Here is a 72089-nt window from a genome sequence, read left to right as displayed (position 1 = left end):
ACTTAAGTAGCCTGGCTATCATTGCATCTATGTCTAGTATATTTATCCTTATGGGGCTATTGTGAAATAAGGATAATAGTATATATCTCTCTCTCAGAGTGAGGGAAATGGGGTACTGAGAAGCTGTGGTTTAAAGTCGAGTGTGAAGCACAGACTTTCACCTGTATCTCTTGAGCCATACCTGAACTGTTAAGTTACTCATTTCTGCTAAATAAAAGACTGGCAAGCGCTCTGTGCTTTGCTGCCCAAGCTTTCCTCCTTCAAACCTATCCTGGGAAGCCGTCTCTCTTTTCTCTCCATTATGAAATCTAGCAGAACCTCCTCTGCACTACCATCTTTGTGTCTGACTTGTAGGACGTGCAGGTAGCATTACATCTTTTTTTTGGTTCTAAATGTAAAAGTGTAGATTTTTTTTTTCTCACAAATAATTTTTTAAACATTATTTAAATAAGGTCTTCCCTAGGATGTACTGTTTCTGATATTGTTCCCTAATGTTTTGCTTCACAATTTATGATAGTTATCTTTCATATTCTAGTGCCATCGCTACCGAATGTATTAAACAGAGAAGCATGTCCCACAGACTGATACACTCATGAAATACGCTGTAGCGGGTTTTAGATTTTTTATTTTTTTTTTTCCCCAGTTTCTTTGTAGTGTCAGTTTTCTTCATGAAATATATATATATATACACACATACACAGTCTGCACTTTTATCAGCAAAGCATAAATAACCAGTATCAAGGATGAGTAGATTCTCTGTCAACAACTTTGTTATGCCAGGAACTTAGATTCTTACCGATGTCTGGAAACTAGTCGGCATGCATATACGCGTATACATTTTGCATATATTTTTAATAGGTTTTAGTTGCAGTAATGCATCTGTTGGTCTGCAAACACTCTTTAGAGTTGATTTAGAATTCAAATAATGAATAAAATGTCTGCATTACTTTAATTCTTACTCATGTGCCAGTAGATAATCCAAGATCTAGATTTTTGTAATATCTGGTTTAGGCAGTGCATGTACATCCTATGTTGGGAGAATAAATATGGAAGAGTGAAGTATTTTCTGCCCCCTCTGTTAAGAGATGTAGGGTGTCAGTTCTGAATGTCTGCCATAGTATGGATGTATTTTTAGGTATTGGACTTGCTGAATTGTGTTCTGCCTTTGTCTGGTGTTGACTTTTCTTAAAGAAGAGCTGAGGAAGCAGTTGTAGACTGAGACTTCAGCCTGGTACTGATGCTAACCTATGCTGCAATGTTTTTGGAATATCGGACTTAAATCTAGGACTGAGATTTAGCTTCAGTCACCTTGAAGAGCCTTGTACGATGCTGTTATGAGCTTTTCATTGAAATGAAATAAAATAGAATAGAAAAATATTGTACTCTTGTGCAACTGACATTGTGCTGAACTGCATCAGTCTTAGTTATCAGAAGGGATAATTTTGTCAGAAATTGGTATTTTCACATGCTTCAATAGGCTGGGACTGTAGGTTGACTAGCACAGGGAAGGCTTAATAACAGTAAGTAATTGGTCCGATCCATATTCTGATGGCTCATACTAAGAAAGGAAGACGGAAAAATAAGTATATTGTTCCTTGAGCTAATGTAACCCTGAACAAGGGCAGCAACTTTTAATGAAGGAGCAGTTAAATTGGGAGGCAAGCTTGCAAACATCTATGCTTACAGACATAGGAAAACAGCACAGCCAGAGTAGCACTCACTTTTTGTGGGTTTATTTTTTGTGGGATTTTTTTTTTTTTTTTTTTCCCCTTAAAGCAGTAACTTATCCTGTTTTCTGTTATCTTATAAAAACAAGATTCCTGTGAGAACTGAATGGCACAAATGTTCATGTCTGGGTTTTGGCCGTGAGGATGATGTTACTTTCTGTTCACTTAGAGTACGATTTTCCTAATAGAATAAGGTAGGATACTAATAATATTGAAGGATAAGACTTGTTAGCCAAAACACGAATTTTGTTTCTGCTTTCTCTGTTCTGGGGTTGAGAAAACAAACTTTAAAGAATTTTTCTCAAGGGAATCACTGTAAAATACAGGATAAAGCAGGGGATTGTCTTTCATTTTGTCCCCATTCTGATGCTGCCTAGAGAAAGTTAGAGGATAGCTGCTGGAAAAAAACATTTTCCTGTCTGCTGCTGTCTTTGGGAACTATTTTTAATTCTGGTGGTCACTGAAGTTATTTTAAAATATGTCACGTTCCTTACTTGCCACGTGTTGTTGAGCTATGCCCTTTATTACAAGGGTTGGTTTTCTGATGGCTACATTTAAGCCTTTGACCATGTCTAAGATGCAAGTAAAATACAGTTAAACCAACAACAGATGCTGCTTGTTACTGAGCTGTATTTTGGCAAGCTTTGAAACAGTTTGCTGCATCTAGTGTGGAAGATGGGTCATCCTTGTTTTCATCCCTGATTTCAAATTATATGTAGGAGGAGGATTCCACAACTTCATGATACTCTGAGAAAGCAGAGAAAATTTTGTTGCTAGGAAACTATGGAGGACCTATACGGTACTGTCTTTCCAGAATGTTTTACAGTTAGTGTCAGTTATTTCATTAACTTTTCTAATCCTATTCTTTATGCAAATATCCACATTTTTTCCTATAGTCATGATGTTTGTACACTTATGTGTACTAGAAAATACGTTATTTCTGTGTTTATTTCTATATCGCTTTCTTCCATTCTTCAACACGGACAAAACAACCCACCAAACATTTCAGATTATGTTGTGTTTTGAAGGCTAATGTTTAGTCACATGATAATGTTGCCTAAACATCCTGAATTATTGGGATATGATAGATAATGCTTTCCCACAAAAGACAATTGCTGAGATCCACAGAATTACACGTCTTACGTAGAAAGTTAACATTTTTCAAATGGGATATTATCAGGAAAAGTCTTAAAGCATATTGTGTTTTGCAGCTGACTGGGACTGGTTGCACCTTTAGGCTGGATGCTGTGACTCCCATTTTACAGCCATAAGATGCATCTGCACCTTGAAAAGGTGACTGTGGATGCTGTGGATTTCAGTGCAGGAGTGATGCACCTGTGACTGAAATAGTGATGCAACAGCTGAGATCAGTCTTGGTACAGAGCTTCTGCGAAGAACTGTAGCACCCATTGGACTAAAGGGAATCATAATCTCCGAGAGGCCATCATAGAGCCAGAAAACAATTTTTTGTGGAGCAGTTCACTAACATCCACAGGCTTTGCTCCAATAGCAGCATGTTAATATACTGGTTTGTGGTTTCTGTAGAGCTTGATGTGATTTTTAGAAGAGTATGGAAACATCATCTTCATCTGACAGCGTGTGGGCATTACTTCATGACCGTTTCTAAGAGCATGGCAAAAGGCACTCTGCTACCCACCTATCTATAAATAACTAAATATCATCAACCCAGACATAAAATTGCATTTTATGGGTAGTCTTAGGAACATGCAACATAAGCAATTAGATTATGTGTAGTCCTACAACAGCACCACTAAAGAGAATGAAATTACTTAGAAACTTGATGTCCAGACCACTTTCAGGTGAATTATTTCTTTTATACACTCAGGGGGACTTGGAGTAGCTATAATACAATATATGAATGACGAATTAACTTGGACAATATGAATTTGACTGTAGCTAGGTAGATCTAGAGCGTTTACTTTTGTATGACTAGATTTTTGGATTGTATATCTTGGGTCCTCTCTGTAGCTAAGGTAGCTGGAAGGGCTAGTGAATATCTATAACGGCCATTTTTAATACTGTTGGATTTGTGAAGGAAACACAAAATTTAAAGGACACTGATAACTTTCCATATTCTTTTCAGTGAGCTCTGCAGGCGGGTTGGACTAGATGATCTCCAGAGGTCCCTTCCAACCCCGACCATTCTGTGATTGTGTTCTGCAGGAGTGGGGAGGAAGATACTATCTGGTTGAGAAGGATTTTAAGGTTTGGGACTGGGGAAAAAAGAGAACAAACAACTTTCAGTCATAACCTACTTTTTAGTACTTTCCTCTTGGATCCAGAGAAACAAAGGTTCTTGGTCCTCATTTGCTTGATTGAAAATTAAGACTTGAACCTTTCTATTTATCTTACATCATATGACGTGTCTATGAGTTGTTCTAGTTCATTGCATGTATTCAAAGTGAATATTTCTAGCAAGAGAGGTTCAAGCTGGGCTACAGATGTAAATCAGTTGTTCTTTTGATAAATAATACTGAGACTATCTTCCTTTAACATTGGTGAGATCAGCACTGTGGGACGTGTCTGCCTAATAATGTCTACTCAATGTTTTTGTATAAATTCTATTTCCAGCATATACAAGAGAAGAGTAATGATGAGAAGCGAAAAAATATAGCAGGTACAGCATACCAAAGGGCTAAGAAGGAAAAACGCTTATTAACACACCTGGTATAGTGTAATTTGGAATAAAAACACTTGGGTGCAATGCTTTTTGTGGAAAGTGCTTAATGCCATAGTGCTGGTATGCTGATATAGAAATACCTATGGCTGGCAAGTCAGAGAGCAGATGTGCTTCTGTCCTTGAAGGTACAGATTTCAGAATTATGAGGAAAAATGTTGGAAGAACAGGAATATTGCACTAATGTGTCTTTGTTTTTTGCTTTTTTAAGAAGACAAGCTCAGGCTGTCTGTCTTTGCCTGAATAACTTTTAATACAACTAGCCGGTTTCAAAAAGTCAGAAGAGGAAAGCGTGCCTCAAAAATGATACCGTTTCTACAAACTGTGAAAATTGGGTCTCTCTCCTTCACTCAGCGACCAAACTGGTGTCCCTCCTAAAGACAAAGCAGGGAAAACTCATCTGTTGTTTGTTTGGTGGCAACTGCCTGGACAGTGATTATGCACTCAGATTTAGTTACGTGCTGTCACTTTATTGGTAGGACTTTTAAAAGGTAAATTGTGGTGTGGGGAAGAAAATAGGAGTGACTTAAGTGCTGAAGGATCCACATCTATAGGAAAAGGGAGTATGTTAATTTCTGTGCACGTGGAACAGCATATTTGAAAGTGGAATTACAGTTGTACTAGTGCAGCAAATTACTGTTGTGACTCACTGTGACCCATCCCAATTTTATTTGGAACAAGAGGCAGTTGTTTGAAAAAAATAAAATAAAATTTATATACCAGAAGAAAACCGTAATGATGAAAATTGTAATGAGATAAAATAGTCGAATATGCTTCGATCATTAAACTGGAGTGTCAGGCAGATGAAAAGAGTACAAAATGCAGACAATCTAAAAATTGTGGTGAGTGTGACTAAGTAAAATGTCTGATCTTTGAGATTATTGATTTTTAATGTAGGTTTAATGTTAGAAAGTCAAGTTATAAAGTAGTACAAGACACCTGGGGCTCCTCAACTCTGTAGAAGGGCCTGTTGTCAGCTGGTATATGAAATTAATGACATGAGGATCAGGAGAAAGGAGGCTGGTCAGATTTTTTCTAGGCAATGTAGTATTAATTTAGCTGAAGCTTGAACTAGTGCAGATATCACAAAAGATGAGAATATTACATGAATAGGCATATTCTGTGGCATATTTACCTAATAGCAATTGTTGGTATACTGTCAAGCCTTGCTATGTAAGATTTAAAAAGCCAAGCAGAAACTACTTGGAATTTTTTGAGGATTGTTTTTTTCTATATATTGTAAAAAATAGTAGTATTCATAAATTGTAGTGAGAAATGATGATAAGGTCATTTCTTAAAGAAAAACTAATTCTGAAAGTGTAGAAGACATTGAAAGATGAATATAAATTCTATGCTGTAATGTGGATTGAATATGAAAAAAAGACATTTTTATCAAACTGTAGCAAACCTTTAGAGCCTTTCAGCATACAGTGAATCACTTTATGGGTGAAATCCTGGTATCTAAAGTCAGTGGAAATTTTGAGAGTTCAGTAAGGCCTCCATTTAATTTCAGAGATGTAGAAGTGACCCGAAGATGACTTCATGTTGTCCAAGTAAGACAACTGAAGTCCTTTTCCTCACACTTCATGAATTATTCTGTGAGAGCGCTAGGAGAGATGATCTCTCAGTTTTCATGAATCTGATCAGCTGAGATAAGAAGGAATGATCTGCTGGGTCACATTATCACATTGTCATCTAGGTCAGTGGTGGTGAAGTGATAAAGAAGGTCTCAAAACAAGACTTGCTGGGAGTTTACTTGATATCAAGTCTGCTTCGAGTATAGAACTTTATTGCAAAGCTCTCAGTCTGAGAGAAACACTGCACTCTCTTGCATTGGCCCTTTTGCAGTTATCATCTGCATCTGGTTTATGAATACTGGAGGGGCAGGCAGATTGAGTTGCCTGCATGTGGAATTTACTGGACTACACTCCCGGTGCATGTTGCACAATGGTGTAGCTGGTAGGACAGGACACTGAGTCAAGCTCAACTCATCTGCATGTTTCTATGGCAGAGTACATCCTAGGGAATATTTGGTTAAAACTCAATGAATTCTCACAGCATCAGTAGGTGAGACCACTCTTGGGAGGCAGGTATTAGACTAGGACAAGTATTGTGAGACTGGTATTTGCTTATAAAAGTAGAAGAATAACATCAGCTGTATTCACCACATACTTGGACAGAGAAATCTTGACTGCTGAATCTTTCTTGGGGAATTGTCTTCTCCTAGTGATGTCTGTGTGGGATGGGGAAAGAAGAGAAATGTTTGTTTCTCTGCTGCTTGCAAGTGTTTGTATGAGGGAAGTGAAGAGATGATGATTACTGTTTCTGCTACTTCAAGAAAAAGAAATGCTAATGTGCTTCCTGAAGGGAAGGAAAAATACCCTTAATTTCTGGCTTTCATCCCTACTCTATGCCAAAGACCTAGAATAGAGAGTGGGACTTCAGGACAGAGCTGCAGTGGGGAAGCTTAACACTGATATGCTTGAAGTCTCAAATTGCTTTCATTGCACAATGGGCTCCTCTTACTCTTCCACTGCTTTATTTGTGAAAGATGTACAGAGAGAAGGACCGGGAAAAAAAAACCCACCAAGATTATAAAATGCATAATACGGTGGTGCTGCATTTAGCTAGTCTAATGTTTATGGCTGCTAATAAGTCTGAACAGGCTGTAACAGGAAAAGTACTTAGGATCGCAGGATAATTCAGGTTGGAAGACGTTTCAGGAGGTTAACCAGGCAAACCTCCTGCTCAAAGCAGAACTCTGCCAAAGGTTTGTTAAGGACAGAGGATATAACATTTGTCAATGGGGCATGCTCTCTCTTGGTTTGTTATGCACCTGTAAAGTAAATAATAATTAAAAATTAGACCAGAAATTGTAGGCAGGGAAGAATCTGATCCGTTATCTGCAAGGCAATTTAGAGTCAATGATGACAACCCAGCCATTACTATAACTGTTTCTACTAAGCATCTTGTCAGATTAAAATTACAATGTCTAATGGATTTGAAAAGAATGCCAAGTAAAGATCCAGTCACAGGAGGAGGCTGAGCAGTTCCCATTTTCAAGCAAGCAGGTAGAAGTGGGGGCTCAGCATCTCACAGGAAGCACCGAGTAGCACAAAGGGATTGGACTCTGACAGGAGAACTGAGTGCTGATGTGATGGATGCTAGTGTGGGATGATGTAGCATGTGGAGCAAAACCTGAAGAGGAGACAGCCCTATGTGTTTCAGACAGAATCCAAGCCCTCTTTCTCTGTGCATGGCTAAGAAGCCCAGTTCATCACTAAGAACAAAAGTAAACCAACAGATTTCGGATAGTATCCATGGGTTGGTTATATAACAACACTTTCAGCTCTGTATCAACAGTTACCATGAGTAGCAGCTGAGTCACTCCAGAGATTCATCATGGATATCACAAGCCCAAGGGCAGATCAGCTGCTGCAGCAGGTGTTGTAATGGAAGAATTTGAAGAATGATGGAAAGCCATCACAAAGGCCATGAACTGAAATGCTGTAGGAGAACAAAAGGGTACTAAAGTAACCATGCTATTTCATTAGATACAAAAATGAGATAAGGTTCCCACCATTTTGAAGGACAATGAACAGTGACTGTACCCCATAATTAATGGGAAATCATACACAACAATCACCAGTCCTATTAATGAGACCACATGTCCCTAAACAGACTGTTCAGAGCTTTGTTAAAGTCAACCAAGTACTGTGAAGTTCTAACAGTGTACTGAGAATTTCAAGAGGAGGATCTAAAGTAGTTAGTAGAGGATGTCATTCTGGAGATAAAAATACCGTGTCTGTGGTAAAACTGGGCCTGGCTACTCATGTTTTTACTGAAGGACAGTATTCTTTGTTCTAAGGAGTTCTAGGAGTTTAAGAGTTCTAATGAGCAGCGTTTAATACCGTGAAGGAGGAATGGAGCCTGTGGTGTTGCTGTCACCTCCTCACAGCATCTTACAGTAGGAATGAGGACTGATTCAAATATTCGCAGTTGAGGCACCATTGCAATCAAATTTTGCTGTGAACTACTGGAACTGTTAGGAGAGATGATCCTCAGTTAACTGATTATGTAACTTTTAAACTTTTCCAAGTTAATGATAGATTTAAAAGGTAGAAATGGAAATAAATATAAGAAGTACAAGAACGTATACAGTTAGCACTACAGAGTGTCCCACTGAACACTAGCCAAACCTACTTTGGAATAACAGGTTCAATTTCAGAAATGGACTTTTGTTTAAAGTGTGATGCTCTTGATGTTGGAAGGTACTATATGAAAAGGCAACCTTACAAAGCATTGGGCAAATCATCTGTGAGTTGGATTTAAGCAGTCCATTTGTTGTATCCCTCTCACAAGCTATGATAAAATGAATCCTGAAATACCTTATGTAGTGACTCATCTGATATTAAGATGTGTCAGTGTTCATAAACAATGCTGTTCATCTTCTGTGTGTATGTGCATGTGTAAGAGATGTAGGTGGAAGCTGGAGTTTTGGTTGTGATGACTCAGTCTTTATTCACTGTTTCTCTTATTTCTGATTTATGAAGAAATTATCTTCTTTCCTGTGCACTTAGATAGGTGAAGTTCCAGGGTTCAGAGAGGAATGTAATATGTTTGTTTCCTGGAACAATCCTTAGATTTTTATGTCTCAGATATTTGACTGTTAAAAATTCAACCTCCCGTCACAGGCAGTGATCTGTGGTTTTGACCCTCATTTCTTCGCTCCTTTTCTTGGTAATCTACTCAAGTTAATGGGGAAATTTTACCTGCTCTCTTCTTTGTCAGGTCTAACATGCTATTATTGAAGTGCTTTTGTAGGTAAAGCTTATTAAGAAAAATATGCCTTTTCTGAAGTTCATATTCTCAAAGTAAGTATTCTCATTTTGTTATCTTGCAAGACTATTTGACAAGCCAGTGGCCAATTAGGATACAATGCAGAATGTTTATGCAAAAAAATTATAGGGAAAAGAACAAATAGTTTTGACAGTGGTTTAGGTCTTGATTAATAAATAGATGAAAAAGTCTATTCAACTTTCCAGCATGTTTTTTTCTTACTAGGATTTGTATCATTATAAATTTTAGATTCTATTATTTGTATACTCTATCAGTGGATAAAATCTCCGCGAATAAAGTATGAAAACAGTGACTTGTCCTGTAATAGGGCTAAGTTCAGACTGGAGAGGTCCCATTTAAATTTTGTACTAGTGACTTGCAAGCCATATATACTAAGTGTAGCCAGCAGATGGAGGGCTGTTACTAGCTGCTTAAAATTATACTTGTCTGGCTATCCATGGCAGGCACATTACATGCTGCCTGAAAGCTGTTGTAGTTTTGATGCTTCATATTTCTTCCAAATTAAGAACCAAAAGATGGACCCTATTATAATTATTTGAAATACCTTTTCTTCACGATGATGTATAGCTCCATTTGTGACTTTTGAACCTTTGTGGATGGTGATGGCACTTAGAAACCAGGTGGTCGCTGCAAAGCCAGGACGTATACATACATATGTATATATGCGAGACTAGGGGAGGATGACTGCATTTCTTCTTAACATCATGAAAGCACAAAGGTTGATAATAGAAATGTACCTGCCAGTCTTGATACACTGCAATGGTCCACGGGCTTTTCTGTTTCCTTTTTTTGGTAAATGTTGACTGGTGTAATTCACCGTACTAAACCAGATCTCCTTATACAGCGTATCAGGATATGGCTCGGTAACAGAGTTAAGCTGACCTCATGTCACTTGGAAAGAACAGGCCTGTTTCTCCTCTCCTCTCCCTCTCTGTAAATGCCAGCACTATACTTTTGCCGTTATTGTCACAATGCTGTCCAACTGCCCTCTCCTCCCAAGAGCCAGTAAAGAGAGATAAACTGGCAGAAAAACAGCTTGTCAAAGTGAAACTGAATAGATTTCTACTGATCCAGTTCCTTGAAAAATTTAACATGAAATTACACAAGTGTCAATGAGAAAGGAGCACCCATTTGTGATCAGGGTAAGGAAAAGGAAAGCAGGACAGCCTGTTTGACTTTTCTGTGTGCATAAAAGGTGCCATCGGTATAGCTTTGAATTAATGACAGGTTTCGAGGTTGCAGGAACAACATAAGTACGTCAATGTACACCAGTAGTTGCAGTTCTCCCATAATGAAGGGTAACTGTTAACTGCAGATATTGTTCTGGAACTTCTCAAGAACTTTGTTACACCTCGTCAAATGGACACAATACTTCTTGATATGGTAATCCCTTCTTTTAAGGCATGCTCAAACTGTGACTTTCTCTTATGTCTTTTATGTTGTTACCTGCTTACTCCTTGAATGGCTAAAGCAACTTCATATGAAAACATGTGGAAACTGTGGCAGCCTAAGCAATGACAATAGCAGAGAGGAAAGAGGTGGTTGTGCCAAGTGTCATTGGCATTTGACTCGACCAAGGCTGCTATTTTCTTTGCTGATTTCCACTTTGTTCTGACCCCTTGTACTTCAGGGAATAGGGGCAGCAGCAACAGAAGCAAGCTGTATGGAATCCCCCCCCAAGTTTTCCCCTTCTCTCCTACACAGTGGATCTGCTGGACCATCTCCCTCTGTTTCTTCTTAGCTGGTCAGCGAACCCGGCATGACTTTTTCCCCACTCCCTGTAGATTCTGTTCTCTCTTTGTTCCTCGCTAAAAGCTCACTCCTGGGAGGCACTGAGAGTCAGCAGTGAAATGCTAAACAAGCACATTTCCTACTGATATTTAGGAGAAATGATTGCTCGGAATCAGTTAAGAGAGTTAGCGTCTAGAGACACAAGGTATCATGACTTGTAAAAAGGACACACCAACAATGGTTGCTCAGTTTGAGCCATGTTTTTCATAGCCTTGTAATGATGTCCTAATGAATATTTATCATTATTTGTGGGACCCTATTTTCAGCAGTTGTGTATTATAGTAACAGCTGACAAAATGTTCATTTTGGTTTGTAATGAAATTGTCTCTGTTTTAGCTGTTTATTATGATGGGGATGTCACTCCCATACCATTGTGTCTGCCATTGTAACACAGCTGGATTATTGGCAGGCCAGCAAGTTTAAAGGCATATCTATTAGTTTGTTTCTTGTCTGGCTGAGCATCTCTGAGTGGAAATGTTAACTCTTTGCACTGTGCTTTTATCTTGTAGCAGAGGTGAATGAAGTCCAGTCATGTTTGACAGGTGTTGTTTGTTTGGTTTTTTTTTTAGCATAAGAGATATCTTCCAAACCTTTCCAAGCTTTTGCTTGTAGTAGCAGTCACTAAAATAAAACTCCTTCAGTAAGAAGCAATACAAGAATGTTCACTGATAAAGGAAATTGAAATGAATTAGATTTTTATCAACTTTAAATCAGTTAGAATAAACTATAATCCAAGTGTTGCAGTAAGGAATACTTGTTAGGTATGTGCCACAAGAAAGCTGTGTGTGCTGTTTGGCAAAGTGTAATTAAGTAATACTTTATTTTGAATGATACCAAGGCTTTGACTCATGTGTCAAGCTGTGCTTCACCCTTCCTGTATCCATGCTACAGTGGACTGATCAACGCAGAGATGTTTGATGGAGACCATTAGCACTCATTCTGTACATACATGGTTCAAAGTTCTCAGTTGTCTTGTATTTGTACTTTAGCCCCAGGCAGTGTATTAATTCAGTGAACTTATAAGGCCTAGAATACATTCCCCAGCTTTATACTTGTTAAAAAAAATGTATTTGAATCAAATAAAAACTTTAAACTTCTTTTGTTCGTAACATTCTATGTTATAAACTTTCTATGCTTTCTTTCAATCATATCAGACTTTAGAAAAAAAACAACCAACCAACTAATTTTGGATAAATCTCCCTTACATCAAAAGTGTTCGCGGAGAGTTTTTGTTAGTAATAGTTATTGTACTTTAAAGCCATACCCACTTTAAGCCAACATACTGTATTGGCTTTGCTGCCACATTTTTATCATATCTCACATAATAGTATAAAAGTAAGTTTTTATCTTTAGGGGAACTGCTAATAGTGGCTTGAGGCTTTACAACACATAAAACAAGGCCTGACTCCTCTGCCAAAGAGTTGGCAATCTAATTCAGTGCGATATTGGCCAAATCTGCTCTCAGTTTTCTGAAGAAAAAAAAAAAAAGAAACCCTAACTTTTTAAATGTAATGATGTCTTTTCTCCTGCAGTTACTCATTCTTTTTGCCTGAATATAAGACAAGGCTTCATCAGAAAGTAAAATCTGAAATAATATCACTTGCCTTATTCCTCAGAGTAACGCTTGGAGATGGGAAATGTTTTGTTGCCTGATACTAAATTTGTTTTAACAAGCACCGCTACTCGTTTTTGGTGCCAACCCAAAGTTCTGTTGGTGCCTAAGTTGGAGTAAGCAGCAATAGTTTGGCACAACCACTTGAAGCGTTTATCGAGTTTCCTTTAGAAACCACAATTCTGGTAAAAACAGCAGTGGGAACTTCTGGTGGAGCTGCTCCTGGAATTCAGGACTTGTTTGAAATATTGGTCCAGCAGAAAGGTGGGGAGGTTGCGATCTGCTCTAGGTCCAAAAAGCAGTTAAGAACTTTCTACCTTCTTGCTGATGACTGTTGAAGTTCAGAGACAAAAAGAAACTTGTAAACAGCGGTGACATACTGAGGGAGAAATAAGCTCTGGGCAGCAGTGGGGGTGGGGGGCGAGTAGGGTAGTTGGGCAACTTTAACTGGAGCCTTAAGATTGCTCCTGTCAGGAGACCTGATGAGGGGTGACCGTCTGTAGCAGCTCAGCTGACTCGGGCGTCATGTGTACCTGTAGCACTGTGCTCTGCCTGCCCCTCAGCAAGGATCCCAATCATTCAGCAGACGACAAAAGTAGGGTAATGAGCTAAATCTGGCACTAGAGACTGGGGCGCTGTAGAAGTGGTATATTGGGAGCAACCAGGGGATTCAGCTGTAGCATGAGCAACCGAGGAAGGTTGCTCAATCAACGATGATTGTGGGAATGTGCATGGTGGTACAGTGAGGAGAGAGATCAGGTTTGGAGCTAGAAAGCCGGCTGGAGAGCAGGTTCCCTACTGTGTGGGACAGCATGACACGTTTCATGGTTTTAATGTAGAGTTTATCTTGTTTCAGTTCTGAAACATAGGATCACATTTGTATTTGTGACCTCCTTATTATTAGGCCAACACAGTAATCTAGAGCCTGATTCCTGATTGCTGTAACACGGACAGTGCAGACCGAGGTACGTTTTTGCATGTACATTCGTTCTTTCATTCATAAGCAAGTTGACACAGAGGATGTGTATTTAAGGAATCCAAAGAAAGATGTTTTGGAAGCTGGGACCTTTATTTTCTTTCCTGCCCTGGTGTATTGAGCTAATGGCTTTAGCGAAGCATTGGTAATAAACCCTGCACCTATTTAATCTGGCACACAGCATTGAGATTCGGCTACCAATGGCATTCTTTTAGATCTCACTGGTGAAAGGTATTTGCAATCTTACATTGATATTTAGGAATCTGATCAAAATGTTTTGGCATTGTTTCCCTGACTTAAGTTTTAGCACAATCCACGTTAGTCTGGAAACCTTTTTACACTGTCATTTTTTTAAACTATGAAACCAAAGAGCATGGAAATGCTCATTAGAGTAGAGACTTCAATCTAAGCTTCTGGCAACAGAAAGAACAGCCTTAAACCAGTCTTACTTTGGGGATTACTGTCTCCCTTTTCTCAAGTAATGCTGCTGTTCTGAGGATGCTTGGTTTAGGCAAATTACATTTTCAGTTAAAAAGATACTTTATTAGAAATTGACAACCAGCTCTAACTTAATGATGTATGGTGGATTAAACCGTAAGGTTGTCTTTGCAGTGTTAATTTTGAAGCTTCAGACAAAAGCTGGTTTGGGTTCAGCCTCAATTATATAAGCTGAAATTAGTTGAAATGTGAGTGGAAAAGGGATCTGGATAATTGGTTCCACCTTTGGCCAATCTCCCTTCCACTTAAAATTGAGAACAAATAGGGCTGATTTTGCTGTGGAAATGTGCACTGCAGTTGGGTTTTGGCTCTTAAAAAAGAACCTGGAATGATTTGGAGCTGGATCCCATTTGTTGTCCACAATTTCCAAGGACTTAGCAGGGGAGAAGTGTCTCTTATTTGTTCTGTATAACACAGACGATTAAGTACCTAAGTTTGTCATTGCAGTGCATATAGCACTACATCTGGTTTCTTCTTACATCCTCAATTTAGAAATAGAAATTCAGCTGTTACCATAATGAAAGGAGAGAGCTGTGCTGGCATTTTAATTTTTAAAAAGCACGTTCTAGAATACTTAAGTTAAAACACGAACATGCTTTCAAAATGATTGTCCATGTTCCTGTAAGAGTACGTAGAAAGTGTTAATAATATAACACGGCACACAAGAACAGATGTCCCATGGCAAAGTTTAAATAAAATTGGAAAAAATTAACACTCAGTTTGCTAATGTGCAGCAATGGAAACTTTGTTCTACATATGGGGGCTCAAGCTTGGACGCCTACATGTCCTCCCCCTCATTATTGAACAAAGAGGAAAATAGGAACACAATAAAAATAGAAACTGATAAAAAAAGCTCAATCAATGTGTTCATTTTTATCCTGTAGCAGAGTTTCATTTGCTGATCCGTTTTCTTTGCATAATTGCTGATGAATTGAGCCCACCTTTAATCTCTGAAGCACAACTCCTAATTGCATAAATGCAATATATAAAGGCATGCAACATAATCCCAGTTCCAGAATTTTGTTACTTTGATCTTTCCCTGAGCCATTATCTCATTAATTATTTATCTCTGTGGAACTGTTTGAACTCAACAAAACTTGGAAAATTAGGAAATTTAGATAAATAATTTCAGGTTTGGCCTGTGCTGTTTCAAGTAGAGATGAGAAAAATCAGTATCAGATTTAATAAAGTCCACTGTAGCTGGTTCCTGAAAAATTGTGCGCAGTTTTTCACATGGTAGCTTTGTAAATTTACAGTTCTGCCTTCCCTGGTTCAGAAATAAATTTATTTACATATTTAGTATCCAAATATCTTCTTTATTTGATACTGAACTGTCTCAGGTCAGCAATATCCCAGCACAGTGCTTAAGAGGAAGTGCCACAATAAGCTCTTTTTAATGTGTAAATCTTTGCTAACTGGTTGGGGTTTTCCTGTTGTGTTATTCTGAAGAGACAATGAGCCAATGACCGCTTGCAGGTGAGGGTTGTCTTTGAAATGCAGGAAAACTCTCTCACAGAAATGTTATTCTTTGATGTGAATGAACCAAATATATATTGCTAAGTTATTCCCAACTGAGCAATTATTTTGCTTCCCAGTAAGGACTGACAGTTGAATTATTATTTTTGGCTTCTTTATCAAAGTGATTGTTGAATATCAGTCCTTTTTAGGTCTTGAAGAGTCAAGGAAGGGTGACTAATTTTGCTTATCAGAATAAACTCATTTACCTATAACGATCCAGGATATTGGAATTTTGCAGCTTGATCTTCACTTTATGGATTGCCTAAGTTAGTCTGAGAAGTTGGCGTTTCTACTATGTTTGATAGGTTGGAAAATGCTGTGGTAACTGTGTTGTGATGACTGACCAGTAAAAAGAAATTATTATAGGTAGATTATTCAGAATGCAATTTAAAGCTTTTTCTTCCTCTTTTTTTTTTTTTTTAATTGATTTTAGAAAGATATTGTTCTTTTAACAAGGTTTGTTGGAATCTTACCCCTTCAGTCTCTCAAAAATGATGATTCTTTTCGTGACTGCCAAGCATTAGCTATTGTTCTTTCTCATCCAGAAAACAATGGATCAATTTAATCAATCAATTTAATCCTATCTCTGTGCTCCTCCATTTCTAATAAAAGTTAATTATCAAAAATGCAATACTCCTTTTATAGCAGTTGCATTAATTAGACTTTCTCCTGGATATAATCACTATGAGCACTTCAGTGCTTTCAGTTTGATAATTCATTACATTCAAGCAGAGATTGTGGAGCTATGTTAGCATCATTATGTATATTTTACCTTGTCACAAAGAAATTTCAGATTTTACCATTTCAGCACTTTTGAACATCTGCCTGAAAAAAAAGAGAAAGTTTGACACATTGAGTTTTTGGATTATCTGGTCTTCGTTTGTCCAGGGACTATCTAAAAATTTCCGTTTGAATGTCTGGTTGTAAAAAATAGAATCAAGTCCCTCCTTTTAGTATGCCCAAGTGTTGGGAAAGCACTGTTGAATAGGGCTTGGGAAAGGACAGATTCAGGCTACCTAAAAGATAGACATTGCAGCACTGACTTCTGTATCTTTCTATCCCCATGTGATTTACACCCTGAGTCTTTGAGGGACAGTGGTACTTTTGCCCATCAGGAAGTAGTATCTGTGATATCACTATCTTCCGTACTTTCTACCATATGTCCAAAATAGTAATTACTAATGAAATTGTGTGATTCCGTCCCAGTTCAGAACCATGGACAAAGCATGCTCACGCCTCCCTCCCAAATACCTTGTTGATATTAACGTAAAGAATAGGCAGTTAAGTTCAGAGATTTTTCACCCAGTAATTTAGGGAAGTGAATCCCAAGTCTAGAACACACCCCTAACGTATAATTCATTCTCATGTTTTAAGTCCTATTCATTATTATTTTGTACTGATTTTATAGATTAATTTATAAGAAGAGGATTTGAATATGAATGTGTATTAGCCAAGGACCTGGACAAGGAAAAGTCTCCTCTTTTTACTTCTAGAAGAACTTCTACTGAAATATTAGTCTGCTCAGTGTATCATAGGCAAATGTCATTTGCACTGAATACGGCTGCACTGTTTTGCCATTTATGGAGTACTGGAAATACAGCAGGCAGCTAAGTATTTATTGATCCACTGTCTAATCATTAGAGACAACCTTAACATAAGCACAGAATGGCTTAAAGCGTAATACGATTGTCAGCTTGTTTATTTCTGGAAAAAAAATAGTGCTGAAGCATTATGGAGCAGTATATATATATATATATGGAGTATTGGGAAGAAAAAAGATGTAGTTTTTAACATGTGATAATATGTACACTTTTAAACTGTGATAATGTGTACACTTGATATTGGTCTATAGGGAAACAATAGAAAAGAAAGATAAATTAGCCTGTAAGCCTTCACAGCTGCGAGAGTTTTGGATGTTTACGGTGTCCTGTTTTCCTAGAATAACTAGAACATGCCTAAAAAATAAAGATCTTCTGTATCATTTGGTAATATAGTATAGGGGATTTGAAAGAAGCATTAAAAAACCCCAAAACATTAAACTCCCAGTAAAAATTCAATACTATTTCAATGAAACTGCACTGGACTAATGGTTCAATTCCTCATGACCAGTAAAACTTGATGAACTTACCTAAAGTATGTTTTAGTGTTTGTCACTTCTGAAAAAAATACAATGTGTAGTAATTTATGACAGAAGGTTTATGTGCCCCATTATGGAAACTCTCTTTGACTTTAGGGCAAAATACTTCTATATTACAACAGAAATACATTGACACAGGTAGCAAAGAGAGAGAGAACCTATTGCTGGCTATCTACCTCTTTCAGCACATTTTCTGTAGTCTAATCAATCAGTTTTATCTATTTTACTGGTCTCGTCTACTGGACTGTATAGAATTTTACATCTGGTTTGAGTGAACCACACCTGAGAATTATGTGAAATATCACTTATTACTGACTGCTGTGAAGGGACAAGTATCTGAGGTTTGACGTGAGACACTAAATTTTTGAACTGTCAAAAATCAGCAGCTTTGATGAAAAACAAGGGGAAGGAGTAGAGTCCATGAAAACTTCTCATCAAGAGACAGAATAGGACCAGGCAATCAGGAGAGAAGAGATTTTTAATTTATTTTTTTTTAGACTTTGTTCCAATAGGACTCATAAGGGATGTCTTTAATAATTTTCATAAAAGAACCTTTCATGATTTCTGTGGTGATATAATGGCTCTGAGTGCCATATGACTTTGAGATCTGTACAATATGTCCTGCATAATAGTTTTAAGAACTACAGTGTCTGAGACATCTAAGTAGCAAAAGGGAGAACTTCAGTAAGAGGGGAAAGAGAACACTCCAAAAAATTTCCTAGTACTGCTGAAAACCAGCTGTTGTCTGTCGGCTGCTAGCTGACTTGAACAAAGCAAAATAATACGTTATGTCCCAGCTATAGATCCTCAGGTTTCTGTGTGTCAACAGTATGTGTTAAATAGGAGAAGATCCTGATTTCTGAGACAGTAGGTAGGGAAGACAGAGGGATGCACACCTTTATGAAAAAAGGCAAGGACATCCTTATAAGACTTTTTGATAGCAAAAAATATAAGTTACTGCTGATTGGTTCCATCATAGTGGACAGCTGAAGAATCAATCTCATTTGATTAAGGTAGTATATCTGTTCTGGTTTTTATCATTGACAAGCACAGTAAAGCTCTTAAAAATTAGAATAAATCCATACTATTTCCAAAGCGTATTATTAAAGCTTTATTGATGTGACATCGGGATGGCTTGTGAGGAGGGCCTGTGTGTCCTAGTGATCCAGAGAGCAATGCCTGATCATGTTATAATTCTTTAGTAAGGGCTACCTTAGACAGGTCGACAACTAGAGAGGAAGTGAAAATTAAACTGCTGGTTGTCAAAACTAACAGCCCAGCAACAGGAGAGCAACCCGTTCCTGGAACGAACTATGCTATGATATCTGCTCCTGCAAGCAACACGGTAGTCCTAGTGGAACCTTGTTCAGGCTTTTTAAGCAGCGTTTGGCAGTGCAGTAAAGGTCTGCAATCTGATATCATTCCATTGTTCCTTCACCCTGTCACTCATCAGTTGTCTTATTTTTATAAAACATACAGAGCTTGAGCTAAAGTGCGCAAAAGGAAAAGTTTCTTGTGCCTTTGGTGACTGTCGTGCAACCTGTGTTGTGAACAGTATTTGATTATTAAGAACAAGAATTATTAGAGATAAATTTTATGATCTCTAGTTGTTCTAGTAAAGACATTTTCTGGTAGGCTTTTGCTTCAGGAATATGTTTCACATAACATTTTTTCTGTTTTCAGCTAAAGAGGGTAACTAGTGCTCTTCTCTTTGCTGTGAACATATTGTGCTCATGTAGGCATGGAGATGAAACATGTATTTGGATAAGAATTGTATAAACTGGTTACTTTTCCACGGAAATGTATTCCGTTTTGGTTTTGTAAAATGTAAGTGCAATTATTTTTTTCCTTAATGGCAAACATTTTGGAAAGCGGGAACATGACATACTGCTCTAATACTGAATAGCTTTCAGTTGTCATTTTTGGTGTGCATCATAATAGCGAAAGAGAAGAAAACATTGATATCTGCTGATGTTACTACACCTGATCTCTAGTTTGGAAAGTTTCTCAAAAACTTTAGGGGCTTTAATCCTATGGATTTATGCTAGACTGTAGTATTAGAACTATCTATATAAGTCTGAGTCTGGGTTCTACAAAGATAAGGATAAGAGTATCCTTTTCTAATGTTGTTTTGAAGCAACTGTTGCTACTGATCAGCCTGAAATCAGGATGCAGAGTGGCCGAAAGAAAGTAATGTAAAATGTGATTCTGAATATTAGCCAAAAAAAAAAAAAAGTTAAATGTATTTATCCTGTAATGGCATTACCAGGCTGACCAGATAAAATAAAATAATCAAAATATGTCATGTATTTCACAGTACCACACATTAGTGCTGGGGGAAATGAGCTTTGATGCAGAAAACCTTGCTGTGGTGTTTTATCACTTCCCTATTCCACAAAAAAAAAAAAATAAAAAAAAAAAAATCAGAAACATATGGGAGTCTAATAAAACTGAGTGTCAACAATCCTCTCACATCCATTCCAGATGGTTTAAGACTTTCCTTGGAACTGAGTGTCTCATTTAAAATTAGCTCCCTGTTTATTCTCAGTTAATAACAGTTGCAAAGGTGAAAAGAAGATTAATCTAGCAGAAAAGACATGAGAACAGCAAGATGTCTTTCTTGTAAAATAGTTAATATTGAAAGATACAATTCCGGTGTATGAGCAGAAGGATATGACTGCAAATAAGCAGTTTGATTTTACTACATGTATTCAAACATATGATGGCACACAAAGAAAATGAATGTTTCCTAGTAAGGAAAGGCTTGTTTTCTATTCAAAAGGAAGAAAAAAAAAAATTCCTTGACTGAAAAGAAAAATTCTGACTGGGAACTTTGTGTGATTTCCCATACTTTTTCCAGTTCTTGATGTCAAATAGACCTTTGTCTTTCACTCAGACCTTTATGAGCAGAGTTTGATAATCACACAGATTTTTTTATGTCATAACAGCTAATAACTGAAATTTAGGATGAAATAATTTAATTTAACATAGCAGGCAATACTAGACATTATGTACCAATAAAGAAATGCAAATTCATCTAACATTCCATCGTTACAGGCTAAAAAGGGATCCTACATGTGTGTTTCTGTGCACTGTGCCTGTGGTAAATATCGTGATCTAATTTTTTTTTCTTTTAAAATGAGTGTGACTTTTTCTTCAAAATCTATCTTAATACATGATTCAAAGTATGTTCTACTGGTGGTTAGATCTATGAGTTTGAGTATGTCTTGTCCATAGGCTAGTTGAACTTTTGCTGCACAGATTAAAACAAAACCCAAACCCCATAACCAACACCTCCCCCTCCATCCCCCCCATAAAAGAGTTTTTAATTTCACGCTGTCATTCTCTTTATCCTATTCAAAAACTAGAGATTTCGTTTCCTCTGACAGAGCAGCAGCTGGCCCTGAATGAGGTCCAGCATGCAATATTGCCGCATTAGAACGGAGCAAAATCAGTCTTGCTCTTATTTTCTCTCTCTTCCCTCTCACAAATATTAGGCATCAAAATATTTAAAACTTCATATAAAACCATGTGACCTGGTTTTAGTTCTCTGTTTCCATCTGGCTTGTACTACTTATGTTTTTTAAGGAAGAGTGAAAACAAATCTTTTTTGAGTTTTTGTTTTGGGTGTTTTTTGTTTTTTTTTTTTTTTTTGTCTTTATGTGCTTATTTAGATGCTGCTGGCAACCTTGCTTATTTACACAAGTCTAGATATCAAGTGAAAATTCCAAAGTTTGAAAGCTGATGATGAATAAAAGACATGATTGGTTATGGCTACATATTGGAATTAAAGATAGATTTAGCTTGGCTTGAGTCAATAAGGCCTCCTTTGGTTCAGGTATAATTACATTTTCTCCAGTATCTTCTTCCATCGGCTTAAAACTGCAAAGTTGGAGCAAGTAAGTGGAGTGTTGCAGTCAGCTTCAATTCTAGCTATGAAAATATCAAAAAGACGCTTCACTTGTGTGAAGAAGTAGTCTATAAGGAGATGTACTTCCCTAATATCATGGATATTGTGAGAAAATATTGCCACAGAGTTGAGTGAAGAATATAATACGTTCCTGTTGCAAAGAGTAAACCCATCATATCCTTAATAAAGGCACTGGCAAGACCTCTTTTGGTTAAAATGGGAGCAGGATAAAGTCTGGTTATGCTTTTGTATTGCTTTTTAATTACATTTAAAAATTAAAAAAATAAAACTTAAATAATTTGGTTTGTCTGCCTGTTGCAAGCCTAAAAATCTTATTGCCCCTTTAAAAACATTTTTTGAAAGTTTGTGTTTTTTTTTCCCAGTGCTTTCGTGCAAAATTGAGTGCAAAGTTTTGTTTTCCAAAACATATTTTTGTTGTGAGTGTCCTGACAGCATCCAGTGAAGCTTGATGGGGTTTTGCCCTTGACCATAATGGGTAAATAAAAAGCATACAACCTTTTATATACATACACCCATTCAATATAATCACCACCCTATAATAATGAGTACTTTGATATTCTTTGGTAATAACCTAACAGTATAGTTGTCATGGACAACTCTGTTGCTTATCAGCTGTAGAACTTGTGCACAAGCACTAGTCTACACAAAAATAATTATTTTTGTGAGTCATTGTTCTAGGCCCGAAGATACTATGCCCACTTGGCAAAAACAGATTGCTATTAATATATGAAACCTGCTTTGAAAAATAATTTAAGCCAGTTTACAATGATTGCTTTGTTCTTGTTGTTTGTCTTTAAAGGATATTTAATTCTAAAGAGAGATTGGAGGCTGGGGATTTGAAATAGATCTGACCGGACTTGTTCCCTAATTAATTTTAATAAGTCTTGATGTAGTTTCTTTTGTACAGTTAATTTTGAAAGCACAATTGGCCCTCCTTTACAGTCTAGATTTATTATCTGACATTGTCACTACTGAGGGATTATTAAACTGAAAATTGTTTGGGAAGTGTATTGTCTAAGCATGACTCCTGATGGCTATATTTCATCCAAGTGTCACTGTCATTTTCTAGGGGATAGCAAATGGGTTCAAGAGTCTATCCACTTTGTTGTCAATGGAAGTAATTCCTTTTGCTGAATAAGTTCAGTGATTTGGATCTAGCTATCCCATTTTAGTCTTTGCTGTTGTTTGGGGTTTACAAAGCCAGTTTCTCTCCCTGGTACATGCCTCCGTAAGAGCTGGAAGGAAGACACAGAAGTTCTGTTTGGTGAAACCAAATAGATAGTTCTGTGGCACCAGGACTAGGCAAGTCTGATTTATTATTCTGTGAGCACCAAAGTTGAATCTATGTAAGAGGCTCAATCACATCTCTATTAGACATGTTCTGATGTCTAATAAATTAAGAGGGTTGGTGGTTTTTTTGGTTTTGTGTGTGTGTTTTTTTTTTTTTCCCAGTTATAGCATTTCTCTCTTCTGTCTTGCTGCATATTTTAGAAAATTTGTAGGATTTGAAAATATTTTAAAAATTCTCTTCTCTTCCCCTTTAATTTTTTCTAGTGCAACAGTTTTTTGGGGAGAGAGCACACAAATAAAAAGAATGCATGACTGTATAATCCTTATTTCCCGAGTAAATGAGATTAGCCATGTATTCTTTGATTTCTATGCTTATGTATGCATATAGTAGGTAAACCAATCCATGTTTCTCCATTTCAATATCCTACTAGGTTACATACAAAACGTGATGCATCAAATTTCTTTTAATGACCTAGCAGAATTATCATTAATAAGGGGAAGACAATTATTTCTCTTCATTAAACTTCTAAGTGCATATTTTAAAGTAATCGGGAGACAGCATGCTTTATAGTCTTGCATAGCTAATACATATCCATCCCTGCATTTTCTGTAACACCAAAGCTCAAAATTCTACTCAAGGGTTAGAGCATATCTGTGGTGATACAGGGATTTCAGAAATGGCTATTAAGAGGTGTTGATTAAATTCTTAGTTTTTCTAGATATATGTATTAAAATTTAAACAGAGTTTAATATAGATGTCTGGCTACTACAGGAACCCGTAAAAATATATCACTGTGAATGTTAACCTGATGTTAACTCTCCCATTTTACATGCTAGTCTTAAATCTACTTTCAACCAAGACTAAAGAAAATTAACTAGGCTTGAATAGAAAGGCTTGGGGTTTATTGGGTTTTATTTCTTCTCTCAGCAGGCCATTTAAATGTAATTCAGGATAGGGAAGAAAAATAGACTTTGTAATCTATCATGAATTCTTCAAAATATGTATTTATTACTTATAACATGTTCTTCCTGATGAATTCTATGGTTTCTTCCATTCAAAATGTATTATAGTGACTCTGAATGTTTGGGGGTGTTTACTTGTGCACCTCTAACTCCCTGATTTTAGTAATTGTGTGCTGCTAAATGAGAAGAATAAGCTTGAGCGCTAGACCTCTTGTTTGCCTGTGCTGTAGTAATGTTTGTCTGCCCCTTGGCTGTGTTTTGGAGAGCATCAGCTCTCTCCAGGATGGAGGGACAGTGCAATAGATAAATTTCCTCCAGAATCCAAATTGTGTTTTCTCCATTATGCTAACAGGCTTTGCATCTTTCACATGATACCATATTTATCTCAAAGCATGCGTTAAAACCTTTAGTTTTGTGGAGTTTTATGCATAAAAACATACTGCTTTGGAAAGCTCTAGTACAGCACTTATGTTATTTCAAACATTTGTAAGTAGAAAAAAAAGAGATCAAGGACTAAATGTTGTGTAGTATATGTCCTAAGTCTCTACTTTGGAAAGTTTCTCCCTTGATAAATCTGTTGTAGCTGTGTTTTGTCACGTTACTGCAAAATGGATGGATAAGTAAATTAAAGGTTTCAGAATGCTATAGAAAAATATTTTATTAGTGTAACAAAATAGCACAATGAAACTGCAAATAGGAAGTAGTTATAAAATAGTAAAATATGTATTGCAATAGAAAGATCACCGCAAAAAAATAGAAAATGTTTAGACTTGGTGCACAAAACTAGATTGTGGCACAAAGTACAGCCTTAATGTTTCAGAATTAAAATACTCTGAAAAGTAATAATGGCAATGCTTTGCAGATGAGGTAAAGCATAAAATATCTCATATGACAGGCTGAAAGAAGACTGTTACTCTAGGTTTTCTGGTGTACATATGTACTGCTGTTTATTGCTAATCAGTTAGGAGAACATGATGTCTTTTCTATTACATTTAAAATGTGTTTAGAATTACTTTTTCCTTGCTCTCAGGAGCAATTGTAGCACTTAAAATTTTAAATCCCACTAACTTTACATGACTTTTCATTAGACTGGCTCAGAATACTGAAATGAACCCCTGTAAACCACACATTGTAAGTCATAAAAAGGCTTGGTGAATAAATGTCACACTTCAGTTTGTTTTTTAACTTTTCAAACTGTGGGCTAATATATAAATAGTCATTGGACTCGCAAAGGCTCCACTGCAGTAAAATTCATTAAGGGTTTTTACTCCGATCCAAGTTCAGTCTGTGATATTTTGTTTGAAAGACTATGGCATCACAAAAACACCATGCTAATTAATCAGCCTCTTCAGAAGCTTAATACTGCAGCAGTGTCTTGGATTAGTTTTATCACCTATTGCTCCTATTCATGCTCTGTCCCTGCTTTGTTCTACAGAGAACTCCTTGAAGTCTTGGAAGACAATTGAGAATTTAATCATTTAATAAAAAAAGGATAATGTGGGAATGGATTCATGTTATCAGATTTCAAACAGAAAATTTAGTAAATGGTTTGAAATTTAAGTAAATTTAAGTAGGTCCAATATTATGCTTTAAGCTGCTCACAAATTGATGATCTGTAGCTTGACAGCTTTAAAGAACATGGCAAACTTGGGCTTTCAATAGGTTATAACGTTTGGAGACTATTCCTGCACATCAATACTGCATACTGCATCATTGCCCTCTCTTTCACAAAATATGGTGGGTTGTAGGTATGTTTGTTTATCTATCTTTTTTTTTTTTTTTTTTTACAATTACTCAACCTTGGATCCTATTGTTAGTGGTAGTAGCCAAATTGCAGAGCCTTGGCCTTTTGAAGATGACCACAATTTCCAAAGGGCATAGAAAGAGCACTCACTAGGGAGTATATCTTCTTTGTGTAGTTTGCATAAACTTCCTTATCCTGTGAATCACAAGCCTCGCTATCTCATCCTATCTCATGCATGCCAATGTTTTGTACTAACATGCTGTATGAAAATCTTTTAACCCTGTAAGATGTAGTTCTCTAAAACAGTTTATCCTTTGTTGGGTCGTGATACAGATCCCATGGAACTTTTCAGAAATGATTGATAATAAATGACTCAAATTTTAGAGAATTTCACAGGCTTTTGTATTTGCTAGGTGATGTTCTCTTATTATGGCAAAGAGCTCTAATGTGCAGCTGGTACTGAAAATAGGGACTTGTCATTCCTTGATAAAATTTTAAGTAGCTGTTAAAAAAACAACCAACCAAAAAACCTTGAGTTTCTTGAACTTGTTATTTTAAGCAGGATACCTGCCAGCAACCAAGGAAAATGCATGGTATAGAGACAATAATTTACTGGTAACCTGTTTCATAACAATAAGCAGTCACTAATAAACCACAGCTGGTACATTTTGGTAAGCTGTATATATCCCTCTTGAAGCGTTGTCTTTGCATCTTCGCAGAACAATAGGGGTTGGAAGGGACCTTTGGGAGATCATCTAGTCCAATCCCCCTGCTGAAGCAGGTTCACCTACAGCAGGTTGCACAGGATTGCGTCCAGGCGAGGTTTGAATATCTCCAGAGAAGGAGACTCCACAACGTCTCTGGGCAGCCTGTTCCAGTGCTCTGTCACCCTCAAAGGAAAGTTTTTCCTCATGTTGAGATGGAATTTCCTGTCTCCCAGTTTATGCCCATCACCCCTTGTCCTGTCGCTGGGCACCACTGAAAAAGAGTCTGGCCCCATCCTCTTGACACCCACCCTTTAGATACTGATAAGCATTGATGAGATCCCGTCTCAGTCTTCTCTTCTTCAGGCTAAGCAGACCCAGGTCTCTCAGCCTTTCCTCATAACAGGGATGCTCCAGTCCCCTGTTGTCTTTGTAGCCCTGTGCTGGACTCTCTCCAGTAGTTCCTTGTCTTTCTTGAACTGGGGAACCCAGAACTGGACACAGTACTCCAGATGTGGCCTCATCAGGGCAGAGTAGTGGGAGAGGATGACCTCCCTCGACCTGCTGGCCACGCTCTTTTTAATGCATTCCAGGATACTATTTGCCTTGGCCACAAGAACACATCTTGATTATATGTGGAGTCCCAAGGTTGATGGCTGTTCTCCCCTAGGTAGAGTTTCACAAAACGACATTAGTGTCCCCAGTTCTGACAAGGAGGTGTTATTCCTGATGGTGTTGTCATCTTCTTCACCTGTAGGTTCCCTGGAGCCACATGTACCCATTTGCAATAAGACTTGGCTTACATTCCCTTTTTTTTATTAGTCTGCAATTTTCTGGTATCCCTGAGTTTTACTGTACATTCTAACCAAAGTATTGTCACATATTTATTATATATTTCCTGCTTTACTAACCTTTGGTTAAATTGTTAGATCATATGATTTACACGGTGTTAGAGAAATATTTACTGTATATGTAACCTTATTTACTCACATCATGCATACATCCTCATAGATGCAGGCTCTGGCCATATATCCTGGCATCGAAGCAAAGGCATTGAAACTGGATTATGGTCCCAGTGTCTTGGGGTTTTGACCAAAGATTGTCATTGCAGTGAAGGGGCCCTCAGGCAATTAGTTCCTGAGCTACACAGTAATTTTTTTGTTACTGTAACCTTTCTCTGGGGCATGGGTTTAGGAAGTCAGCTCTTGTTTTGAAGACTTAATTGATACTCATAACGTGCTTTGAGATCCTTAGGTGAAGTAATATAATGGATTGAAAACATTTCTGTAGTATTAATTTGTTGTCTTTGCATTATTCTTCATGGAAGAAGGGAGACAAGGCCAATGAATATAGTTTCATTTGTATTTATACATCTGAGCTGGTTTGAGCAATTTAATTTGAAAACATTTCTCTTCATGTCAGACAGAAAAAGATCCATTTGCAGCTGCTTTAGCATGCATTCAGTAGCTGGATCTAATCCTTTTGCAAGATTTAATTATGTGCTTTCTGAAAGGGAAGTAAGCGGCAATTTTCTTAATGCAGTTAGCACTGTACTTATAATAATACTGATTTATACTCTTCTCATGTCTCTCTTGAACTATTGTTTAACACTGAAAAATATCTTCTAACATTCGCTGGAATTAAAAAAGGTGAACGTAAATACAAATATGTGTATAGATGTTCAAAGGTGCAGTTTCTGAGTATAGCTATTTTGATCTATAATTACTTGCCAAGAATCTTTCAATGGCGGCTAAATGGAGAATGAAATTCAACTCCATCTACATATCATTACAAGGTAAGGATAAGTTTATAAAGCACTGAGATGCTAATTAGCTCTTCGAAAACTAAAGAGGAATTAAATGATTGAAATCCGATGGGAGGTATTTTCAGCTCTAATCAGGCAGTTTAATGGAGTTGTGCACGTTGTGCCAAACATATCCTTTTTTGCAGCTGAGTTGACTGGTCTTGGTTTTGACCAGCAATTATTTAATGAATAAAGAGTTATTATGAAGATCTGCTCAATTCTTGGACTAATAAGTTCATAACTACTGTAGAAGTGTGGTGAGGCTGCATGAAATGTTGGGACCTGCATTACTTACTGAAGGATCAGTACACACAAATCCACTTTCCTTCAAAGACTAATGTTTCATTAGGGATTCGTGTTCTGCTGTGGGCTATGGAGGAGTGCCATAGAGTCACTAAACTAAATTAACCAAGCGACAAGGTAAAATCATACAAAAATATCGTATTGAAAGAAGCTGAGTTAGTATCAATGCATAAAATTAATTAAGTTAAACTGAATTATACTTAAAATACCAGCATATCCTGTCAATTTCTCAGAAATAACTTTGAAATTGACTAAGCAGTGTTCTATCAACCTTGATGCCAAATGATACATACAGATTCTGCTCATGTAGGCTGGGAGAATACTTTTACTAAAAGGTGGTATTTGAAAATAATTTATGAATGCCAGTACTGATTGGAATAATGCCAGCAAATTCTGTCCACGCTATTGGTGCCTAGTTTTTCTCTCCACCTCTACACTTTCAAGGACTCTAGAATGACTCCACCTCTTCCTTAAAGCAGTGTTTAATAACGGAATAAGACCATAGGACTTTCTTGGCTTTTAGCTTTTTGATATCAACAGGGACTTCAGTAGTAGATGAGCTGTTCTTGTTGCATGAACAAATTTTCTCTGTGTGCCATCTGCTGGACCCCGCTCAGAGTGCAATGTTAACTCATAGATCTTTTCAGTTATGTTTGTACTTAGTTATCTGCACCTAAAGGGATGATAGCAAAAATGTGAACAGCATAACTCACTTTATGAAAACAGTAGGGTTTTTTGAGGGACTGTAGTTCACGATATGTAATTCTAAAAAAGACAATTTTGGAGTATTTTTTTTTCTTTAATGCATTGATGCATTTGAATGGAATTATTGCTACAGTGATGTAGATCCGTGGAACTGGGTGCTTGTCTACGTTGTAGAATTAAAGGTCTGTGTTTGAAAACATTTGAGTTATAACAGTATATAACTGTAAAAGTATATCACCTTTATAAATAGATATCATAAAGTTTAAGGCTTACAATAATAGTAGATAGGTAATGTTTTTTTGAGCCTAAACAGTCTTACCCTCTCATGTCCTGGGTAAATGTCACTTTAAAATGAGTATGTCAGCAACAAATTCCAGTCTTAGATTAGAGAAGTATTTATTTCACCATAGATCAGAGCAGATTTGGCCCAACATGCTAACTGTTTTCCTCTATCCGACAGTCATACATTCCTTTCTGCTGTAAACTTTCAATTGGGATTTTCTTTTAAAGTTAAGAATTGAATTTACTGGGATATTAACTAAGGTTATAAGACTGAATTGTATTGGAGAATGCAGAAAGTGAAAAATCTAATAAAACTGACATTTTTTTTATCAGTGTTTAAAAATTACTAACACAGCTTGTAAAATTCTATGATAAATGTTTTCCTTGGGAGTAACTCATGATCAGGTTACTGTCTGAAAAATCTATACGTTTGCAGCTGTGTTAGAGTTCTTGTGACTTTATTATTTTTTTTAGTGTGCCATTTTCTACCTTTCAGTTTTCTGTCACTTAGCCAGTTACAAGAATTATCACTCTGAAGGCTTTCATTTGAAAGTGAAATAAATGTTATACAGATACTAGCTGGATTTTTTATGCTATTATGATATGAGTAGAAAAAGAGATGAAATTTACTTTGAACTATGTAGGCAGTTTCTTTCTTTGCTTTGTTACATTTTTATTACTTTAGATACTTTTCTCACAGATAGCTGAGCCCATTGTTTGTATCATCAAGCCAAGCATTTTGTTACATCCACAAATCCTTATTATCTCAAGAATCAGCAAAAACTACCTCTTCCTTCTTTTAAAAATTTGATAAAGTGCATTCCTAGGTAAGCAGTCTTGTATGAACTTAAATTACTTAATCTATTTCTGCTTTCTTACTGCTATTAAAAATCTTTGCAATAGTATATTGTCCGAAATCAGTGGGAAATTTCAGTTTAGAACATCCCAGATTTCATCCTTGTATCTGATGCTTTAACAATCAGTTCATGCATGCATACACGCTCATACATTAAAATACTTTTTTGTGATTCTTAGGTTGGGAAAACACAACGAAACTTGATTTAAAACTCAGTTTTGTGCATACAACTTTTATTTGATTATTATTTTATTTACTAACAACATCCACATTTATGTGCTGTGAGCAGCCCATAATCACAGTGATGTATAAAACATAGTCTTCAGGTTTGGTCTATGTTGATGTTTTGAACATTAATGAAATAGTCACTTGATAACAGCAGACTTGACGTGGTTTTAAGTCACTTAAATTTTTACAGTACCTGGTAATAAAACACCATTTAAGATCAGAGCTCTGTTTTGTACAATTGCATCTATACATTGAAAAGATTTAAACTGTTTATAGCCACATGGCAAGCTTTGAAACACTACTTCACCAATTGTAGTTCTCAAACATATGTAAGTATATGAAGAGGGGAAATGGATCTTATCATGCAAATATTCATGCAAATAGACCACTGCATAACAGCCATAATAAAGATATGGAGAATGAGGCTCAGATTAGCTAACAGCTCAGATTAATTAACAGGTCTGTTGTCCATATTTGGACAAAATTAAGTACTGTAGAAATTTGAGGACCAGAAACACTGCGTGCAAAGCATATCAGAAAGAATATACTTAAAATACAATAGGAAATAATTCTGCAGGCTTGCTTATAAAAAGTAAAAAATGAACCTGCTTTATTTCTTCCATAGACTAATTATGGTCATCATGTTTCTGAAATTCCAGTCTACAAAGTACTCAACAATATATAATACATTAAAGAAGTCAGAGCAGCATGCATTTTCCATATATCTACATGATTTTATATAATTATTTCAAAATTTGAATGATAGAAGTAATTTATTAATTCCAACCTTGTGAAAAATTTTAATCAGGAGAGACCCATAATTATGAGATGGAAAATCAGAGAGTAAATTATCACTATAAAGAATGTTTTTGTGTGTGAAATAAGCAAAGATGCATACTGTTTATGAAATAGTAGTTTATTCCCAAGAAAAAAGATACTTCAGTGGATTTCTTTTTAAAGTTTTCATACAAATGAGAAATGTGTGTCCACTGAAGTACCCGTTTTGGTGTTTTATGGTACAGAATGAGTAAGAATGTGATTTAATAAGGGTTTTTTGGGGGGTGGGTGGTTTGTTTGTGTTTTTTTTTCTTTTCCCAACAGCTCTAACGATTTTCAAGTTTAAAGACTACAGAGAATGGAGAAATAGAGGTTACATTAGATATTCCAAAGGTTCATACCACTGTGTCATTTCATGACTTAAAAAATAGAAGTCCTATTTCTATACATCTTCAAATGCCCAATTTTGTCTGTATTCACAGGTGGTATGGGATTGCATTTACTGTTGTCATTTTTGAGTACCACACAAATGCTATGGAGAAAGCTGTAAAAATAACCTAGCTACACTAAATTATTCTGCTTTCAAGTCTGATTTTTTTAAATTACTCTAGAAAATTTACGTACCGTTTTGAGAAATGACCTAAGTGTGCAGCTCCTTTTCTTTGTCAGCAGTCCCAGCCTGACCTAATTTGTTACCTTTGGCTGGAACACATATTTATTTGTGTGCTTTATGCAATTGTTATATGGTACTGGATAGATCTTCCTCTGATGAACCTACACCTGAAAGCAGTGGCCTGAGGGAATAGATTCATGAATCTTATTAATTTTAATTAGATTTTTAAAGTAAGGACATAAACAATACATAAACATTTTCTTTTTTCTTTTTACCTTTTAAGTGACTTGGAAGGAAAAGGTTAATATAAAGCCTATAATACATTGGTTCGTTGGCTTTATCAAGGCACTTTACCCAGAAACCCCTTTTCTTTGGGTTACAGAGTGTGAAAACTCAAGCTTATTGAACAGAGAACATCTCTGTTAAGGAATGTTATCATTAAGCCAGGAAGGTCTTTTTCCACTTGACCCAACTAACAACTCATCATTAGGCTAATAGAGATATCAATGAATATCAAGATTCTACAGATTTCAAGATAGGTACATTTTCAACAAGAAATTTTGGATAGCTATGTAGCTTTCCTGTTGAGGACTAAGTATAAAACTAAGCCTAACATAATTAAAATAAAAATCTGTGTATGCAAAAACCCTTTAAAAAATGTTTTCTAGAAATCTGCTTGTTATTTCAGAACTTCCTTCCTTTGCCACTATAAAGCTCTGAGCATTTACCCAATGAGACTTCCATCTTACCTTGAGTAGGTGGGGGGTGGGGAGGAAAAAAAAAAAAGTATACCTCTTGAGACAGCGTTTCTCTTCTTACGCTACTGACTCTGTTTAAGTCAGTGGTGTGAAGCAAGATGCTTGAGAGCAGGATGCAGCCCAGCTCTTTCAGGAGAAGCACTAGGAGCTATGTGGATAATTATGGAGGGACTTTCTGCCCTGCTGTGGGGTGGGAACATGGGCAACACCTTCAAATCTGACTCTCTGAAGTAGAATCGAGCAATTAAAACCAGATTGAAACAGGGATTTGGTACTGCTTAGGCAGCTTAGTGAGGATTTGAACTGCTTCACCAAACTGAGGTGAGGTGGGAAATTTCTGCAGTTAACCAGATGAAGTGGAGCTGTGAGCATTCCCCCCACCCCGCCCTGTGTAATAGTAGTGGTAATAGTTCATATTCATTACCTTTTTCTCAGCTGGTCCTTGCTAAGATGTTTACAGATCCCTCTGTAGCAGGACGTTGGGTTTTAAAAACATAGAACAGTTCTCTCAAATGTCATATTACCTAGTACTCTGAAAATTACTACCGTCAGTAAAATCTATCTGACACTGTTAAGTCTTTGGTATCTGTTTAATATGAAAGCAAAATACGGTAAAGAAAAATGTTTGAATGATTTCTTGTAGAAAACATTTTTTTATAACTTATATATGTCCTGAATATTTTAAATTGTTTCATAGTCTTAAAATCAACTTTAATATTACTCAGTCATATGCTTTCATAACCTGATGATTAGACCTTCTGCAGTAGTTAAATACTGCTAGGCCCAACTCTGGGAAGGGGGGGCACATAGTCCTGGAATTAAACACACATCAGATATGTTCTTTTGTTGACCTCTAAACCTCTGAACTTGCACTGTTTGAAAAGCAAAGCATAACTGCATCTGAATTTGATGGTTTTAAAAAGTAGTCAGGAATCCTGCATATAGTGTGACATGACCTAACACGACTGTTTTGTAATTTTAGTCTTACTTTACTACACTGAAGTTGTGGCCAGAGCCTGGTTCTGCTGTGCAGACAGAACAAGCTGTCATCTGAAGCTGTAGTGATTTAGGGGCAACAAAATTTTTTAGTCTATATCTTTACCTGGGAATGATGGGGATTTCTTTGTGGCTGTGACTGAGAAAGCCCTGTAACTTTAATGCTGATCTATTTTAGTCCTCCTGATTTTTGTTTGTATTTCTTCTTGGTGTGAAAACCATCTCCAGCAGAGGCTGCCTTTCTATTGGGTGCATGGATAAGTCATTATTTTTCTGGATGTTGTTAAGGCCTCTTCCTTTCATTGTCTGTACTCTGCACCTTCTCAGAAGAGTCACCAGAATTGCTTTCATCATTACCATGGCAATAAACTTTCCTACGCAGCCCCGAGGGCCAAATCCAAATGGTTGGAAGTAGCGTGAAGGAACCTGCACAGAATAACATGAGGAATAAACTTTAAGACAAATTTTTCTTCATAAAAGTAGCCAAAATTATGATGGAAATTGGTGGTAAATATATTCTGTAAAACTCGTAGAAAGAATCTCTTGGGACCACTTACTTTCCTTTAAACTGAACAGCCCTCCCAACCAAGTTGGGCCAAAATACAGAGACACCTATAGAAGGTATGCCAGTCTGTTCATCCTGTGAACTACAGGGATTTTATCACAAGCTGTGCAATCGAGCGAAGCTTTCGCTCATCAATATACGTTAAAGTTCGTTAAAAACTTCTTCAAAAAATGTTCATTACAAAGCTCATAAATGTCTGAGATAGAGACCGATGCCTTGTCTAAAGATAATCATAAAGCCATTCACCTACTACAATTGTCATTAAAAAGCTAGTGTTCCTGAGAATTAATTTGTCATAAAATGTAGTGTTGAAAATTTTATTTGATATCTAATAGAGAGATAACACTTATAAAATTATTATCTCCTGTCCTATCAACTAGAATGTCAAATGCAGGATTCCCAGAACAATTGAAGAATGCACAGCCAGATTCTGCAACTTTTATTGACACTGAATAGATGAGTTATCCAAAACAGTCCCAACAGTATGAATAGTACTGCTACTGAGGTACAAAGGTAATTGTTATGAGTAAGAGAAAGCAAGTCTGGCTATAAATAAATTGGTTTTTTTCATCTGTGTAGCGCTTTTTTTTTTTTTTTTAAAAAAAAAGTAAGATATTAGCTGTGTTCTGACTTCCTATTTAACCCAAGAATAGAGTAGAAAGGCTGCTTTATATTAAATTATCTAGAAAGAAGTGTCCTTTTTTCTTATTTTCAGATTGAGAAAAATGTTTTCTATTTAAATTTTTTCAAACTAACTGAGCTGTACTTTTTGAAAACTGATAGGTAAATACAAATGTTATAATACAGAGCAAGTACAGCAGCTGGCAGTACAGCACAATGGCAATTGTACAGCCTGGGCAAATGGAAAAATGTTTAGATTCTAACAATGCCATCTTATCCTAAATAATGGTGTGGATTGCTATTCACTTACGAGAACTGTGTGAAAATTGTGCCTGCTGGAATAATTATATGGCAAACAGAATGCATCAAGTCAGATGGAAAATGATGGTTAAATATTTGGTCAAGGGGAAATATTTTTAGTAGCAAAGTGTATTTATAAGCAAGAAATCCATTTTGATAGAAGTACTTAGAATGAAAATAATGGGTGGCAAAATGGAAACTATTCACAGTGAGTAGTTATTTCAATAAATTTAATCATTTACTCTCTTTAATTTTCTACAATAACTTTTTTCTTGATCTGTTCTTTTTAATACTTTGTGCAGAGATTGCTATGGGTAATCAACCAGCAGTTTAGAAACGTTAACCAGGTTGTTTAGTGCTAACTTGTGTGCATGGCATACATGCTACTCCTGGAGTTTTGATAGGAAAAATGTAAAACTTGGTTTCTGGCTTGACCATTCATATCTTTTGTTTCTTTATTTTCTTAATTATTTCTTCACGTGTTTTTTCTACTAATCCCATCTTTGGTGTATCAAAGTGGGTCATCTATTTATTTCTTAAAACTGAAATTACTGTCTGTGGACACTTAAGTGGGCAGCTGCTAACATCTCAAAAGAAAAGTTTTGCCAGGTAATAGAATTCTTTCCTAACTTTTTTAGTTAGACAAAATGGCATGACAGCTGTAGAAAACATTAACCCTTTAGCTTCAACCGTGCTCAAGCTTAATATTTGACAAGCCACTAGAAAATGTAAGAGAAATCTTGTATGCCAGGAAAATGTGTGCATCTATGATAGTAGCATTCTGCAGTTGAGATTCCTTTCATAGAGCTAAGTTGATTATGCCCTCCGCTCTTGCTTGGCTATTTGTTCCAGTGATCTTTCTAATTCCCTCATAGGGAGTGCTAGTCAAACCTTAGTATTTCATATTTTGTGCTCTCTCTCACATGGGTAGCAGTATCTTCTGCTTTCATCTGTGATGGTTAACACTCAAAAACAAGGAGTCAAACGTGCCATAGAATCAGTCTATTATCTTTTAATACCGTTTTAATATTTCCAGATGGTTATTGCTGAACAAATACAGTTTTGGAAAAACAATTTGTTTACTCAGTAATCAAAAGAGCAGAGGTCTAAATGAAAATAAATAATCTGAAGGATGATTTTCAATAGTAGGAGATTACAAGTAGGAAAAAAGTTCACATACTACTTTTGATAGTAATGTAGACTAAAAATTCTAGTTCTTTTGGGAGTTAGAATATAACTTAAATGGAAATGTTGTGCTGAACTGGGCCTGAATTACTCAACATCTGCAGGACTGAGTTGGTTAAAATTTAGTCTATAAAAGATGTTTATTTTTATTTAGGAATTAAAAAAAAAAAAGAGAATAAAACAAGTGGTAGATTCTCAGTCTCTCGGGAGTAACTATACTGCTTCACCTGTCCAGAGGATCCTCAGCTCTGTGTTGTACTGCTTGCATGGCTCTAGCTCCCTAAAGCCTTTGTTTTGTCCAATGTCAGAGGATGTAATGGGAACTATGTGTGTCTTTGACAAATTTAATCAGAAATTTTATAATCAAAATTAAGATGGCTGGGAAAACTTTGTTTTCAATATCATAATTATTTTTCAAGAGGCACTTTGATAGGAAAATATCTGCCTAGCTTTAATAATAATAACAGTAATTATCAGGATGTATAGCTAACTAGGCACTTAAACAAAGGAAAAACAGTGTTATGGTCACAAAGTTCTTGATCAAAACAAGAGGAAGATACATTGTCAATAAATAATACCTGATTTTTTGTAAGAAGTAAGATAGAAAACTTACATTTTTCTCAAAATTTTCAAGAGAAAACTCATTTGGCTTTGGGAAGAATTCGAGCTTATGCATACGTCCGATATTGAGAATGATGTTTGTCCCCTTTTTCACAGGATAGCCATCAATTACATCATCTTGTAAAGCTTTTCGCATGATCAAGTCCACAACTGGCTGGTATCTCATGCTCTCATAAATAAAATTCTCCACAATTTTTAAGTTTGGCATGTCATCACTCTGTATGTCTCTGTCACCTTGAGGAATAAAACAGATGGTGAAGTTGGTTATGAATTAATTGGCTTCATTGGACAAATACCAAAAAGTTTTTGAAAGGTTCTCACTTCCTGAAATGGTAGGAAGGATCCAAGAGCTTCTAAGCAGTTTTATGTAGCCTTAGATATTTCAGAAATCTGCTATGTTGTTCATCAGCATAAACTCTAGTTTATTAATTCATGGTCTTATCTTCTTCTTAATACGTTGTGAATCTTTGTTCTGCTTTCTTGTCAATGACAAAACTCTGAAAGTCCTTTCCTGACTTTAGTGGGACTGAGACCAACAAGATACAGCAAATAAATCTTTGGAGAGCTGACAGCAAACAGAATCTGGGAATAGTCTGCAGATGGGAGATAACTTTGTAGGGACCTAAAATTTTCACCGTGTGATTGGCTTTGGCTGGATGTACAGCTAGGTCCTACTGTGGCCTGACTATTTCAGTTACCATGAGTAATTTCCTCCCAGCTTGATTCCAGCAGCAGTAGTATCAGTGCCACAACATCCTGCCAGTGGGAGCCTTACTTCAACTTTCAAGCCACAAGCAGTTCAAGAACTACAGGCTGACCACTGCAGTGGTAGGTTTTCAAGATAAAAGGCGGCTTTGCTACCCCACTTTGTCGTTTACTTAAGAAAAGGCAACGACATTCTACTGCCTTAGAAATCAAGGCTATCAGAAAGAAATAAGCAAGATGAATAAGTGAATACTCAAATCTCATGAGGACAATAACATAATGTTTATTAAAAGTACCTTGGAAAAAAGAGTGACTTGTTACACGCTTTTCAGTGTTTAACTGACCAGAAATAAATGTTGAAAGAAGGGATGAAATTAGTTTCTGTATTAGTTCAGCATCAGGCTTTGAATGAAGTCTAGAGAAAGGGAAGAATACAAATTTGGAATATCTTGATTGTGTTTTGTTTTGAAGTAGTTAGTAATTAGTGCTTAAAGAGGAGACCAGTTTGATACCAAAATGGATGACAGCAGAATATAATTTTAATTTTCTCTAATCTTCCCCTCCTGCAGTCATAGTGAAACTTAGACAGGTTCTATATATACACAGAGAAATATTGGTGATTAGAAGTATTTGAAATGAGTGTCCCCTTTAGCTATTTCGAGGTAAGTGGAAAATAACTTCAATGGAACTTATAAGGTGAGTGCTGATTTGCACTGCTGTTGCTGAGAAGTTAGTATAGCACATTCTTTCTAATAGATTTTCAATTCTGATGATTCCTATTTGAATTTATCTTACAAATTGCTCACCTTCTTTCATTTGATCTTGAATAAAATCTTTTACACATTACGGTAGTTCAAATATTTTACAGCAAATGCTTCTGTTGGAAGAAAACACTTAGAATTTTTAGCCTTTGAAGAATCAAAATTAGATCACTGCTGAAGCAAAATTATATTCCCACATCACTGACTTTGTCGCTCCTGCTTACCCATGACAGTTTCGATTTCTTTCATCATCTCCTCTTCCACTGTGGGGTGCTCTGCAATCAGTATTAACATGAAGAAGAGAGTCACAGACAGAGTATCAGGAGCAGCAATCATCATCTCCAGCACACACTGGTTCACATTCTCGGCGGTCAGATCCCCTCTGTTCTGAAAAAATCAGAAATTTGGGGGGAAATGTTGATTGCTGACCTCTGATGCCAACAAAGGTGCTATAGCAGTAGAATGGGAAGGGCCTAGAATTCCTGCTTTAAACAAAATTAAAAATCTTGACAATCTTTCTATCACATGCTAAATAGCATTTATTTTTTGTCTTTCAGAGAAAAACAGAAAACTCGTGTTTTGGTTAGGTGTGTACTATCTTACAGAAAAGCAAGAGTTTCTTCTTAGCTCAGATTCTTGTTGATTTATTGCCTTTTCTCACAGAGTTTGTGAGCTGTCAGAGATTATACAAGGCAGGATTTACATAGCATTCGAAGCCTTTGCAAACAGAATCAATATAAAATACAAGGGTTAGTGAAAGACTGGAGGACATTCAGGGATAGAGGCAAGAATTTTAAGGATGTTGTTTAAGCTATGGAAAAAATCAGACAAGCGCCTGTTCTTGAAAATGCAACTATTCAGTGTTTGAATTGCTGTTAGGGGCTCCCCCTCCCCAGAACTGTCCTGGTTTGAGGCCTAAACCACAAGAACCAATTAATTTGTATCCCTTTATGATGACATGACTTCCAGATAGATACGTGAAATTTAAATTGCAAAGCCTGTGTTGTTGGTGACAGGAGAATGTCAGAAATGTCAAAATTAGCTGTATTTTGAGTATATTGCCAATACCTGTGCAAAAATTAACTGGGATGCAAAATCCATGTGTTCATCCAACTTTTCAACAGTGGAAAGCTTTTGTCGTTTCTGTTCTATTAAGATTTCCATTGCTCCTTTCAGATCCTTGCTGAAAACAGAAAATCCAACATATTGATAAACATCTACAGACTTTTAGTATACACTAGCATATGATTAGAAACATAGAGATTGTACCAATAAAAACATCTAGAAATGGCAGAAATTAAGTATTCTGAAGAGTGGTTATATGGTTCTCTGCAAAAGCAGTAATACTAAGGGAAGGTGTATTTTCTTATTATTTCTTATTAAATAATTGCTTGTCAGTTTGAACTGACATCTTATTTTTTTTTTATAGGATAGAGTGAAAAGGATGAAAATATGTTTGTATATCCTATTAATTAATAGAGGTTTTAAAGATTTATTAACGTTTCCAAAGAATTTGTTTATTTCCTTCTATTTTATACTGTATTTTATCAGTGAATAAAATGAACTTGGAGAACGTGAGGGATAATTGTTTGAAAATGTAGATAAATGTTACAAAAATTGTACTATCTTGATGGTAAAATTGATACAAATTTTTCATATTTAAATAGTCAGTAATGCTGTGTTGACAGTTTGTGTTTTAGTGGTGGAAAGAAGTAAAGTCCAACAGTGTTTCTAATTTTATTTGGGCTTTTCAATTATCTATATATTTGAAGATAATTATTTTTAAAAAGTATTTTGAAAAGCTTTTGAATTAAATTCTCAGGCTTTTTGTTTGTGTTTGTTATTGTTGGGATAGAAAATTTGACTGGGTTTGTAGGGGTAAATGCATTTAAAATGTGAAACCTGGTAAAGTTATTATTTATAGTTTTGGGGTTTTTTTATGTATTGGAAATAAAAAATGGTTCTTTTTGCCAGCTTTATCAGAGGAATATCAGAAGTCATCATATCCTGTGGTGGTTCTTTGCATTGTTTTAAGTCCAGCGTTCTTTTTTTTTTTTTTTTTTTTTTTTTTTTTGCATTAGAAATTTATGCATAAGTCTATTTTAACGGGATTGCTTTTGAAACATCAGTATTTGCCTGCAGGGGCTTTCTAGTAATTACTGGGCCACCACAGTTATCTATTATTAGAATAAAGGATAAAGCACTGATCAGTGCCATAATAAAACTGGCAAGCAAATGTTAAGAGAAGGTAAATCTTGTGTCTAGTTTGTAAGAGTTATCAATTACTTTCGATGAACCTTCATCTTTCCCTTAAAGCCTTTATGTTATATAGCACCATCAAAACAATTTATTACACATGCTTCATAAGTAGTAGTTTCTCCTATTTTTTGGATTTTGGAATCCAAGTCCAAAATGAATAAACTTATTGCCTGTTTTTTTTATAGCCAGTCCTCTTTCGGCAGAAGACAACAAATGAGATCGTAAAAAAAAGAAGAGGTATTTTTTATTTTTGCAAAGAGGAAGGTGGCAAAATGGAAAAAAAACGTTGAAATTTATTATCGTGCTGAGCACCAAGTTTTAACTCAAAAATGAGTTGTTGACTCAAAAATGCACGTTGCGGGCACCAATAAATAAAATTATGCAAGGGGTTTCCTCTTCTGGGACAGTGCCATGAATGTAGACAAGTTTTCCTGTTTTGATGAATTGTAGCCTACTATTTGACTGCCCTTGACTAGAAAGTCATTGACAAATGTAAGTTCACCCCATGTGATGGCTTTTCCTTGTCCGAACTGAACCAGTGATTTCAGTTTGGCTTCACGTTTGAGCTGGCATTAACTACTATTTTGGTGAGTAAACTAGGACTGAGTAGACGTGGGCTTTAAATCATCCCCTGAGATCAGGCATTTGCAGCATCAGTGGCAAATCTTGTTCTGTTACTATCTTGGGTCTGCAGCCAGGGGACTTAAGGCAGCCACCTTTGCAGGTTTCACAATTTATTTTCTAAAAGGCAGAGGAAAATATCAAGGAAGATCTTCTTAGAAAGAATCTTATGCAAATGATTTGTAACACTGTTGATACTTACACTGCCTCTTCATATTTCTTGCACAGCCAAGAAATCTTAAAAAAGATGTCGGGCTTTAATAAAAGTGCTTGCCAAGCATCAAAGTAGTTCTGAATCTTAAGTACAATGGCACTTTCTGAAAATAAAAATGTTAACAAAAAGCAGTATAAAATATTAACCTCAATAGTCAAATAACACAAATGCTTCAGAAAAATTAATAGTAAGCCGCTGTTCCCTACTCTGACTATGTTCATGGGAATTTGATAAACAACTGGTTTTAATATGTGGTAGATAGCATTAGGAAACATTTGTAGCACACTGTAGAAAAGGTATAGATCTTTGTAAAAACTCTTGGTAGCTAGCAAAAAGGAGAGTGGTGTGTCAACCAGAGCCAAATAGTCTCCCACGGGAGAGCAGAAGCAGAACTTTTGCATCAGATTGAAATGGGATAATTTATACATCAGGATAATGTTATTTTTGTCATATGTTTTTGAGGATAAAGAAGTCACAGAAGACAGAAATTATCAGGTGAACTTTTCAAGGCAATCATTTAGTTTGGTGGCACGATTTCTGATTCTTACATGCATATAATATTGAGATTGTACCAACTCGGTGCATAAGTCTCTAAATGGTACTATTTATTAAAGTGAATGTGGCACGCTAGATGTATATTTTTGGGCATATAAAATTCTCTTTAGAACTAAAATCACTCATAAATCCATTTCAATTAATTATAGGGTGATGTAAGAGTCTGTTCTTGCTCTGTTTTCTGAAACAAAACTGCTGAATGATTTCAATGAGTTTTCCTGGGACACGCACTTAAGATCCATCATAAAGTATAAAAATAAAGCTGTTAGTACCATCCAAAGGGATCCCCAGAAAAAGCTTGTTAGATGTGTCAAGCATGATCCGTCTCATGAGATTCAACACGTTGATGTTTCCTACTTCAGTGGTTACTTCCTCTAGTTTGTCCAGGTGATCAATTGTTGATTCAACACAAATTGCTATCATACGCACAAGACCAGGCCCAGATAGAGCTGAAATATACGTGCAAAATGATGAAAAGATTGGTTAACTTTCATACTTATTTATAACTTACTGATTGGTGATAATGGTGTCAATAACATGTAAAACATTATCATGTGAGTGAGTGGTATAAAATAATTCTGAAACTTAATGATTTTTCATCTCTTGAAAGAAAAATGTAAGTATTTTGAGTTAAGCTGGCAATGAACTCAAAGCCCAAACTTTCCTTGCATTCAGACACACTTTTTATGCGAGGTTCATACCATGTCAAGGAAAGATATTTGGCACCATTTGTGCTACTTTCTGTGTGGGAGGGTATCCATATCCTCATCTCCATTACAGGCACTGTGGATGTCCTGTCTTATTTCCTTGCAATGACATTGAGCAGGAAAGACAGCTTGGCCATTGGTGGGATATTTCTGAAAGCTATTTCTGAAAACGTAACTCCTGGGCGCTCTAAAACAGCATGGTAGCTTTTGCGGTGAGCTAATCACAACATGCAATGTTGCTCTGGACATACTGAAGCCTAGCCTGGCAGCGTGCTGTGTGTTAGCCTGCCTTAGTCTGCCCGCCTATGAACAGTGGAGATAGTGTCATGACAGATTTATTGCAGTTTAAGAATTCAAAAGTAAATAAAAGCAGTGGTTTTTCTGTTGGTATGCAATTCAGTGGGATTTTGATAAGCTACAGCTGGAATGGATTCAGGTATTTCTTGAATGCCTTTGGAAATCTTGCCCTAAGGTACTTTAAATTACTTTTCCATACAAGAATTGCTGTAATTGCCTCAAAGACATTATTTTATCACATATGCATTGAGAGGAATTGTATGTTTGTAATTGAGAAGAGAGGAGGTCTGTTTCGTAAATAGAGAGAACTGGTAGTTCTAAGAATAAGTAGAAAAACAATTTATTTTTTTTTCCTGCCATCTTCAACCAGTACAAAGTTGCTGATATTTCTCAATAGCAAAATCATGTAGAAAAGGCCCAAGTGTCATATATTAGGAGCACAGATATATCAACAAAACAGTATAGAAAATTTAAACCAACAAATGATTGATTTCTTTTATGTGCTGCTTTACTTTCATTTTCAGGCTCTGGAATCACTGTCATAAACTACTGCAGTCTCAGCTGGTGAGAATCTTTTCTGAACTATGGAGCTTGCAGAGCAACAAGTGTGGCAGTTTTGTTAGGAAAGCTGTAACATCATCAGAAGTAGCTAATTCTAATGATATGCAAATGCTAAAAATTTTCAATTTGTGGAAAGAAGGTGAATCAAAAAATGCATGCTCATAAAATACTAACACTGGAGTTTATGTAATTTCCTATTTGATTTCAACCTAGTGATATTAATTACTTCAATCTTTTTCTCTGTTACTATATTGATTCCTAGCATATTAAAGGGATTAATAAATAGTTCTGCTGTGCAGATCTTCTAAATTAATTTTGAAACTAGAGCTTTTTTTTTTTCAATTAGAACAACAATCAGAAAGAACACGTGCAAGAAAATATTTCTATGGGATATATAAAGAGAACTGATTTCTGTAATTTAGGTATGCAAAGGACAAACAGCATTTCAGAAAAGAGAGACTCTATGATACAGTGCTACAGTGTAAGGTACACCAATTTACCTTTGGTGAAAAAGGGTCGAATTTCTTTCCAGTGTGCTGGGTTGTTATTAAATATGATCCCATTTTCATACATGCCAATGCACTGTAATCCAAGCTTGCTCCCAAATCGAGAAACATAATGCCAGTGTTTCATTACATGGAACACACTTGAGGATCTAGGAAAGAAAGAGGGGGAGAAAAAAGCCTAAACCAAAAATACTGTTTCATAGATTGTACACAGAATTTTTCCTCTGACATTTTATAGTTCCTCTGAAGTGCTGACTTGCATTCTCAATTTAGCAGGAAGTACAATACTTGACATTAAATATTGTTCCTTTTACACAATTAAAAAAACTTGATGACAAACACGTTCAGAATGTATATTAGAGCAATGTATTCTGTTCAGATTTAAAACTGTTTTTCAGTTAAAATGCAAATGGTTACCAAAAGATTTTAATCTGAATAGTGTGTATACATAGAAACATGTAGATATCTAAGATACACTTGGGCAATGACCAATGTCAGATATTTCAGAAGATGAGGTGTAAAAATACTTGACAGTTGATAATTTCATCATGATGTGTATTAAATTACAGCTATAGTTTGTAGCTATTTGGTTATTCCCAGGCACATACAGCAAGCATAAATATACACCCATCATTTAAATATGCAGCATCATAATATGATGATATGTGTGGGATAAATATTCCTAAATAGAAATGTTAGGGAAATCCTTGATATGTATAATTCTTTTTACAGTTGACAAGATTTATTCGCACATGCTAGCAAACAGGTTGTGAAACAGCATTATTGCTTTAAGATACAAGTTCCTTTAGAGGGAGCTAGCATTTTAGAAATGCTGACGTGATGAAAATCTGATCAAATGAAAGCCAACAAAAGGAAAGGAAATCAGAGCAGAGATTGAAATGAAACAATACGCTACTTTCTTTACCATGTAGCATACTCTGTGGACCAAATCCCAGACTTCTTACATGAGTTAGTTTATTTTTTCAGTCAGTCAACGTAAGGGACTTTCACTGTTGACTTCAGCAGTGCTGGGTTTTCCCCATAGTTTTGCATGTCCAGAGGTAAAGTTAACAGTGAGATGCTATATGGTACGAATAGACAAACATGGATTAAGGATTGGAGTGAAAACAGGGAGGAGTATGTCTGCAGGTCCAACCTTCCAAGGAACTCGGCATATTCTCTCTTTACTAGACTTCCCAACATCTGCTCTCTTCTCTAATTTCCTTAAAGCTTTTTTGCATGTCAAAGAACTTCATCTGTATTTTCTGAACATGAAAAGATAGTGTTGAATTATGACAGCTGTCCCCAAGAATGGAAAGGTGCAGGAGGCTCATTTTTCTTCTTCCCATTCCACACATTTACGGAGGAGACACATAATGTTTTAAGGAAGGATTTTGACATACGGCCTTGTATAAGCAGATTTTCCTTATGAAACTTTTTAATGAAGGTCCTCTAAAAGACAACATCTGTCGTAACCAAGAGTGCAAGTCCTTCTCTCTGTGCATTAGCATCTCAGTATGATTAGATTTGATGGTAAATATTCAGATGACATTGGTGGAAATAGTATACTTTACCAAATTCAGGTTGTGTTTAGTTTTGCAGTGAATTTATGATCCACTGAAGACTTTTTTTCTACATTATTGGGGATTTTTTAAAAGTTAAATACCAGTTCTCTATGTACTGTCAATGCTTTTAAGCAAAAAATACGTCTGAAGGAAGTTAAGTATTGACTGTAGTCTGATGCAGGTGTGGCATTGTTGATCAGCCCTCCTGATTTTTCTGATGAATTGACAGTACAGAAAATGGAAGACAGCAGTAAGAGTTCATAGCATATTACGTTATGAAAACATTATAGCACATTAGTTGATATTTATAACACCTATGTAGGATAGGAATGTAAACAGTTTTCCTTTCATCATTATCTCTTTTTACAGAGGTAAAACCAGATGGAGATGAAGCTGACTTGCTTCACATGGCTAATCCTTTGATAGTCCTCTGTACTACGGTGCCTTTCAAAAGCCTTTACCTAATGAAAGCTGAGTATGGATTGACTGATATTGCTAATAAAAAGGTTGTGATTTTTTATCGATTACGCATGGTAAACTTTTTTTTTCCATGGCGTAACTCATAAGCATCCAGAAGATGCAATGTAAGAAGAAAGCAACCATCCACTGGAGCTAATAAAAATAATAGACTGTGGTTTAGCATTATGTTTAATACTGTGTATAATCGAAGTCTGTGAGTAATCCCATTAACTGGAGTGGAAATTACTCATAATCCTATAACGCTGCATTTGTTTAATTAACCTGCTGAATTGGAGCCATAATCTTCAAGCGTTACTCCCATTTTAAGGAGAAAATTAAGAACACAGGAAACTAAGATTTGGATTAATTCTACATTGCAGTCAGTCTAGATTCCTGTATAGTATATAATCATAATATTACATGGAATAGTAAAAGACATGGTAAACAGTTTTTAGGATTGAGCCAGAGTGCTTAATCTTCCTTTCCATGAAGAAAATGGGAGAATTCACATAGACTTCAATAGTAGAGTCTTTAAAGAAACAAAAGATTAGAAAAAGGTCTGTGAACAGCAGAAGTAAAAGGTTTTATGTTAGGATAATTTTAGAAAATAATACTTCCAATTCTACTTTAGAAAAAAAGTAGCAAAGAGGTTGTAAAGACATGGAAAAGCTCTTCATATTATTAAGGATAGAAAATAAGGATTTACTTGCTAATTATAAATGTTTCTTCACCGCTGATCCAAACTCTTACAAATTCTCCGTATGTCTTATTGTAGTAGTTGCAGGCATTACCTACTCCCATCCAGAGAAATCTCCCATGTGAAATGAGAGGACCAATTCCCATACAGTATCCTGGCCCTAAGAAATAGGGTAAGAAAAGTTTAGTCTCAGCAGTGCTCACTGACAAGAATACATGTCCGATCATCACCCTTTTCAAAGGAGCTTTTAAACATGACAGTCAAGGTCTGCATTGGGCCGTTCACATATACAATCCCCTTCTGAAGTTCTGTCTTAGAAAAACTTGCATCCACGTTGTTGAAACCTATAGTAGCCTATGTTATTATCATCCTATATTAATATCTATGGAAGCTTATAGTTCATTCAATGTACATACAACAAATGACATTCATTACTTCTTTGTACAACTTCAAATTGCCACTTTGAGACTGCTTACATTTGGAGGGACAATGGCTAGATATCAGAAAGAAGAAATGATCTAGACAAACTGCATAAGGTTTATTAATTTGTGATTTTTAACAAATCCTTTGAGTGATTTTTGTGTTGAAGTGTCATAGTGACACCTACAAAATTCAATATCCTTTTGATGTAATTAAATGTAATAATTATATTTCTCTCAGTCATTATTAGAGTGAGAAAGCAGATATTTAAACGAAAAAGTATTTTACTGCTGTAAACTTCTGACAACATGCTTAAGTAGCAGCTAAGAATGGATTAATAAGCCTTTAGTCAACAAAGTTCTCAAATAAATCCTTCCACTGTAAATCAGCACCAAATTTCCCTCTTGCAACAAACAGCAGAAAGTGGAGACAGCAGGAGAGAATTTGCCTGTAATTACTTTTAAAAGAAAGTTTCCTTCTTCAGGGAAAGCTTAATTTGCCTCTTTTGTCTGTAAAACATAAATCTAACTCTATAAACCAAAAGAAAATAAGTATTTACAAAACTTTTGCATACTGTTTAAAAATGTAGAAGTTGCTTACAGCTCCACTGTGTACTGATATGAATTGCAAGAACCCAGATTATTTAAATATCTGTAAACTTAAACCATATTAATTTAGTTCTATCTTCGTGTTAATCCAATCAAGCGTTCAAACAGAATGTATAACCTTCTGTGAATACTTTCCCCTGTTCTCTAACTTTCAAAGAGTTTTAGCATATTTGAAGGATGTTTGGCAAGATTCTTTTTCTCAGGATTTCATTCAGATGCTACTGCATTGGTTCAGGATTATTCCTGTCAAATACCTTTGTGAGGTGCGTACACTGTTCTCATTCATGCAGTAGGTCATTGCATTGCAGCTAATGAAAAATAGGCTGAATCTGTAATGTCTACCATAAGCCCCCAAAATCTTACAGAAGGGGCCCTCTGAAAGGGAACCCATTTGATGTTGTTCTGTTCTGGAGGGTCTTCAGTGACAAACATGGAGAGAAAAGTTGATAATCTACTAAGATCTGAAGAATTTCCTAGATAATGGTTTATTTCTCGTAAAGACCATTCGGAAAGCTTTAAACTTAAAACATGCAAAAAGTAGAAGTTTAAAACTCACATTAAAATACGAACAATCTAGAGTTTGTAAAATGGTGGTATGTCTTTCTAGCATATACATAATAAAGCAGAAAACTACATGTCATATATTTATATAGCCAACCCAGGTTTGTTATGGAAGTTCTGAGGTTAAATAGACCCTGATTTCTTTTATTAGGTATTTTTAAAAGTTGTCTTACTTACACTGACTCAGTAAAGCAGTAAATTTTCTTGGCATACAATAATTATTCAGCATTACTTTCCTGCTTAAATTTGAGAAACAAATAAACAAAAAAATACTCTGACAGCTTTTAGGTGATACCACAGCTAACAAAGTTAATTTACCTGGTATTGATGAAGTTTCTTCATGATTCCATATTAGGAACAGAAAGCACATGAGAATGAGGATGGGCACTGTGGCCACTGGCATCGTCTCTGATACTAGGCTGGTGATGTTGTAGTGCAGTGGATTCAGAGTTTCCAGTATCATCTTTTCCAAGAGATACTGCTTTGCTTTAGGGAGAGAGAAAGGGGAAAGAAGCAGAGTTTTTCAAAGATATATTCAGCTTTAGTCAGTATCTCTCAATCCCTTTGTAGGTCTCGTTAATGAGCCTATCAGCTCTTGAGGTAGCTTTATTTTATAATGAGAGTGACTGCCTGGACTGCTTGCCAGGACAAGCTACATCATAAGTCCAAACAGACGTGCAGCAAGACACTTTTTGTTTGGAAATAACAAAGCTCTTCTGACCTTGATATTGAAGCATAGTTTTGGATGCTTTGGCTGACAGACCTCTTATCTCTGATATTGACTTGTCTGGCCAGTACTGAGGTTTACTCCTTGCAAATTTCTAACCAAAACACAAGAAATTAAACTTTCAGCATATGTAGAAGCACTGAATGGGTTCACTCACAAGTTTTATCTCTTGTTGCTTAGCCCTTTTCCTTCCTGCATGCCTGGAGTGCCGGAGTCCTTGAATTTCCAGAATAACTAAGTTAGTTTTTCATTATGCAGATAGAGTGTACCCCAGGTTTTTGTTTGAAACAATGTATTATGTTTGATTTTTATTGTCAACCTTTGAGCGTAGTATGATGCGTTGCATTTCTTTATGGATCTTCTGCTAAATACTTTGAAAAATATAGTGTATGCCGTAACAAACAGGATCATGGGTTGTCTGGTACCACATTTTTCCTCAAGCAGTAACCAGCACTTGGCACAAGAAAGAGCAAAAACCAAGCAAATGGACAGATCTGCTATGCATATGGGGAGTGGAAGGATTCCTTCAAAGTTGTTTTGCATGCTTTTGACTTTAAGACATAAAATGTGAGAGGTGATTGTGCCTGAGAAGGAAGATGTTATTCTATAAATGAGAACTCACATAACCACAGAAGATACTGCTTGCATCTACACAGTAGTTTATTAATAAACACCTTCTTAATCCTGCTCTGACAATAGTTAAGAATATATTTGTTGTGTTCCTTCCTGTGACAATGTTTCAAAATTGAAGGTTGTATTTACTGAATAGGAAGCTTTTTGTTACTGTTTACTTTCAGCAAGTGCTTTCTTGTTGATCTAGTACTTTGGTCTCACCTTGCAGAAGAAAGTACAGCTTAGTTTGTAGTAACTGTCAGTGCTATAGTTATGTTAAGCTAAGCCAATAATGTGATAGATGCTTTCTAGATAGTAAGAAGATTGGTATTTATGGTCAAAATAGAAAATGTCCAGAGTATAGACAAAACCCTGGGGAAGGGAGCAAGCAGTGGCTCACAACCTTGCAGGTGCATGCCAAGCTCTAGTATTTTGGACAATTGCTATGCAAGGCTTCTGGCATTGCTGTGATCCAAAATAACCATGACACAGTGTGCCAGGTGAGCTGTTGGAAACGTGCATGCTCTTCCAATAGCTAGCAGTACACCTCTTATGTACATGTAACATCTTGTACTGTTCAACTGTTGTACTGTCTTGCGTGTTGTGAAAAATGTTTTTGTAATCACAAGTATTTTTTTATCATGTAATGGTATTTATTGGTTTCACTCTTGCACACTAATCATGTTTGTTTAGTACCAGTAAAAATGCTAATTTAAACTTCCTTGAGTACTATTCATTACCACAATAAAAGCATGCCTGTGTATATGTAAATACTTTATTAGTTTCAGTCTCTTTCACTATATGAGCTTACAGCATTATAGGAGGAAATAACTATGCTTAGGGTGGATAGTTTCACTTTTTTGTTGCTTTCTCTCTGGATCTGGATGAACTTCATCTTTGTACTCCATTGCCACAGATAGACTCTGATGTTCGTTGTTTTTTGTTGTTTATCTCCAAGATAGTCTGTTGTGTTTGTACAGTAGTTTCTCTGCCTCATATTCCCTATGAAAAGAAGTATGTAGGTGGTTATGCATTTGGGTGGTATGAAGTAAACACATCTATATGTACAAACCTGTATCTATGAAATTAAATCTGAAGGTTAAGACCTGCTAGAGTTCAAGGTGCTGATATGTTTGCATGATGTACTTATTCCCAGCTAAAGCTTATCTTTGTATTGACAGAGAAACAGAGGCAGGTTTCTGTCTTTTAAAAATGTATAGATTGGAATGGATTGGATTTTAGGTTCTAGATTACCCCAACTTCATGATTTTATAATTTTTTTGTAAAAGAATAAAATCTTTTTCTACTGTGATATGATACCCAATACATCAGTGTGCACGTTGCTGTTAGATTTATAATTTTTATAAAGCATGAATCATGCTTTTGTGTAGATAAAAGGTATTAAAGGCACTGTGTTAAATTTGAATCATTTTTATACTCTTGAACTGATCTGAAGCAGTCTTATTTTTAACCAAAGTGGATCCTCAAGCTCTTAAACCAAACAATTGGCATTTCTCATATTGAGAAGTTCTTTCCCTCATTTACTGAGTATGACCCAAATAGACTTCCAAGGTTTTAATTTCCAATGCTTTTTTTATTGCAAAGCCAACTGCACCATGAAAAATTAATCTTAAAAATATTTCAGCTGAACTGCTCATCCTGCTTGTACCCATAGGGTTTTTTTAAGAATTGTCCGTGAGGTAAATCGCTCCTAATAAAAACTTAGTCAAGGAAATTTTAATAGTAAGTAGTCACTGAATAGACTGAAGAAGTTTAGAAATGAAACAAAGCTAGAGCGCCCATTGTGCACGAAATAAGCTTTCACTATTCTTGCTCATTTTGTCTTGAAATCTTCTATAGGTAATTTTCCTTTCCTTGCAGCTGATTGAGGTATGTGTCTGATCAAAAGGATGTGTTAGTTCTGATTGTTACATATATGGCAGAGGGGGGATGGGAATGGCGGAAAAAAGCTTTTAAAATCAAACAGTGGGAGGAAAGAGACTTATTATAAGGAAATGCTTTTGTGACAAAAGAGATGGATGTGCACAGGCTGCCTGACCCGACAATAATTGTGGATCTTAACAGCTGGGAAAGCATTTGCCAGCAGAGGGCCCTTTAGATTACTGATCTTTAGGTCTTGACAATACAGCACTGTGAGAAAATTCTATGTTCTGTTAAGTGTTTTCTTGCGAAAGGTGATATGATGAATGATGGCAGGATCCACAGTAAAGAAAAAAGTCGATCTATCTAAAGGATAACTGTATTGACCCCTTTTGTTCCAGTTAAATCTTTGTACTTAATGACTGTGTCAGTAAAAGAGCAAATTATCTATCATATTATAGGATTGGAGCTGAACATTTCTGATAATTTTGAGAAGGAGATCATAAAACTTCCTGAAAACTCTTGAAGAACCATTCTTGAGTGCTGGAATTCTTTCCTCTATACTGGTTCATCTGTCAGGAGAGACATGAGGAAAAAAAATCTGCTACTTGTTATAAATCCCCCTAAATCCCCAATATTGGCAGCATCTGAAGCAACTGACCTAGGCTTAACTAAACAGTTTGGAAAAATAAAATTTTAAATAGACTGATTTCACACAAAAATAAATTTATTGGCTTATATAAGCCTCGTAAGTCTTCATTTTTCTGGGTAAAATGTTGTAGCCTTCCTGTCTTTCTAGAAGCTGATTCTACATATTGCCTGTTTTCACTCAAGATTGACAGTTTCGTGCAGACTATAAACATTCAGCCTTCTACATGCAAGCATGTAGATAGCTTTGTTGTGTATTTCACCACTAGAAGGCTAATGTTTAGCTAGGTAAGTAGTGGTTTTCTTGTATTTGTTCTGCAGATGCTACCTAAACATGCAATAGGCCAGGGGGACAGTGGCTCTTGGTGTCTGCACTGGTGGTTTAGTTTGTTTCAGGGTATGCTTTCGTAGCAAACCTGCAGATTGTTCCCATGCTTCAGTACATATCACAGAGCAATCTCGGAGCATGCAAACTGGGGTCTTTTGGGATGAAAATAAATCAGGTAATGTACTCCAAAGCTGTGTCTCATGCACACCAACTTTTAACGAGGACTCAAATGATAAAGCCAGTTTAAATCTACATTGAAGTGAACTCCTATGAAATGCATATAGTGTAGGGAGTGGATCATCGCTGTTTTGTTTTACAGATCTGTTCCTGTTGTACCACAGTGTTTGCCGATGTTCATATCGCCTAAAAGGAACATGCTACCTTTTGACAAATGAAATAGTTGTTTTTCATTAGTTTTAGGCATGTAACTACCTTGCTGTATTGGAATTATAGCACTTAACATAGGATGAGAACTGTCTCCCAGTCTTAACTACATGTCAGATCTCTTTAATAGAGCTCGTGCTGAAGGAGTTCCTTACAACTATTTTAACATTGCCTTCACATTGTGGATTTTATTGCAAAGTCAGAAATTCTTTTCCCAGCTGTTGAATAGGAAGTCATATGTGGAACTCCTGTAAAATTAGTTGTATTTGCGTGAAACTTATTGTAAGAACCACTAAAAAGAATCTAATTTTTTTGTTGCGTGGTTACATTCCTTTTAAAGAATTGATTAATTTGAAGCAGATAATTATCACCAGGTGTTCAGCATATGTCACATAAGCCTTGACTCAGGGATTCTCTTCTCTTGAAAGTCTGTGGGGTTTAAACACATCAAAAGACTTTTTTAAACTTGAGAGTGCTTACCATTTCTTGTAAACTGAGCTGTACAATTATTTTGTAAGCATCAGGTTGCATGTATGTTTCGTGTCACACTGGAAATTGCTCCCTGATATACTGCGGTCCCTTCTAATACTGTAATTCGCTCAGGATCCAATGAAGATGTCACTGAGAAACTTCCATCACAATTTATTGGTCATTTGATGATGTGTTACTGTTCTTGTGCTATTCTTTGTCTTTGATTATAATATTTTTTTCTTATTCATTTTTCTCTTGCTCTGAACCTGTGCTTAAGTGATCTGATCCTTTGCTCCAGATGACATCTGTCTTATTATAGATGGCTTAATGTGCAATTACAATCGGCAGAGCAGCCTTTTTAAAGTTAGGCGTTTATATTACTCTGCTTTTGAAAGCAGTGTGACTTGTTTAGGTCTGTTTCCTACTTTTAATTCAGTCCCCTGCAACTCAAAAGAAGGATAATTATGGTAAAATGTGAACATTAGGGAAGGAATCCAATGCATATAGTTACCTTTTCAGCCATTTCTAGTGTTTGAGTCAGTGGGCTAGAATTTTTGTAGTTGTAGAGGTCTATCACATCTAATTACCATGGAAATGGATTCTAGCAATGTTGAATGATTATTATGGCCTTGTAGAATAATCCTGTACCACATGCTTACTATGAAATCTAATCTAAATGGCACTTATAAATTTATCTGTTGTTTGCGTAGAGGAGGCTATGAAATCTAATCTAAATGGCACTTAATAAATTTATCTGTTGTTTGCGTTAGAGGAGGAGGAAGAGGCAAGGAAGAGGTGACAGCTTTCAGCAAAAGCTTGGGAGTGGGAATTTAATAATGATCATCCTGGCAATCTAAAGGGGCTCTTGACAAATAAAGGAGGAGGTGGGAGCCTAATGTTGTGTCAGAGGGCAAGTGAGACAGAAATGCAGAAAATATCATGATTTTGTGGTGTTGAAATAATATGTCTGTACTGTGAGATAAGAAAGATTGTTACATTTGATGCCTCTGCTATTAGTTGAAATTGTGGTTTTCTTAATTTTAGTCAGCCTTCTTATGACAGTGTTACCTTCTTTCACAGATGAATAGGATCTATCCCTACAGCACGTTTCTCTGAGTTTAAAGTTCTGTCAGCTGCCTCCAGTATCACATCTAAAAGGCTACTGCATATTTGTTACATGTTAGTGGTGGCCACCAGTGGCTCATGCACAACTGTAAACAACACTTGGCTTTTCTTATCTGCCTCAGCAGGGACAGAACTCAATTTCTTGTCACCCCTCCTACTTGAAGTGTACCGTAAATTTGCGAAGTGCAGAGAAGGTTTGAGTTGCAGTACTGTTGTAAATGCTGACATTCCTGTTGTTTGGTCAATTACTTTTCTGAGCACCAGCTAGTACTAGCACGTGTCTGGGACTTAACTGGTCAATGCAGATTGAACCCATTGACAGGGAAACAAATATGTTAAGTAGGACTCTATTTGAATATTGCTATTTAGATAACTGTAGTAAAGGCAATGCCTGTTTTCTGTGCCTTTATGTGATAGTTGCAACCTTCATTTTGTGAACTTACCATCTTTATGCCTGTCATTTCAGGTCATCTACTGAAATATCTTTTGGGTTAAATCAGGAGTTGTCACGTTTCAAACATGAAGTCATTTACAGACACATTTAGGTATCACGGAGGAGTGATTTGAAGCCACTGTAATGAGCCTGGAGCTGTAATTTCTGTAAGTTGATGGTCAAATAGGTATCCTGCAGGCTGCTCTTAGGATTTAAGTACATGATTTTCCCAGTACAATGGGGCTGCAAGTCCTGCCTTTAAACATTCCAAAGAAGTTACTGGATCCTTATAGTGATCCTTAGTACCAAAGATTTGATGTTGCAGACGTATAACCAAGTACTGATCAAGATGATAAATTATTGCTGAAATGGCTAAATGATGGTTTTATGTTGTTATTGATGACAAAGCTTAGTGAGCTTCCAAAGTAAAGTATTTATAATGTCCTGTCAGGTGGATTTGGATGTTGTCTTTGGGACTAGCCAGTGAAAGGTTTGATATTCTGAAAGTCTTGATTCAAAAGTATCCTTCTAGCAATTGCTAGTTACTTTAGATGTCTAAATTGATCTTCAGAGGATGAATATTCACATCCTGAAAAATCACTTTCCGCTAGAGTGTTAAGTCTTCAAAGTAACTAGCCAGTCATAAAAACACAATTGCCTGTAGTGAGCAAGACTTGGAGTGACAACGCGCTCTGTGCAACTAAAAATTTGGTAGTCCTTTCTCCTTTCTGGCCAGTGTCTATACTATTTTCTTGTAGCTCTTTATACAGCATGGATATGTGATGCAAGGTACGCTATGTGCTTCCCAAATAACTGCACGATAAGTGTTTCTGCTTTCTGAACAATCTGTAATTATATTGATTTTTCTTTCAGAAGAATAATGATCTGAAATTAGAATTTGGACTATGTCCTTGTCTGAGGTTTTAGGTGCAGTCTGATATATGATTCGGGAAAATAACTTGACAGTTTCAGTACCTTTCACAGAAGATCTCATTGTTGCTTAGGAACCAACATAATGTCCATGAAATGTACTATCCACGTCAGATGGTAAAAGGGTTTCATCTGAAATGTACATCTCCTGAAGCATTATGTCAGTGCTTATATGCCATCAAAAAGAGCTATGGAGATAGGCAAACTTCTGCAGTATTGGTAAGAATATATTTTACTGCCTGTCTACCTCAAAGTTTCCTTGGAACACCATAAGCTCTAACTCAAAGCTAACCAGAAAATGAGTTGTGGATAGACAACTGAAATGTCTCTAACACACTTTTTATCACATTTCCTTGTTATGATTATGGCAAAGCAGACCTTTTTGAGGAGGGTTTTCTGTATGTACATACTATCCATTTTCTATTACTACTGGGTGGGTGGGTTTGTTTCTAATTTGGCAGACAGAAGGCAGTTCTCTCTGCCATAATGTTTCTACTGTAGTACTTTTATTGCTAGCAAATACTTTGACCAGCTTAAGCAAAAAGTTAGTTGACACAGAAGGGACCACTCCGTAAGAAATGTAAATTAAATTTGGTTTTTTTTTTTTCTGGCTAAAAATGCCAAGTATTCTATCAAAGTATGTAAATTAATACCGTAGAAAATTTATCTGAGCATTTGAAAAAACAAGACTAAGGAAGAATGCATGACTATTCTCAAACCGTTCTTCCTGCAGATGACTTTATTAATCAGAAATAATTACTAGCTAAGATATAGCAGCTTAAAGAAAGATGGCACTTTTCTACAGCAAGCACCAACTGAGAGAGATCAAGCTATGTCAGAATAAAATTCTCTGAGTCAGTTCCGGACTTGTTCTACCTGATGACCTTTTTTTAACCTCACTCATAATCCATTTTTTTCCTGCTGTGACAATGATGCTTGGAAATGTTGGTTTGTCCAAATTCACTCACTTTCCAACTAATTCTACATTGCTGTACATCATCAACAGTTGGCAGTGTCCGTTCCATGCCATGTATTCTACCTTAACTTTGTTATGATACAAATCTTTGCATGAAATGTAGTGAATGGAATAAAATCGACTTTAAGGTACATAGAATGAAAGCAGAGACCACAGAAACACTGAACAGGTTTGTTTTTTTTAATCAGAGGAGCCCGTATCTATAAAACCTAAAAAGTTTTAGCCTTTCTTGATGTAATATAAACAGTTTTAAAGATTGAAGTGAACACTTTTGAAGGATGACTATTCTTCAAGAACATTGTGTTGTGTTTTTTTTAAAAGAAACTTTGCAGAGCACTTACAAAATATAGAATATGATATTGTTATTTTAATAACAAGGATTTGGTTTAAGACCTGCAGACTTTATACTAAAAAAAAAAAAAAATAATCTCTATTTAGATAATGACAACATATAATTTACACAAAGTTAATTACAGTAACTTACATCAAAGCAGCTCCAGAAGGCACACTTCCCACTCAAACAAAATAAAACCACATTTCTGTAATCTCCTACTCGCACTGTTTGAAGAAAAATACTAGCAAATGAATTAAGAATTTACCTGTGTCGTCTTGTTACTTCTTGATTTTTACCAGTGAAGAGTGCTATCTTTGTTACTGATGTGCTCCTTTTAAAGATCTGAATAGGTTTTCTGGTGATCACTCTCTGTGGCATCTTTTATGCAGGTGCTTCTTGTTGCTAAGAGATCAGTTGCTTAGAGATGGAAGTTTGTTTTTTGTAATAGATCAGGGGCCATTGCTATTGAAAGAAAATTTTGTAATTTTACCTCTACAGCTGAATGTATCTGCTGCAAAATAGCCAATGATAGAGATACACATACCTAATGCTGATTAGAATAGTAACTGAAGAGTAAAACAGTAAACGAAGTTTATAATTATGTTTGGCTCTGAATATCAAGGAAAGAGATTTGTCGTTAAACTGGAGGTGCAACTAGCAGAAATTATATTAATTCTTTGCCTAGCATATCTATACTTCTAATATATATAATATATCTATACTTCTAATTTCCAACAGAAAGGAAGAAAAGTCTGAAAGTTTTATTCTGAAATTGGGATGCACAAAGTTGTTGGTAACCTTTTGTAAGATACAATCGTACACAGACATGGGAAAGGTCTTACTGACTGTCCTATACATTTTTGTATATGCTGTTTCCTTTATATTCTCAGTTGGTTTGCTAACTCTTCAGAATTACTATACAAACTGAAGGCTGGTTTCTCTGCTTTTTTCTCTTCTTTTTTTTTTTTTTTTTCCCTGTAGCCTTGGGCAACTTGAACAAACTTAACTTAGGAAAATCCAAATGTTTACAAGAACTGCGTTAAGCAATTAAAGGAAACATTGAAATAATGACTGAAGATCTATAGGAAAAGGTGATGATGATATTAAAAGATGAAACTAACACAGAAGTGTGAATAAGGTACCTGTGCCTGTTAATTACTGTTTTGAAACACCAGCAGAAGTCTGAATTTTCTCAATTTCCGCTATGGGAGATCCTTAGCTGACTCAGCTGCCTCTTCTATGAATTTACACTTATGAGTCCAAATAGACTGTTTTGTGAAATAGGTGAAAATAATCTTTTCTTGCTTAGGCTCTCAAGTTTAGAAAGTTCAGTCACTCAAGTCTGTTTTCAGTAAGGTCGTGTTATGTCCCCTGGCAGTAAGACACTATACATCCTTGTCTTCCACTGTCAGGCCACAAATGTAAAAGATTCTCGTAAAATGTTTTCATTCTTCTTTTTCTGAATTCACTCAAGGCTTTAGCATTAGCATTTAAAAGGAATAACTAAAACCAAAATAGAACACTTTTAATAAGAGAACCCATCTAATGGGTAAAAGGGTCTTATATCTAAAGGGCTATGATCTCACTTGGAACAAAAGGTATTTAAGAGTTATGTACAATAGTTCTAGTGATGGAGTATTTTTAACTTGGGGAAGGATGGAAGAGGCCTAGAATTTTATTGAATGTGAAATCTCTTTTGAGAAGCCTTTCTTAAAGTAAGTAAGTAAATAAATAAATAACGCAGACAGTCTGGGGAGAATAAGGACTGAATTCATGCGGAAATGCTTCCAGCATTACTGCAACCTCATTGAAGATACACAGCTTGCACAAGCAGAAGCCAACATAATTTCAATCTGAAAACTGAACTCTTGTTCTTTTTCCATGTGCACACGCTCTTCTATATCTATTTATTATGCAGAGAATTGTTTACAGAATAATTTCACTGTATAATTTTCCTGGAATCAAAAGTACAAGCAGAAATGGGCGGAACTTCAGTGAATAAATCTATTCTGTCCTGTATTTAGAGCTGGTCAAATAATGATTAAAACTTGTTGCATAGTATCTGATGTTCTGAAAGGGATAAAATTACTTTGTTTTATTTCAGAAAGAGATGAGAGCTGGCTTTAATTTTTATGCCTACCTAAAAATTTTGAGGGAAATCATGCATTAATATTTTTTGTTTTAACAAGCCAGCTGGAGGTTTTTGCTACTTGTAGACTAAAGATTAACATTCTGGAGGAGCTAGATTTGGAGGCTGGTTTTGGTCCATTTCATGGTGCATTTGTTATAGATTGTTAATGTGGACAAACTAGTATGAATGATCAGTTCTGAAGCAGAGGGATAATTGTTCCATGGATAACAAATCAAGAAAGCTTTATGTAGCAGTATAAGAAAGTTACCATAGGAAGTTTCCAGCTCTTTCCGGATTTGAAACTGGTTTACTGCATTTAGTGTTGCTTTGGTTTCAGCTGTTGGGAAGAATAACAGCTTGTGTTGAAGTTTGCTTGCTAGTTTTCTTGTGTTTTTCTTCAAGTATTGGTATCTTGTGGCTTTTGTGTTCTGTCTAGGTTATAAAAGGAAATTATGATACCTCAAACCCTTGTGTGGTTGCAGCTGTCACTCACTGACTGTAGAGATGGTATGTGTTTTTATAGGTGTTGGGTCAGGCTGTAGTATTAGAGAGTAACATGCCTGTTGGAAAAAGAGCTCGGGGGGGGGCATTACGTTCATTATTGCTGAATTACAATTAGAACAAATATTAGCTTAATTTGAAAGCAACTATATCCTTAGATATTCTGTATTATACATGCAAATGGTAAGCATAAACTTCTTAACTACTCATATTCTTTTAAAAAGTTTTAGAATGAGAAGTTTGGTAAAATAAGAAATTAATACAAGGAATGCGAAACCAATACAATTTCTTTCTTTGTCAGCATGTGTTGCTTGATGTTTAGGGGAGTCCAAGAATGATCTGACCAATTTCCCAAACAAACACATTTTGATTCCTTGCTCCATGATCATTTACATAATCAAAAGTACTGATTTCTAAAAAGGAAGAATACGGTAACGTTTTTGTTGGGGCTCCTTCTTCTGTCAGTGCTATTTATCTACTTATGATATGAAGAATTTGTGCCTGAATCATAATTCGGGGCCAAGAAGGCAGTTGAATTGGTCATAAAGAAGTCACAAAAGGGTTAAATAATGTGAAAATACTTGTTTATAGTTAAACTAGGTTTTGTCAACGCTGACTTCTGTGGGATAGATCTTTAAATCAAATATTATTTCCATATACCAGAGAAAATGTATTTAAGTTCTTTCATGCCAAAGAATTCCTGGAACTTTGTATAATGCAACCAGAATGACTGGACTTGTTGTTTGCTACAAAGATCTATGGTTGAATACTACAAATTCTTCAGAGCCTGAGTAGGCATTCACTGAATTAACAAAGTTCTTTTTTATACCATTAAAAATAAGGCAATTTTTTCCCCCTAAATATTTTACAATAGACTTTTGAGAAAAAAGGATGCAAAAAGTTCTTCATAGTTGAGCAGAAAGGTACGCAACCCTGTAAAGACCCTGGGGCTCATATGATAAAATTGATTAAAGTTCTGTTTTCATAATAAGGAATTGAATCTGGTCTAGTAACTATGTATAAAAAACCCGTAACCTTCTGTTTCAGTTTACTGTTAAAGTAATTATTACTAGTAAATTGCAAAGTACAGCAGAACATTTGCAGGCAGTCTGCTTTTAGCCATTGTCTTCCATTTCTAGTCAAGACTTACAGTGCTGCCTTGATTGGTGCCTGAGTGCTTCTTCTAAGCGGCTCCTTCATTTGGCCGGTGTCTACTGCACTCTGAGACCTGTTTATATCTCTTCCATCAGCATTTCTGTGAGTTACTCTTTCATCCTTTTACAATAACATATCTATTCGTTGTCATAAATTCACCCTTTCAGAGAACAGTGTGTACATATGTAGGTGTATTTTGAGGGAGTTAGTAGCACACAATATTGGAAATCACTCATTTCACATTTTGTGCTTGAATTTTTCTTATCCAATGTCTTGGAAGGAGCTGGCCTATTTGGCTGTTCTAACATCATACTCAGTGCAGAGGTGATCTCCTTTTTTGCTTCCCCATCAAATTTTTCTTAGTGCAAATTAAAGTTTGGCTTCTCTAGCTAATGCCATTTTAAAAAGATCACCTAAGGACTCTTGTATCATGGGGTTCACTGAAATCCATTTGTATTGCCCACAGTTTTTCTTTTATGCCTAGGTTTAGAAGATCTATATTACTTGCAGTTTTAACACCGGGCTGATTTGGCAATTCTGTTTCCCAAATCTTCACAACTCACTTTCTAGGGTATCTTCCAAATCCCTCAGACTTCAGAGGGTGTTGGAAAGTGTTTTATGTGGATGTTCAACATCTAGAGTGTCATGGTGGCCCATCTGTTTCAGTAAAGTAGATGAGCTGTTATTCTGGATGTTGGATGCTAGGAAATAAATTTTATTTAATTATTTATTGGGGGGCTTTTGTTTATTTTTTAGTGCTGGGTGAACAGAGTAATTATGGCCAGGTTTATACAATCTGCCAACTGTAATAAAATAAGAATAGTCTGCCTTGTAAATTAGACTAACGAAGAATGGGCTAGATGCATGCCATAAGCCCCTTGTTTCTGCTCTTTCTGTGGAGGTCTAGTTATTTCCAAAACGTTCAAGCTATAACTACTTTCTGCCTTTTATGTTTCTATTTTGTATTTAAAGGGGCTAGAAAAAAGCCCAGATCAGCCAAGAAAAGGTGTGAGAACTTTGTGTCTCCCCTTGAAGAATAATAAACAATAAAAGAAACAATCCTTCCAGTTTTCTCCTGGGCTCCCTGGGTAGTCTGCATCTACTATGGCATGGAAAGACCACCATATTGGAACAAGAAGGCAATGCAGAATCTGCTCCCTTTCTCTGCCTCATCTGATGAAGTCGGTCTTCAGTGGTGAGTTCTGTGAAGCAAACACTTCTCCACGTAAAATCATCCTAGAGTCACCAACTCTCTTCTCAGATGATAGCTGCCCCTGTGTTAAGCAGGAGGCTGGGGCTACATGACCTCCTGAGGTCCATTTCAACCTTAATTTTTCTGTGTTCCTATTCTTCTGACATCTTTCTGGCAGCATATCTGCTTCTCTTGGCCCAATCCAACCTGTCCCAACCTTACTCCAGTTGGAAATGGAGGGGTTTATAGATCCCATTTTTCTGTCAGCCATAATTCAGGACTCTACTTGGTCAAAAAGTGTGACTAGTCTCCTACTCCTTCCTCTTTAATTGACAAAGAGAAAATTTCTGCATAAGCTTGCTGTAACACTGCTGTGTGTAGCAGCTAAATATTTGTGGTGGCTGCTACGCTGTTGATATATTACACGTAAAAATCAAAATATCTGTGTTCAGTGCAGTGTTCTTAAGTAGATGTTCCACATGCTTCCACTAGCTAGGATCCTTCCCCAGAATCTCTGCTTGCTGAAAACTCTTTAGAAATGTTTAAAGAGTACAAAAAAGAAAGAAAAGCTCTGGGAGAAGCTCATTATACTGTCAGGTACAAAACAGTCAATAAGTGCCTCTTGAAATCCTTTCTGCCTGTACTGCCTTGAGATAGGTATGAGTCTTCAGACATTATCACCTTTGGGGATTTAGGGTTTATGTTTTTGTTGGGTTTTTTGGTTGCTTCTGTTGTTGATGGAAAGACGTTTATAAAAGAAGTTCTATGTGGGCTTGAGCACTCAAAAAGATCTCTTTGGTAATTTCTTTTATCTGTCTGGAACAGACACAGATGCAGGAAAAACTGTAAGTGGTATAGCTGAATGCAGCTTCTTTAGGAGCCATTTGTCTACATGTGTTTTTATTCCCTTCAAAACAGGTCTCACTTCGTGTTTGTGCACTCTGTGCTTCATTACAATTATTCCTTCCCTGAATAATACATTTGTGTGTAGCTGCACAGGAGCCAGTGGGCTAGTTCAGCTTTTCTTTTGAGGGCCATTTTCACCCCAAACTTGTATCAATTAGCTTAAAGGAGGAACTGCACAGACCACATTGCGGTTTTGGGGAACAGATATTGTAGTTACTGATAAAATATATGTAATTCACTATGGCATTGTATTAATATCAGAATGTTAACTGTTACTTGAGAATTGCCTACCTCAACCGCTACTGCAGGAACTGATTACTATTTTGGACTGCACTTTTGAATATTTTGATTAGATTTTGAAAAATATTAAATATCTAACAGCCCTTCTGTGAAGGAACTAGTGATGGCATTCATCGATAAGTTTTTTAGAAATACTTGTAAAAAAACCCTTCTCTTTGCTTGGTAGTATTGTCTATTAGAAGGTGGCAATAAACCTGTTGTCAGGCCTCCAAAAACATAAAAACCTTTCTGAAGCTACAGCATAACAATAAGGAGGTGGCAGGCTGTTTCCCTAGTATTTGATCGGGGCGAGGTGCTAGTACCTATAAAAATACCAGATTCTGACCTATGAAGGTTGTATTGTTGTACTGTTTGACTGTCAGATTTGATGGATTCTTTTGTTTGATGAATGAGGCAGTAATTTTGACATTTCTTCTAAATTTTGAGAGCTTGACTTATTGGTAACTTTCTATAGTATTTTCTTATATTCCTCATGATTGTGGCAGTTAACAGGAAAATAGCTTTTTCTTAAAACTTAAACATATGTTGTAATTTAGAAAAGGCCAAAAAATTAATGGAAAGCTTTCGAGACGATATGGTGTGGTAGGAAAGAGGAAGGGTATGGATATTGGACAGATTATGTATTTGTGTGTAGTTACACTATTATGTGGTGCCTGTCTACCAATTTTAAAACATTTTGCTGCAGCAGTCACACAAAACATGACTGAAGGATGTGGTAAAAGGTCTCTCTGTGTTAAGGCATGTGTAGGGTATAATGCTGTTGGCTCTGTAGTTGTAATTTTCCCTATATTGAATATAAAAGTCTTTATACTCAGGGGAGCACTGAAAAGACTGTAAAGTTCAATGGAGTTTCCACTCAAAACGATGGCATTTTGTCCTAACTTCAGTAAGAATTGGATAGGTGTCCTTTAAAGCATATGGAGAGGTGATGAGGTAAAGTTCCAGGAAAAGGATTTTGAAGTTTGATTGTTAAGCCTTGACTTATCTCTGCCTATTTTTACCTCAAAATCTTCTCTCGGAAATCAAGCATATGCTAGTGGTGTGTATTAATAACTTACCCTTCGTCCTAATTCACAGTTATCTAGACAACAATTTCACTTATCTGCTATGTTTTCCAAGCATATCTAATAAGGCTATTATTCTTTTTTTTAATGATCAAAGGGGTCCTAGGGCTGAATGGATTACTGAGCTTTGAGATCCTTGAAGGAAAAATAAAATAAATAATAAAAAAAGAATATTGCAGGGTTATGTTGCTATTGCCTTTTTAAATAGGCATAAGGTAGCTGTTATTTGGCACTTTTCTTGCCTATTAACAGGATTTAAACCTTGTAATTAAATTAAGCCATATTTTCTTGGTGACTGCCCCCCAAATCAATCTCCTTATTCTGTCCACATCAGGTTGGTAGAACAGCATTAAAAAAACTTGGATATTTTTCTTCTATTAGTCTGCCTGCATAAGTTCAGGTCTTCAGACTATGGTAGACTACAGTTGTTAATTCAAGAAGTATTACTTATTTTGAAGATGGGGACAGTGTGTTCTTGTCACAGGCAGAAGCAGCTGTAATGAAGTATTATAGGAACAGGTCACGGATGTGCTGTCTAAAACTAACTCTGTATTAAGTATCTGAGCTTCTACAGTTTCAACTTGTTAGATGTTCAACCTCTTTACATTTTTTTTCTTCTCCTGAATTGGTATTGCAGCTGGTGAGAAAAGGGAAGAGGTATGTGAAGACTTTTGTCCTTGATGTGCAGGAACTAGTGACGACTAACCTCGACTTTTTCTCTCTTTGTCCATGGATATAAGACTAATTTGAGAGCAGCTTTTTTTAGTTTAGGTTGGAAGGGACCTTAAAGATCATCTAGTTCCAACTCCCCTGCCGTGGGCAGGGACACCTCCCACTAGACAAGGTTGCTCAAAGCCCTGTCCACCCTGGCCTTTGAACACTTTCAGGGATGGTGCCTCCACGATTTCCTTGGACAACCTCTGCCAGTGCCTCACGACCCTCATAGTGAAAAATTTCTTCCTAATATCTATGCTAAATCTCCCCTCCTTCACTTTTAAGCCGTTCCCTCTTGTCCTATCACTACATGCCCTTGTAAAAAGTCTCTCTCTAGCTTTCTTGTAGGCGCCCTTCAGATACTGGAAAGCTGCTATAAGGTCTCCCCCAGAGCCTTCTCTTCTCCAGGCTGGACAACCCCAGCTCTCTTAGCCTGTCTTCATAGGAGAGCTGCTGCAGCCCACTGATCATCTTTGTGGCCGTCCTGTAGACCTGCTCCAACAGGTCGATGTCCTCCTTATGTTGAGGGCGCCAGAGCTGGACGCAATATTCTTCTGGCAATGACTTCAGCAGCTTGAATACACTTGCTGTCTGTTGGTGCCACTTTTAGAAACGTGTTCCAGTATCCACTTAATTTTTCCAAGCAAATTTCTGTTATTTGGCCATTATAGTGGGATGAGGAGTCCCCTGTACTTTTGTTGTATCTCATAGAATTCTTTTTAATCGTCACTTGGATATATTGTGGGATGTTTCAGGCATTTTTTTTAACAAATAGGGATGCTTTCCACCAAAAGTTAAAAACAAAAATATTAAACTTTTGCTAAAAGGAAAGTATAGCCAAACCTCTAGTGCATATAATCCCAATCAGTCAAAGCAGTCATAAGAGTGCTTACAGAACAGAACATTTTCAGTGCTGAAGGTGCTGCAGGCATTTCCTCAGTACAATTAACACACTCAATACAATACTCAAGTTTAGCTTGGAAAGAAGATATGCAATAATCAAATGAAAATGCTACTAACCACTTCTGGTTGTTCTGAATCCTCTTAACTGCTTTTTCAAGTACTGTTGGTTATTTTGCTAATGGTACCAATTTCTCTGTCAAGACAGCCTTGGCTGCACAAGCTCTGAAGTGGACAGGGTTCAGAGAAGCATCTCTGCACATGCTTTCTAATCACAGTGCTGCTTGAAGGCATAGCAGGTTTGCAAAAGCATTTTCTGTGCACTGGTGTTATTGCTTATATAAGAGGGTTTTACAGTAAGTGTTTTTACATAAATTTGCCTGTACATAAGTCCAAGTTATGAAGTATTTTGTAACTGATTAGCTTCTCATAAAATGCTGGGTTTTTTCCTTTTGTGCTGTTTTGGCAAATACAAGAAGCAAATATTTTGATAGTCTATGGAGAAAAAAAGACCATGAATCCAACTTAGAGCCATATGGAATTTCAGGTTGAAAATGCTCCTTTAAAATAATTCCCTCTCTGCTGAAATATATTGTTCTCAGTTTCTGTATAACCTTAACCTTGTAAAGGCTGCAAGTCAGTTTTGTAGAAACACACATGTTTAGGCACTCTCATGTAAGCGTTTGGTGGAATATTACAACTTCATGCTATACAACACAGTGCAATAATTGTGATTTTCTGTAGAAGAAACTGCTAGCAAAACCAAAATAGTTACGTGTGATTATGTACCGCAACAAGCAAAATTGCCCTTTGGTTGTGAGCTTAGAATTCACAAGCTCTGAGGGACTGTAGCCTGTGACTCAGAATATATCCCAAATGCTGTGATCTATAAAACATTATTTTTTACTTTGAAATTATATCAGGTAAGTATGCTTAATCTGGGTCCTTTTTGATGAACTCTGAAATGCAAACAAAACAGAACTTATAGCCTGCACAGCTACGACTTCTGAATTACCTGTAATTATGTTTATCAGATAGTCCTACAACTTGTCCAATACAAAATTTCTCACAATTACTGGTGTGTGTACATAAGTAAAATGCAATGTATTTTCTAAAAACCTAGTTATAACAAGCCAAACTCAAACTGCAGAAGCAGTACTGAAATTTGTTCCTCTGAAATGACATGTTTGCTGAAGACTATGTCTAAGACCAGCATAATCTGGCCAGGGATGTGAAGGGCAACAAGAAAGGCTTCTATGGGTATGTCAGTGATAAAAGGAAGACTAGGGAAAATGCAGGCCCTCTCTGGAAAGAAACAGGAGAACTGGTCACCTGGGATATCACAGAATCACAAAACGATAGGAGTTGGAAGGGACCTCTCGAAATCATCTAGTCCACCCCCCCCTGCCAGAGCAGGTCCACCTGCAGCAGGTTGCACAGGACGATACCCAGGCAGGTTTTGAATGTCTCCAGAGTGGGAGACTCCACAACCTCTCTGGGCAGCCTGTGCCAGTGCTCTACCACCCTCAGAGTAACGAAGTTCCTCCTCATGTTTAGATGGGACTTCCTATGTTCAAGTTTGTGCCAGTTACCTCTTGTCCTATCACTGGGATCACTGAAAAAAGACTGGTCCCATCCTCATGGCACCCTCCCTTTAAGTATTTATAAGCATTGATAAGATATCCCCCCTCAGTCTTCTTTTCTCTAGAATAAAAAGACCCAAGTGCCTCAGCCTTTCCTCATAAGAAAGATGTTCCAGTCCCCTAATCATCTTCGTAGCCCTTTGCTGTACCCTCTCCAACAGTTCCCTGTCCTTCTTGAACCGGGGAGCCAGAACTGGACACAGTACTCCAGATGTGGCCTCACCAGGGCAGAGCGTTGGTGGATAAGGGAAAAGCAACTGACATCATCTACCTGGACTTGTGCAAAGCATTTGACACTGTCCCATATGACATCCTGTTCTCTAAACTGGAGAGACATGGATTTGATGGATGGACCACTCAGTGGATAAGGAATTGGCTGGATGGCCTCACTCAGAGAGTTGTGGTCAATGGCTCAATGTCCAAGTAGCTAGCAGTGATGAGTGACATTCCTCAGGAGTCAGTACTGGGACTGGTGCTGTTTAACATCTTTGTTGGTGACATGGACAGTGGGACTAAGTGCACCCTCAGCAAGTTTGCTGACGACGCCAAGCTGTGTGGAGCAGTCAACACACTGGAGGGAAGGAATGCCATCCGGAGAGACCTGGACAGCCTTGAGAAGTGGGCCTGTGCAAACCTCATGAAGTTCAACAAGGCCAAGTGCAAGGTCCTGCATTTGGGTCAGGGCAATGCCAAGCACAAATACAGGCTGGGCGGAGAATGGATTTAGATCAGCCCTGAGGAGAGGGACTTGGGGGTGTTGGTGGATGAGAAGCTCAGCATGAGCTGGCAATGCGCGATTGCAGCCCAGAAGGCCAACTGTGTGCTGGGCTCCCTCAAAAGCAGTGTGGCCAAGAGGGCGAGGGTGGTGATTCTGCCCCTCTGCTCTGCTGAGACCCCACCTGGAGTCCAGCTCTGGTGCCCTCAACATAAGAAGGACACGGACCTGTTAGAGCGGGTCCAGATGAGGCCACAAAGATGATCTGAGGGCTGGAGCATCTCTCCTGTGAAGACAGGCTGTGAGAGAGTTGGAGTTGTTCAGCCTGGAGAAGAGAAGGCACTGGGGATACCTTATAGTGGCCTTGCAGTACCTAAAGAGGGCCTACAGGACAGATGGGGAGGGGCTTATTATCAGGGAATGTAGCGATATGACAAGGGGTAAGGGTTTTAAACTGAAAGAGGGGAGATTTAGGTGGTAAGGCACTGGAACAGGTTGCCCAGAGAAGTTGTGGAAGCTCCATCCCTGGAGGTGTTCAAGGCCAGGCTGGATGGGCCTTTGAGCAACCTGGTCTAGTGGAAGGTGTCTCTGCCCATGGCAGGGCAGGTTGGAACTAGATGATCTTTAAGGTCGCTTCCAACCCAAACCGTTCTATGATTCTATGATAATGGAAACAGTGCAAAACCCTCTCTGCAGACTCAGTGTTTGGGGGAATCCAGTCAATTTTGATACTTGAAACACTCAGGATTGTTAGCAGTTCTAAATGAAGCTTTTGTAAATAGTCTCACAACCCCTGCACAGTGCAGTACTCACCAGTAATACTTAAGGTGACTCCGAAGAAAATACCTTGGCAGCTGCTAGCAGAATCACTGTGTTAGATTGGTGCTTTGCCTGTGATGATTCACTCTGCTTCTTAGTAAATGTTCTCAGATGGAAGTTTCTCTGCTGCAATTGGGTGACTGAAACCACTGGCTTTGCTGTTCAAGGTGAAATGGCCAGTATATGTAATCAGGAGGAAATCTCATGGTCTGTATTTTTCTTTATGATTTAAGTTCTGTTTTTAGGCTCAGGGGATGCCGGGTCCAGTAGATCTTCTATAAAAACTAAGTAAATAATTGATCAAAGGCTTAAGTGATAAGGTGTAAAAATCAGGTTAGAGTGTTCTCGATTATGAATGTTCTTTTTTAATGCATAACAAAACCAGTCATTGTGGCTTTGCTTCATATAAAAATTGATATGTTCAATAATCCTCATCTCTGCTTGCCAGCAGACTCCCTACATACCTGTAATAGATGCTGATCTAATTCTATAAAACATACATGGTAATCACTTGTACATAAGAGCATTAATTTTAAAATTAGTATCTAAACAGACAAACCAGGCAGCTTTTCATAGTCAGATAGCTATGCAAAAACACTCACCAGCCTCAGTTGTATCAATAAAAGAATATTTAAAAAAAAAAAAATGTCCCAGGATTAGCTCACAATCAGGCTGCATCTGATCTCTGCTGGAAGAGTAATGTGTCGTGGCAAATCACTCTGGAACTGTCAATTTGGGGGGGGTTTGGTGTTTTTTTTTTTTGTTTTGTTTTGTTTTGTTTTTTTAAGTAACTAATTTGGCTGGGGAGATGCTACAGCTCTTCCTCACTGCTGGACTTCCTTTACCTAGTAACTTAAGTACTAATATCCAGCTTTCCTGCCTGAAGATACTGTATAATCATGTTTAATTGCAGTGATATTAAAACCATCCTAACCGTTGTAAAATCTGTATCTACATACAGGTAAGAAATACACTAATTTTTGTGCTCATTTCTGCTATGCAGAAAAGCTAGAACTTTTTTAAGGAAATACAGTGATTTTCTTTTTTTTTTTTTCTTTCTAGTTTAATCTCTGTGTGTAAGAAGTAACAAGTAGGACATAACCCCAAACTGAGCGTAAAATAAAAATAGAAAACACAACCAGCTCTGTTACATAAAACTAGAAATCGGTATCTGATGAAAGTTAAACTCCCATTTTACTTTTTTCATCATATTTATCCATGTATATGGAGAGAGATGGGAAGCTTTTTTACCTATGGGCAGCTGAGCACAATCCATTAAGCAAAGCCTTCCTCCCTGCTCTCCCTGGTTATAGATATCTGGGCTGGTTTCCTGACAGCCCTTATCATCGTCACTATTGAACTCTTAAACTCTTCTCTTAGTATAGCCAACAAATAACTGCAGGGTTCTAAAAAGAAACTTTCTGTCTGAACAGGCAGTTCAGATTGCTTTCTTTAGAAAGTGCAGGATACAAATACCAGGCCCTGGGTCAGTGTCTGTCGTGCACGTTCAAAAGCCTGATGAAATTGCTCTTCTCTTAGAAATCTTTCTGACTTGATCTACTTCTTTAGAAAATTACTATTTTTTTTTTTAGACATGATTTGTGGCATTTCGTATCCTTTTGTGATATCTTCAGATCTTTTAATGTGGAGACAAGAAATATAAATTCAAAGAGTGCAATCTGAGGAGGTTCTTCCCAGACATGGAATGTGCCAAATTGCTTGCTTGTTGACGTGGGCTGTAGCTACAATGCCTGTAAAGGAACTAAGTATTCTGCCAGAGTGCCCCCACCATCCTGTATTCCCAGAACAATTTGTATGTTGTGTCATAGCCATGTGCCATTTTGAGATCTGCACGGACTTGCATATTTTCTACTCTGCAGAGTAAGACCTAGACAGCTCTGAAACAAGGGTGTTTGGGGGAAGGGGAGGGAATGCACCCCTTCTGGCCCCTGGAAAAACCTCAGTCCCTTCCACTTTCTCCCTAAATGAGGCAAAATTTTCAAAATATGTGTGTACATTCTATTATTGAGTTATATGTGCAGCTTTCCTGAAAATTGTGCATCTAGATAATTTATATAAAACACCCTAGTTAAATTTAAAGTCTAATCTAATAATAAAAATCTCATATATAAGGACTCCATCTCTTGCTTCTTTGCTTGGATGCTATTCCTGTTCTGTGATGACTTGAGATGACATTATAAAATCTTTGAAATTGAGACGATCTTTTAAGAAATGTGTCTGAATAGGGTTTATCTTAGTATCCCACTTTCCCAGAGTGGCAATACTGTAAGTCTAAACCTGTCTTCTGGACTTGCTTTGTTAGCAGTAGAGGAAAAGCAGTTGTTTCTAGGATGTGAGTTATCTTGTTCTCAGGTCTGTGTGGTCACTTAGATTCCATACCTGTCTGTAAGAGGCATTGAGGTGTCATGGATAAGTTTATGTAAGGTTCCTCTTTAGTTAATCCAGTGTATGTAATTTTTATGCTGATTATGAGTAAATAGGTAGTTAGTAATTATTTGGTTACTAATGGAAACTCTAGCTCCCCTAACTGACGAAGAACCAATTCTAGATTATTAGTAGACTTTAACGATGAAGACTACTTTAAATTGTTTTAATATAGATATTTTTTTTTAATGTCATT

The 72089-nt window shown here is 36.7% G+C and overlaps 1 protein-coding gene across 2 annotated transcripts; it reads right to left on the bottom strand.

Annotated features, from left to right (window-relative positions):
- Window positions 1–33683: 33683 nt before the first annotated feature.
- Window positions 33684–57748, bottom strand: LOC104287055 (aromatase). 2 transcript variants are annotated; one of them, XM_009885707.1, is made up of 10 exons: window positions 57674–57748; window positions 48878–49045; window positions 46980–47130; window positions 44244–44398; window positions 42451–42627; window positions 41612–41726; window positions 39598–39712; window positions 38754–38916; window positions 37056–37297; window positions 33684–34197 (listed from the first exon to the last, which is right to left on the bottom strand). In XM_009885707.1, exons 2-10 carry the CDS (start codon window positions 49020–49022, stop codon window positions 33946–33948), a joined length of 1515 nt encoding a protein of 504 aa, XP_009884009.1. In that variant the 5' UTR covers window positions 49023–49045; window positions 57674–57748; the 3' UTR covers window positions 33684–33945. The 2 variants fall into 2 exon arrangements, with proteins under 2 accessions (XP_009884009.1, XP_009884008.1); XM_009885706.1 differs by lacking the exon at window positions 57674–57748 and having other exon boundaries at window positions 48878–49098.
- Between the last annotated feature and the right edge of the window lie 14341 nt (window positions 57749–72089).

The sequence above is a fragment of the Charadrius vociferus genome, unplaced genomic scaffold, assembly GCF_000708025.1.
Source record: "Charadrius vociferus isolate BGI_N301 unplaced genomic scaffold, ASM70802v2 scaffold325, whole genome shotgun sequence".
In the NCBI taxonomy this organism is placed as follows: domain Eukaryota; kingdom Metazoa; phylum Chordata; class Aves; order Charadriiformes; family Charadriidae; genus Charadrius; species Charadrius vociferus.
The sequence above is the reverse complement of the archived record's forward strand: the minus strand, read 5'-3'. Positions and strand labels throughout refer to the sequence as shown.

Coding starts and splice junctions, on each gene's coding strand:
- LOC104287055 (XM_009885707.1), bottom strand. CDS start 49,022: ATGATACTGGAAACTCTGAATCCACTGCACTACAACATCACCAGCCTA. Junction 38,917..39,597: donor CCCAGTTAATTTTTGCACAG/GTATTGGCAATA, acceptor TGATTTTTTCAG/AACAGAGGGGATCTGACCGC. Junction 34,198..37,055: donor TTGAAAATTTTGAGAAAAAT/GTAAGTTTTCTA, acceptor TATTCTGTGCAG/GTTCCTTCACGCTACTTCCA.